The sequence below is a fragment of the Octopus sinensis genome, unplaced genomic scaffold, assembly GCF_006345805.1.
Source record: "Octopus sinensis unplaced genomic scaffold, ASM634580v1 Contig12447, whole genome shotgun sequence".
Classification (NCBI taxonomy): Eukaryota; Metazoa; Mollusca; class Cephalopoda; order Octopoda; family Octopodidae; genus Octopus; species Octopus sinensis.
In genome coordinates, this window is record NW_021832602.1 from 199,291 (window position 1) to 271,379 (window position 72,089).

The window sequence follows — 72,089 nt, forward strand, 5'->3', positions numbered from 1 at the left end:
TTAAATAACTGTGACGATTATTCAAGCATCCTGTTGTGTGTTTCATTGAGAAATCGAATTGTCTTTTACAAATAGTATCACATAAAAACCCTTAATCTGCGTAATGTTATGTGGAAGTGCTAAATATATGCCATTCAAAATGAGGATGAACTTCCTAGTTGAATGCATCCGTATCACGTGACTATTTGTCCGGTTTCTACCATGGTCTTGGCGTTTGAATAAATAAAATAAATGACAATTAATTGTTGATTCGTGGATATGCGTGTTCTATGTGGCTTAACTATTCCACTTTTATGACTTTTCACAGTCTACTTAATATTTGAAAGAACATATTTTCTTATCCAAGCCGTACGACAATATTCTTCTTACATTTTCACCAATGAAACTGAATTATAATTCTGATAAAGATTGTCTACTATTTATTAAGCAATTTTAAATGAGGACATCAAATATAATATGGCACATTCTACTCACGACGGCCCCCAGATGAACTTTGCTGGAATTGTTTTAGAATGTTAGAAAGTCCATGAGATCCTCCCATCTGCTGCACCACCCGTGGATCCATATGCTGTCCCAAATTCTTCATAATCTGATTCATCTGACTGGAATTAACATTCTTTTTGATTTCTCCATCTGCCCTATTCGTCAGATAGGAGACTGCCCTTAGTGAACATATTCTTCATGCCACCCATTTTTTTGAACAAATGAGTGAACTGTGCGTAGAATTTGAAGACTATATCCACCTCTGCAACCGACTTTCCTGAACCTCTGGCTATTCTGGTCACCCTTCCCTTCTCTTTGCTAAACAATTTGGGTGCATCGGGATGGTCAAGTTCTCAAGATGAGGAACGAGGTGTACCCTGGTCAGTCATGCTGTCCATTATCGTTATGCACGCTTTTATCCGAAATGAAGCATCCACGTCCCCCTCCCCCGCAATCATGTTAAACCCCGGTATAGAAGACTCGAGTCACCCAAGAAATGTACCATAATGTCCCCCAACGAGCCCATTTGGAGTATATTCTGAAATTGGTCGTACAAATCACGCAGTCTAAACTGTCCTTCCCACAACTTTTTGGTCACATCCTCCTGTTTTTCACCGCGGAATTTACTCAATTTGTCCACAAGTCCTCCAATATCCCCCATCCCTAAAAAATACAAAAAACTCATTACCGAGGAGTTTGTTGATAAATACCTCAGCCTTAAATGGCTGAAGGTCGGTAAACCTCTCGCCGTTTCCGATAAAAAGAATGTTGCACTTTGTGTTAGCAACTCTACAAATCAGACCATTCTCTTACGCGGAGAGAGCGCCACCACCCTTCCCATGGCCGTCCAACTTGGTTACAATCACCGACGAAAACCCGATTTTATCCATGAAAGCTCGGGCTTGTGATTCACAGGCTTGTCCAATAGAAGAGTCCATCACAAAAATAACATTGTTTGGTTTCTAAATGTCGCAAATGAAGAATCCAACCACTGCACGGTGAACCTCCGCCATTTCGTCAAAAAGTGCATCTTCCTGTTTGTGTCGACCACTCGTATCGACAACAATCAGATCGAACCCCTTGGTCTTGAACATGCTCACACCCTCTTCTGCAACCACGGCCGGGTCAGTTGTCCCAGCACTACTGTGAGTTCCCTCTACAACCTGCCGTAATAGGCAATCCCCGCTTTGGTGGCGTTCTGTTTGAGTTGGTCGAAGGCCCCAGCACGGAATGTGTCTGCACATATCAAGGCTGATTTCCATCCCTTCTTTTGGTAGTAATGAGCAAACTAAGGAGTGAAGACTTGAGGTCTTTCCTTAGTGCACGTCGTCGTCTTTCCACTTCCTTGCAGACCAATAAACATCACCACGTTCGTCCGTCCCTTTTCCGGAGTCCAGGCCTTCTCTCCTGAGTCCAACAACTTTGATGAATGGCAAAATTCCCAACTTTTTGTAGTTCTTTGACAATCGTGGCGTGGAGTAGTTTTCGTTTGTTCATTCCTGAAGGTATTTTGTCCAGGTCTATGGAATTGCGGATGCTGTCGCGCATTTTGAAGGCAAGTCGAGCATTAACATCACTCTGCAGTAGTGCTCGCATTACTTGTTCAATTAAAGTGTCGAAAACCTATTTCCTCACACTTAAATAATCACCTTTTGGTCGATTACTGTCGCATTTGCCATTGATGAGAGTGCACTGGCTATACGATTCCCTAGCTCTGCAAGTACCATTCTAAAGATAAGAATTTTGCAAATGCTACACGTCAATCGATTGCTTTTTATATACGAAATTTAAATTAATATTTAATGTAGATTTCTCTTATTCAATAAAATAATAAAATAAATTCAAAAAAAATATATTTAATGTTAATTTCTATATTAAGAATCATATCGAATAACAATATTTTTTTGTCTAGAAAGAAGCTCAATATATTGAGATTGAATATTAACGGAGTTACTTTTGAACATTAGGGAAGGCTGAGAGAACTGAGAAAGGCTGGAGTTTTGTTATTTTTCGATATGACCGTGGTTTTCTGATTCAATAAAATAAAATAAGTCAGAAGTCGGCACTTTGCGGCTTTCAGCCACTTGATTGTGACTCCCGATGGACATAATAAATAACATTGAATGCTTTTTTATTATATGTTCAATTGGTTGCATAATTTCTCTGTGTTTTAGTTGATATTGTTAAAATATTTTTCAAAAATTTTTTACTTTTTTTAGCAACCTTTACGTTTTTTCCGCAAATCTAACTGCCTTGAACAAGGTTGATGACGGCCGATTGCAGCGAAACTTTTTTAAAGATTGTCCTGATTAAGTAAAATGCTGATGGTACGACAACTCGGGTTAGTGTCAAATATGCCTATGAAGCAACAGAGAATGGAGTTTGTCAAATAGTTAAGAAGACTTTAAGGATTCCTGTGTGAAACTGGATTTTCAGAATGCCCTTAATCTCATTCGACGTGATCATCGCCTGAATGTACTCATTTTCGCTGTCCGGTTTTATACTTACTTGTACGATTGGCCTACTACTCGTAAATTCACGTAATCTATTTCCAGAAAATCATCCTGTTTGAGTCCGGTATTCAGCAGGTTTATCCGGTAGGCCTTTTTTATTCTCGCATATGGTTAACCAAACGCCCGTAATCTATCCATAAAGTTCAAGTTATCGATAGCGTCGCTCTGAACAGTCCATTCCAAGTGATCATGGCTGATGTCTTCCACATTATTTCTCGTTTCTCTGATATCAGACTCAATGGGTCGATTGCGAGATTATCCGCTTATCTGCTGATCGGGAATACTGTCCTTGCTGAACAAAGATATTAAGAAACACCCCTCCTGATGATTTGGTTATTCGACCCCAGACAAAGATGTGGCCTCTGCTCTCGAGGCTAACCTACACGCCTACCCAAGCTGAAGTTCCGTTCTTTTTAAAAAATTTTATATTCATTCCAAACTTACTTGTTTTCTCTGGTCGTCTCCTCCTTTCTACCAAAGTGAGAGGTTCTTGAAAGCCATCAAGCCAAGGATGATCAACGTCAGTTTGCAAATCTAAATGCGGGCTGTCAACCTGAATCCCCGGTGACTGGCAAAAGGAGTTACCTTTGTGGTGGTTACCTGCGCTGAGACTTTAGCCCACTTTCCTGATTTTTTCAGTAGCGACTCCGGACCATGCTTTGTTCAGGGCAGAGTATTCGAAAATCAAAAAGTATGCTTTTAAATGATCCCCTGCCTTTGAAACCAGTAACGTCATTAATAAGCATGTACGTGCACTCCTTCAGAGCTCGTTTGACCGTCACGAGACGAGCTGACTATTCAAAAAGATCTTTTTTGCTATCATCCGAAGCAATTTTCTGTCAATCTAAATTGGTTCTAATTTTGTGTCTGAGTTTTTTATTTAATATCAAAAAATAAAAAAATTTCTTCATGTATATTAAATCAATATATCAATAGAAAACTATCAAACAAGAAAAAGTAACATCTTAAAAATTTGCTGAAAATTACCTAATCCAACATGATAGCGGCAAAATGTAATTTCTAAATTGAAACTATAAGCAAAAGGAAAAATATTATTTTTTTAAGAATGGATCAGATTTTCAGTCAATCACAGCTGCTAGTTTTATAGAATCAATAATATTAAAAATTCTATTTATCCCAAAAAACCATATGGCACTATCCTCTAACAATGTACTTAAAAATGACAAACAATTATTTTAAAGATTTATTTTATTCAAACTGGCCAGCAATGACCATAAACAGTACGCCAGCAAAAACAGCAATAATAAGACTCAGTGAATGCTTGAAAGAATCACTGGTCAATTGACCAAGCATTCCCACACTGCCCATGTAAACAAATCCTCCAGCAGTAAAAGGAATGAGCTTTTCCCCAATTGACGAACTCAGATGTCCCACCATTAGAGATAATACTGTTCCTAAAACTGACCCTATTGCAGTTACTAGCTGGAGAAGGATTGCCTAGCCAATCTTCAAACAACTACTATACCTGCTTACGAGAACAATTAGAACTCAAAAGTAAAGCAAAGTCACCTATTTCATGAGGAATCTCGTGACAAAGAATAGCCAGGGATGTACTCACTCCCATTGAAGTACTGTGGAGGAAGGAGGAGCCAATTGCCAGCCCGTCCGTTACGTTGTGAGCAAAATCGCCAACAAAGCTCAAATAGCCCTGGGGACTCATCTGCCCCTTTTTTGCTTTTTGGTGAACTTTGGACTTTCGAGACCGTTTATGATTGATATCTTCTGCAGAGGAAGACTCGTGTTCTTTTTGGTGGGGACAAGAAGGTAGAAAAATATTTAGCATTTTTTCGAGGGTAAAAAAAGAGTAGAAGCCCAAAATAACAACCATGCCATAATGGGAATTTCCCCTTAGATAGGAATGCGGTAGGAGATGCATGAATGCGTCGGCTATTAAACTGCCAGAAGCAAAAGACAGCATAATCTAAAACATGTAAGATGACTGTTTTATACTTGGAGAGACTTTTTATGTCTTGGAGTATTGTCCACAGTAATAAAAAACAGGACAAGCGCAGGCAGTACGCCTATCAAAACACTTGCGAGTATGGCCTGCCAAAATGGATCACAAAACATCAATAATAACAACGATTTTTTAACTTTAATCTTTTGATGAATGAGAATGAATTAAAATTCAATAATTAAGTAATAATTAATTAAAATTCAATATTTTATGATGTAAGTGTCTTAAGAATTAATCCATGATGGAGAGAAACTCGAATAAAACTTTGGCTAGGTGTTACTGGCTACTCATCTCTAAAGTAAGCCTAGTAAAAGTTGCCTACTTAAAAAGTCGTCAATTAAATAAAATATTTAAAAAAATGTAAATAGTTTTTAAATCAATTTTATACAATTAAATTATTATTTCAAATGCTGCAATGTGAGGACGATATTTCTCGACACAATCGAATTTTATTTCAATTAAAAAAACACGGCTTTGGAAGCATATCCAGATTTGTATCAAACGACATTGAGAAAATAGCTCAAATCAGTTCCATACCCTACAAAGTATATGAACCCACATCTACCAACAGGATGTGCTTTGGTACTCCCAATACACCCTCTCCTCCCATCCCTTAGTTATTTTAAACGGCGACCAATTGTATGACTGGGAAATGAACAACACGACATTCATTTCCTCAGGAGTTACCAAGTAATGTCTTACCTAAGTACACAGAATTGACGACCTATTGGAGGGTGGGTTTATCACTGGGGAATTGGTAGAGTTCTGTGGTGAAAGCTTAGCTGGGAAATCACTAGTAAGTCATAGCAATAAAAAATAGTTATGCCTCAGTGTTATTGCCACGTTTGTATCCACCACAACTGACACTCGTGTGCTTTACATTCAAAATAGAAATCATTTCAGTGTACTCACTCTACTTGGGTTATTGAATAAGACGGACAGTGAAATAGACGTATTTTAGGTGTCTTTACTGTAGACTAGGCAAGAGATTTTACGGAGGATTGAGGTGTTGACTCTTTTTACAGGAGAAGACCTTCTTCTGTGTATTCAACGACTTATTCGAGCCACAAAGAGATATTCCATGATCATTGTGGATTCAGTTGTTCCCTTTCATGCAAGTTTTTCACGGAGAATTGTGGAATTGGGGGATTCGCTCAAGTATTTGGCCTCAGTGACGGCGAGTCTGATAATCGTTGATGTGTTATGGACTGACCTCAGTGTACAAATGGACTGGTTCGATTCGATGGACGAGAATGGCCGGCCTTGGGAAATCGGTGGAGTTGTGTGCCCCATCATCGTCTGATTATTCGCCGTCGTGTGGATCAAGAGAGAGTATGTTGTATCAGTAAGAGTACTCGACTGGTATGTGTCGATGTCTCTACGTAGAAATGTGGGAGGGAGTGCACCTACTCTATTCAACTTTCCATATAATTCAACAGTTTTTATATCAAGAGATTTTATTATTCTAACTTAATTTATTTTCTGTTCTCCGGCTGGGTGTTGCCTCTTAAATGTGGCCCTAAGTTTGTGGCACGTTGTCTAGAATCTGTTGGAAACCCCCTTTGTTTAAAAAACAAAATTATTTTTTTTACCTTGCTGTGGTAAGACCCACTTTTTTTGGTAAGTATCATATTGAGAGTCAATGAGAAAAGTGACACATTTGGAATACAGGTCTTCCCTCTATTGCTCGCCATTTTTGGGACCAAGCCAAAATTGTCGACTAAGAGAATTTGTCGAGTAATCAATATCCTATATTTTATCAAAAATGATTTTCTATAATTTTTAACTACCTATTTGAGTGATTTTAAACATTTAAATAAATATCTGAAACATTTGTTAAAAAACCAAGATTTCAGGTAAAGTAATCATTAATAGGTTTTTTACTGATATTTTCTCTATATTTTTTGCATTTTTATTAAACTTTCAAACATATTCACGTTAAAATGATCACCATGTAAAAAATATTTTTTGAGGTCCGAAACACTTTTTATCGCGTCTCGATGTGTAGTACTGTATATCCCAATTCACAACGAAAAATTCTTAGTTTTATATTGTGCCTTTTTTGAACTGTTTAAGCCATCCTTTACTGAATTTAAATTCGGAGAGACCGTTTAACGCAGCAAATTCAGCTTCTTTAGATAAAATTATCTCATCGTTGAGGCAAACTCGAATAGATTCCATGTAATCTATCCAGGTAATGATTTCAGAATCAATTGATGAATATCTGAGTTTCGAAAAACGAAAACTTCTCCCATAAATTGGATTAATTCCAAGAATCTTCTATTTGTTCAATTTAAGATCGTTAATTGCACGTCTCGAAATTGATTTTTTGAAACGCGACGAAAAAATTTCTGAAACACGACTTAAACTAAAAAAGAGTTATCAATAAGATAATTTATAATTTCTTTTTTTTGATTATAAGATAATCTAAAACACTTCCTCATGTTACACAAAAAGATACGCGATATTTGAAAAATTATTTTTTTAATAATAAATTCTAATTTTTGTAATAAAAAAACGTGACGAGTAAGAGAATTTGGCGAGCAATGGAATTTCCTTAGTAAATTGGCAGTTTTTCAAAAAAGTGGCGAGTTATAGACATGGCGTGCAATAGAGGTTAAACTGTAATTAACTTTCTTGTTTTTTGAAAATTTTTTTTGTGCCTGCTCAAGTGAAAACCACAGGCCTCTGGTTTTGCGGTCCGCTAGTTTTGTTGCTGTTAGTTTATCAACAATAAGTTCCGAGATCACGTTGTCCAGTAAACGTTGAGGGGAATATAGAACTGGACACAGGTAGTCCAATCTCGATCTAAAAAAAGTGTGCCTTAAAACTTTATTTAAAACTGTTCGTCATGGTAATAGCACAGCAAACTATTTTAATAAATAAATAAATTTATTTATTATTAATATAAATTGCGATAATGACAGCGGCGAGTCCTGTTGATCGTCAATACATTCCTTTGTTGCTATTCTTTTCACTTTCCTCAGTAAAAATTCGATAATTAAAACAAAGATAATTTTATGTGGCTACTCCATGTATGTTGGTGTCCCCCAACGTCTGTTTAGTGGATTTGATAACTTTGGCAGTACATGCGGGCTTCACCAAGTCGAACAGAAATATTCCTTCTTCCTGGACTTGGCTAATCCATTTAGTTCCATAAGAAAATGTGTCTCTCAGTGTCCAGATCAGAGAATTGAGGATATTGACGAATTTCTCGATTATTCGTCAAAAAACAATTTTGAGTTGTGCTTGAAGACTCCACCTTCAAATATCTCTACTACTCCGGCCAACTACGGTCCGGGAGGGTACTGTCCGATCTTGCCTATTTTGCAAAGCGACAATTTCCTCGGTTTTTGTACACCCAGCATTCCCGAACTACTAATGCTTAATGTTTCCACTCGAAAAAAAATTGTCAGTTTTCTCAATTTTCGAATTCCTCTGCGATTTCAACTTATTTCTGATTTTTTTGTTGGGAAAAAACTTTTTATTACATTGAACATTCTGTCCTTTCTACTCGTCGTCTTTGTGGGAGTTTTCAATCACTTTCGTGTCCATAAATTAGTACGGATTGCCTCCTGGATGTTTCCAATTTGCCATATAGGTCTTTTGTTATGTTGCGACTGTCTTAGCATCCGTGGGGTTGTATCTCTGGATATTTATCACTCATTATCTTGAAATTAGTTGGAAAATGACATATTCTGTCCCACTTTTATTAATCCAAGTCCTCTCTGCGATTACCTCGGCTATCTTGTTTTGTCTATTTTTACTCAAACTGGTTTTGTGGTGTTCTGTTATTGTAGATTGGCATATTGAATGCTGCATATGTCACATTCCGGTGGCTCCCCTTATTCTTGGAGTTGCTTAATCACATCCAACATGTCTTAAATTCCCTCAGAGTGTCCTTCATGGTTGTATGCTTTTCTCTTTTGTCCGTATTCGTCATATTCTTTATTTTCTGGACACTTGTTTTTATATATCTGGGATCATCAGTTGACATTATCCCACTTGCAAATGGAATTTTTTTGAACGAGATTCAGGGGACGTTGTATGGGTTTATTCACTTCATCTCATTTTTATTACTGTCCTACACTTTTTTGAACATTGGACGACTTGTAATGACTGACCTTGTTCTCAATTGGTACTACTTAATGTTGGAATATTCACGTGTGTACTATATTTAGAGATGCGGCAGATTGGCGAGCTAATGTTAGTTCCTGTATCGGTAATATATTACGTAATCACGTTGGTTCGGCCGTAGCCGCCAGTCTCTACATAGGGCTTCAGCCTTTTTTCCGTTTTTTTGTATTTTTGATTGGAAAGTAGTAATTTTTATTTACTTGTATAGGAAGAGGGTGTGTCACGGGCTGCAAGTTCTGGCCTATGCTCGAGGGGACGTTTTTTTCTACATGAGTAATGTTTGTAGTGTATTCTTTAGTCTCACAAAATATTGGATTTATCGATGCAGTGCGACAAGTGAGCCACCCATTGATCATGATAGGCTAACTCGGTCACTTCTTCCAGCAGGATTCAATTTGCAGGCATTGCGAGTATCCTGTGCAGTTTGAATTACGTGATCGGGTCTTTCCCTTCTTCCGTGGTGCTCCTCATTACCACCCCGTTTTATAAAGTACGGTGTTCCCTCTATTAGTACTATTACTTTGACTCGAACTACATATACACTCCGGTCTTCTTTGTCGTCATATTCTCTTATTTTATGTTCATGTCTTTCGCTTTGGCAGTTCAAGTGAGGTTGTTTGATGATTGATAGGTCGTTGGTGATGTCCTTTTAGCCGCAGCAGTCCTCGATGCTCATTTTGGATCTGGTCCGTCTTACCATCGTCATGTTAAAGTCGATCTTATGGTTTCTTCTTATAAAACAACCTAAGGAATGTCTGGCTAAACTCAGCGGATCCATAAAGTTGAGACACACCGGTAATCCAGAATCTGTCCCTCGATTGCTCAGTAACACTCCTGCATCTCTCACTTTCTGATGTTATGTGTTTTTTTTTCATTTTTAAAAATATTTTCACTGTGTTGTAGTTGTGAACTAAAAGTTATTGAAACATTTTTGGATCACCTTTAAATATTTTTTATGTAGTATTTTCGTTAAAATAAGCATGTTTGCTTCTCAAACGGAGCTAAAAACAGTTATTTTGTTTTTATTCGAGAATTAAAACAGGAAATTCAGATAGTTCCGTTTTCTACTGATAATCCCAATTTAACGTCTTAAGATTAAAATATAAAAATAAAATCATGCTTGATGTTTCACATTATGTCATATGGGCGACGCTTTTATACCCATAGAGAGCGTTTTACATTTTTGACCTTTAAAATGTCTTTTAATTATCGGACATTTTTAATGCTTTATTTTGCTTTTCCTGTATTCTTAAAATTTCCAAAACGTTATATTGAACATGGATTTTTAATCGGGTATTTAAACTTAAATTAAAAAGGTTTTTCTCGGTTTTCAAAGTGGGATTGACCAGAAGCATTTTATTTGTGGCATTTTTTTATTTTCGAGCAATAACTTAGAAATCGAAAACAAAACAGAATTTTTCATAGAAAAGAATTCAATATTTGTTCATTGCTGCAAAAGATATTTTCTAGTTCTTTACTTGGAGCACCTTCTCTTTGATTTCAATTTGCAAGCATTAAAAATTATATCTGCATATTTTTTCCTTAGTTCAATGGTAGTCACTCAATCGCAGAAGTTAGCTGACCTGAGCAGCAGGTTGATTACTCAACACATTCTAGATGCGTGACAAATACCCAAAAAGTCTAAATTTGTATTTTTTTAATATTATTTGTGTTGGGAGGAGTTGGCTATTAGTTACGACATGTTCTTTGAGGACTTTAATACTCAACAAAAAGAGAATGATATATTAATAATAAACTAATTCTATTAATAAAGTGATGTAGTAGATGAGTTTATAAGAGAGAGTGACGAAAAAACGAAATTAGAGACGAGTGAAGTAAATTTTAACAAGATGAGAACAACTTCCACCTTTGCTAGTGGATATAGACGTGTGTGTGAGTGATGTTGAAGTCCGTAAGAAGACGGCAAAGTCAAACTTAAACTATTTTTGCCCTGATGACACCGTAGAGAGGTCCCCCCTGTGCGCATTGCAAACATTAAAGCAATTACCACTCATCACTCCCAGTTTTAAAATTTATTAATCATATATTATTTATTAATAATACATGTACACAAACTACTGGTTATATATTACACTTGATTCCGTAGGGGCTCCTGATTCGACTGATTGCCCACACAAGAACGCAGACCTGACCTACGAGTGATATTTCTCGGGCACGCCTACTAATCCTCAATTGATAGTTGTAATAGAATAAGCAATATAGCACAGTTAGCCACATATCCCAACATCAATGAAATATTCCTCCGCAATAATTAAATATCCGACCTTGCTCAAATTTGTCACCTAAGAGGACTCCCCAATCTCAAGAAGTTATATTCCCCTGCTTACTCAAGGCATCCCCTGTGACGAGGAAAGGCTATATCGGGTCAATGTGATACGTAATCTACTTTCCCTTGTTTGACTGGACGATATAAGTAATTCTCCACCACATTGAGAAATTGATCCATTGGTGATCAAGAATGAGGTCTTCGAGGAGCCGGTCATGGGGGAGACAAGAAGTAGCGAGGAGGTGATGGAGATAGTGCTACTTTTATTATTTTTACACACTCTCTGCAATATTTTCTGCGGAGACAGATTTCCCCTTATGAACTGAACATTTTGATAGATAAAATAAATAATCTGTGACTTTATTTATAATATACTAGCTCGGCAGCTCGCTTCGCTCACCGCGACCTAGCTCCTGCGGAGGGCCTGTTTCATCAAACAACTATAAGTTTATGTAGATGTATAAAACTACCTGGTTAATGTAACCCTATTCTATCGCCTGTTGATAAACGATGTTGTCGTCCGTCCTTCCTGGCATATATGAATAAATTTTCTCTTCTGCCTACCCTCGAGCATCCCACATACAGCTGTCCATGTGAAAAGCACTCATTCTCTAAAAATAACCCAACTACCTTTAATGAGTGTCACTGGGCCTTGTTTATTGTCATTGCAAAACTCATCCTCAAGGAAATTGCAGCCTTTTAAATCTAAATGGTAATTCATCAGAAATTATCGGAATTCGTGGAATAATAAACATCCTCACCTCTATACTTACCTGTTAATATCGTCGCCTCTATTACGTTAGCCATTAAATTTTTGATAACTAACCTCGTTCCGTTGCATAATTTAGGTGCGCAAGATTTCGTAATAAAACCACTGGCGGAAATGGGGCAGGCAGAGTAGCAGCAGCCAAAAAAGCGACACACAAAAAGATTTAATTAATTACCTTAAGGTGCCCGTTTTTCTTCAGCTTCGTTTTTCTTCCTTCGGTTATCTATTTAAAAAATTATTTTTGAATAATAAAAAATATTAGGAAAAAAGAGGCATACAGAAAATAAATTCTATCTTTACGAAAAACTTATTTTCTTAAGGTCGTCTTCCCTCCTTCGGTTATCTATTGAAAAATTATTTTTGAATAATAAAAAAGTTTAGGAAAAGAGACATACCGAAAATAAATTCTATCTTTACGAAAAACTTAACTAAATAGTGAATTTTTACGCAAATTCTTCAGATTGCGCTGTCAATTGGTGGTAAATTGTGTTAATGATTGTCTTTTTTGCTAATGTGTTCAACTATCAAAGTGTTTTTCAAAATCTGTTAATTGCACACTCTATTCAAGGTCGTGCGTCAATGGTGGTAAATTGTGTTAATGATTGTGCTAATGTGGTTTCAACTATCAAAGTGTTTTTCAAAATCTGTTAATTGCACACTCTATTCAAGGTCGTGCGTCAATTGGTGGTAAATTGTGTTAATGATTGTGCTAATGTGGTTTCAACTATCAAAGTGGTTTTTCAAAATCTGTTAATTGCACACTCTATTCAAAGTCGTGCAATCTGTGATTGCACATTCTGTCAAGTCAAATTGATAATAGCTTTAATTTTGATTCATGGTCGATAATGATATATGCATTTAATTTTAAAGATAAAAACATAGGATGAATTGAATTTCTTTATCGCGAATAATTGGGAGTTCATCATTGTTAATATTCTCGCTGTCTTTTTATCAAGGATATTCTTAATACGTGAGATTTTTGCCTGGAAGGTTTTAATGGACCTCATCATGAATGTCGAGGACATTCGCGTTGTTCATTTTAACCAAAATGCAGAAATTTTTTTTTAATTTTTTTTAGGGGGAAGGTTTTATAGACTCATCATGTAAGTCGAGGACATCGTAGTTGTTCATTTTAACCAAAATGCAGAAAATTTTTTTTTAATTTTTTTTGGAGGGAAGGTTTTAAGGACCTCATCATGTAAGTCGAGGACATCGTAGTTGTTCATTTTAACCAAAATGCAGAAAATTTTTTTTTAATTTTTTTGGGGGGAAGGTTTTAAGGACCTCATCATGTAAGTCGAGGACATCGTAGTTGTTCATTTTAACCAAAATGCAGAAAATTTTTTTTTAATTTTTTTGGGGGGAAGGTTTTAAGGACCTCATCATGTAAGTCGAGGATATCGTAGTTGTTCATTTTACAAAATGCAGAAAATTTTTTTTTAATTTTTTTTGGGGGGGGAAGGTTTTAAGGACCTCATCATGTAAGTCGAGGACATCGTAGTTGTTCATTTTGACCAAAATGCAGAAAAATTTTTTTTAATTTTTTTTGGGGGGAAGGTTTTAAGGACCTCATCATGTAAGTCGAGGACATCGTATTGCCAATTTGAAGTTGGTGTGCACACACAGACAGACAGAACGACAGACAGACAGACAGACACACACCATACCATTTTATTATTAAGATGCTCGATTAATTGGCAGAGAAGTATGCTTTCTCGGTCATTGTAATGCATTAAATATGCAAGCTTTATAGAAGACCTGTAGATTTACAACTTCATCATATGTTGAAGAACTTTTAAAACATTTCTGACCAAGAAAGATGCAAATTGTTTCTTTTTATCGCCGCAGGATAAAATGTAATATTGCTAATAATTTTTTATTTTTCAAAAGGTTAGAAAATTCTAAAGAATCAAAAATTGCCAATTTGCGAAGGTCGAGTGTATATAAATATTAAAAACAACGTTTTAAGTCTAATAATTACTCCAAAATACCCGGCAGAGGTTATATAAGTGAGCAGGGGCTTTCTTTATTTGTAAAAATGTGTAACAACGGGATATTTCGGAAATAATTGACCATTGAAAATGATCGCATAACAAATCAAATCTAAATTTTAAGTCAATATTTAAAAAAATAAATCCAAGTAAGCCAAAATCGAGACTTCTTACCAAAAAATGTAAATAGAAAAAAAATCCATTCGAGTTTTTGACCACGATTAAGATACAAAACACGGCTATTTCGATCAAAGAAGTCATCATACTCAACAATCTTTCAATAATTCAACTAAGAGTAACAGTTATCAATTTTTGTAATTTCATTTTCATTCAAAAAATAAGACATCTTTGATCAATTTTCGATATATCCTTTAATTGCGCGAATTTAAAATTACTATTTTTAGTTCAACTATTTCGTATCTGTCAGTAAGTACTTCTTTTCATCTTTCTAAAGGAGGCCAATTGTCATTTATTTTATGGGACGCTGAAATAGTTTTATGCAATGATAAATCAATTTGTGTTGAAAATTCAAATACAACCGCCAAACAGAACAGAATTACTTATTTTTAATTATTATTTATGAAAAATATTTTAATACTTAATTTTGATGTCTAAATTAATTTTTTGATTTTTAGATAAATATCTAAAAAACGACAGCAAAAATTTTGCACAGGCCGTAGATAGACGCTATTCCATCTTATAGATTTTTATGAATCGGAATTGTGTGCGCATTGGTGTCTGTCAATGACTCGGTCTGGATATATTATTTAGGTCGCTGCAGCCTCTTTCTTGTAGTCTCGTTAGAAAAATCAAGCCTGCCTTTAAGAAAAAAAAAGTAAACAAGAAACTCCATAATTATCCTACTGGAGCCAGAGTGGAGACAGTACAGACAAAAAATCGCTATCCATCAACGCTAGGATACTCCGGTTAACGACCTCTGAGACAATTAGCGCTTTGATTGAATAGATAATAAAATTTCTTAATAATGCTCGATAATTCGGGGTTTTTGGAAATAGTCACCATCGAAAAAAGGCTATGTTAAATCTCATAACAAGACCGTTTCCTTAACTACATAACCTGTTTTTGTTCTCTTGGTTTCGCGTTAAATAAAATATTCAATTCAATAAAAAATCAAATTTGTCTTTGAATCCGACGTTATTTTCCAGATCCCAAATTTGTTTTACTGTGGTTTACAAATAATGAGAATGGAATATATTTTAGAGAAAGACCAAATTAAAAAACAACAAAATTAAGCCTTGGTAGCCTCAAGAAGAGCATCTTCCTCAGATATCAAGGTCTCTCTTTCCTCCCTGCTAAAAAAACGAACGTGAATATTATTCTGATGGGCATATTCGGACATGTTAATTCTCGGCGTCCTCGAAATGGTGGCAACTTCAAACTTTTCCGGGACCAATTTGCCCGACTGTGTTGTCTTGCTCAACACACGGAATGCCATCCTAACAGCCTCCTCCAAAGACAGATCCTCACTATAAACAGTTTTGAGGTGTTCCACAGCAGCCAAAACATAAAATACATGCAAAACTAACAGCACTGTTGTTCCCTATCGACGTGGCCTTGTAACCGACATAATTCCCGCTTGGATCGGACGAAAAGAGCTGGAATCCCCTCTCCTTGTCCCACCCGGCGTAGATAAAAGCCACTCCGAAGGGTCGGAGACCTACGGGTCCCTTCATCAGAACAACCTCCGTACAAAGTGTAACTGTGGTTGATCTCACAAACAGAGAGGACCAACTCTTCACACAAAATGGGTTCCCGAAACCGAATAAAATGACTTGATAAATGTGATTGAATACTCTTTTGATATTCTTCGGAGTTCTTCGATCAGGACATTGGCATCCGCTGTTGTTCCCGCCACTGTGCAGATCATGTCACTGTGTTTTATGTTTTATGGGTGTAACTCGTGTAGTTTATATATTTTCTCGGGATGGGATGGGACGTCAAGAAGGGGATGGACTGCTCTCTTCTCTGACATGATTACAATTCCTTCAGAGCAGTAGATTCCTATGCAGGGGGATGAGTTCTCGATTGCCTTCATGGCGTATTCTATTTGATGTAGTCGTCCTTCTGGTGAAAATGTTGTTGTGTGCGAGTCATATTTCCGAGCCTAAAATTAGTTTTATTAAATGTATTAATATATATCTTATTTAACACCAGATCAACCAGAACCAACCATTCTAACACTTGTGATTTATATTATTTTATTTTTAAAAAGTTAACAAATTACAAGTAAATTGTTATTATACTAAATATCGTCAAGAGTCATGGTAATCTAAGGGGAATCTGTATGAATCACCGGAATGTCTGATAGACTAATAATTGATTTATATGTTTTCAATATTTAAACATATTTTTTTTCTCGTAGAATAATTTTTTTATAGAAACGAATACATAATAGGAACAGGTATTTAATTAGCAGCAGAGGATAAGATGGAATGGGAATTCCCACGCAAGATGGATATTGATATGCGTTGGAAAATCCATGTCCGTTCCCGATGATCATTTCTCTTTCTGCTTGCCAGGTCTCCCAGTTTAATAAGGAATTTTTTAGTTCTGGGACCGAGGACTCCCGATGTCTCCACTGCGATCGGGGCAAAGATATGGCGGTGAGATAATGCACTGTATTTCTTGATTTTTAGCGTTTCGGCCAGGTTAGCTGCGGAGCCCGGCTCTGCGGCTGACGTAAAGATGTTTCCGGCAGAGAAGGTGTCCGTGAAAGTTGCGTCCCAGATGAGCGACTTGCCATTTTCGAAGGGGAAAGTCGTTAGGCCGTCAGGACGTTTACCATCCTCCCAAACCAGACCGACCGGTTTCAACTGTGATGGGAATCCGGCAGTTTCGAGGGTCCGCTTGACTATGTTGTTCAGGGCAGTATGTCGGGGAAAGCGTCCGGAGCTTTTCTGGTACGATAATGGGTGCAATCCAAAGGTGTCAACAGTCGATCCACAGCGGCATCAGTGTTCTTGGCATACGTTTAGTTCCAGGCGCAATGAGACGCCGATCCTCAGGCAATCGTCATTCAATAAGGTTCCAATAGATCCCATAGAGATAGCGTTCAACCAAGCCCACCCAAGCGATGTTGGTTAAGCTTAGGCTTGAGGTTGTTCGACTTCTGATCACAGAGAATCCTGTCCCATTCGTCTTGTCCGTGTGTATTCTTCGGAAGCTCAAGAGACATCCCAAACCAGCGACTTTCTGCGGCGACTGATTCTGAGTCCATAGGAGAATCGGTAACGGGTTGGAGAATTTAAACATATTGTCTGTGATCACCTTTCATTCTTCAATTCCCCCTGTCTGTTGGGGACAAATGCGTTTACGAGGAAAACCGTGTTTGGTTTCGTGGCTGGATTAGCCGGCTTCAGAGGGAGATTCGAAGGGAAATCCGCGAACTCGAAAGTTCACGGTGGAAGCGAGCCTGCAGACGCGTAGACGCCCGCTTCCCGGACTTTTGGAAACAGATGAAGAGCCTGTCGAGGAGAGGGGAAGCAAATTCAGTGCGCCTTAAACGCTCTAAAGGAACCCTCGTCTCAGACCCGGTTGAGGTGGCTGAAATATTTTCAACCCATCTCAATACCAACTCTGGAACTAACGAAAGTAGGTTCGTCAAGGCATCGTCCTTTGTTTAATGTTACTGTCAACTTTCTATTTATTGCCAACAAGGGGACCGACCAAAATAGTGGTAAAAACGAGATTTAAAGCTTGAATGTCATTTTATCATGTTTTTTTAATTAGCTTGCTATTTTTTGTTTCCAACCGGTTTATTAGTCAAAATAAAGAAAATAAGTTTTTATTTGAGAACATTTTTAGGAAAGCCACTTAAATAATTTATTAATGTTTTTTTATTTTTCTCCGTTTCTTGTTTAGTATGTTTTCGATAGTTTTATGTAACTAACAATAAATCGAAAAATGTTCGATTCTAACAAAAAATGTTTTGAAATTTCACTTGAAGGACTTGATTATACCTGCGTATAAATTTTTAATAAATTAATTAAGCACTTAACTAAATTAATTAATAAACATTAATAAAAAATTTTAATAAGCCTGAAAAAGTGGTAAAAAATAGAAGAATGTTAAAAATAGAAAAACATAAGAAAAAAACAGAATTTCATTTTTTCGATAAAAGGGAGAGAGCAAATCATAGAGGTGGTAAATTAGAGAGGTTTGCGTGTATTTTATTTGCCGTTTTGCTCAAAGCTGGGACGCCTAGTATTTTGTGAAGATTAAAAAGAGTAAATGAGTTTATCACGCCATGAGAAACCCGAATTTCATATTTTTTGTAATATATTAACTTTCTAAGTTTAATTTATTTTATTGTTTTCAAAATTAATTTACTAGCATAATGGTAGAGGAGCAATTGTGTACTGATTGTAAAAGAATATATTTATTCATAATTTTTGTCAAAATAATTAGTCAGATAACATTGAAGATTTATTATAAATAGAACGATCCGAGATAATCGGAATATTCGAATGGTTAAAAACTTATTTTAATAATTACAGGGTAACATTTGCGGGAAAGGAAATTGCTCAAATAATTGTTTGAATTCATCTTATGATTCGGGAGACAGTTTTATATTCTTATACAGAAAAAAATCAACTTTTTTTGAAAGACGTTGGTCAAAAACGAATTTCAGTATCAGTAGAAATTATTTCAAAGGGTATAGCATAAAATATTCACTACTTTTAGAAATATGTATATTAATAACTTTAAATACATCAGATTGCTGGAGCGGGGGAACTTCGGAGATGTATGAAATACATACAATAATAATTTATTTAGGTATCTTTGCATAAATACAAAAAAGATGGGAAATTATATGCCATCAAGGAAGAAGAGCGGGAAAAACACCGAATTACAATGAATGAGGCTAGAAGAAACGAAATTTATGTTTTTTCTCTAGCAACAAAGTTACAAAACAAATTTTTGTCCCATCTTCATTCACATTTTTACTCAAAGGTTCTAATATATTAAAAAAACTTCAGTATTTTTCATTCATTGTCTTTGAATATCTTGAATTTGGAAACTTAGAATCTATGATATCTACAATGACATTCCAATTGTCAAAATTCTACGCTGTTTGTATTTTGCTTGGTCTCGAGTTTCTCCACGAGCATAATATTATGCATAGGCATGTCAGTTTTTATAATTTAGCAGAGACTTAACACTGGAAAACATTTCTGTGGGATCAGACGGGTACGCTAAAATTGCTAACTTTGAAAATGTCAAACCAAAAATGAAAATGAATTCAAAAATTAAAGAAATTGTGGGAATTGTTGACTATTTCGCTCCAGAAGTTGCTAGAAAAGAAGAATATACCAGAACAATTGATCATTGGATGTTTGGGGTCTGTCTGTTCCGAATGTTATTTAAAAGAGTTTTCAATTTTACCTTTTATTTTGTAGTTTCCATTTTTTGGTCAAAACTACAATGCTGTTATAAAAGCAATACTTAATAAAGAACCTGATTATTTTTTCCTCGAACTCCACTTTTCCGAAATAATGAATTGTGAAACAATAGATATTTTGAAAAAAGTGATATCAATTTTATATTCTAGTTGTTTGCCAAAAATCCGAAAAAACGTCTTGGTAGTTCGCAAAACGGAATTGGTGACATCATCATCCATCCCTTTTTTAAGGTACCCACATTAGCCAAGACAAGTTTCATTATAGATGATGGACATAAAAGCTATCCGTACAAAAACCATCTTAATGATTCCGGGAATACAACAACCACACGGGAGTAAACGTTCACTATCCGGGACTCTTTAAAATTAGTTTAACATTTATTTTTTGGCATTTTTAATTTTATTTATCTTTTTTTGGCATTTTTGATTTTATTTATGTCCCTGGGTCAGAGTTCTAGAAGTCCTTTTCGGTAGGTATTGAGTGCCTTCTGAGCGTTTCTATATCTGATTGGAAGTTCCAACTGACATGGTGGACCCCATAACGCCACGCTAAGACCGGAAAGAAGGTAAGAGATCCCCATTTTTCAACTGTGTCGTGCCAGAAGTACTCATTTCCTCGCGGGCAGAGGAACGATAACGAGAATTGGTTCCAAGATGAAACTAGCCTGCTTCGGAATCGAACCGACGACTGTCCAGATCCCTCGATATCTTTCGAAAGGACTCTGATTTGAAAATAAGTGTACAGCCTTGTTATAACAGTACACTGCTTTTTCGGAAATTTCCAGCCACTTTTTTCATCTGTGTCTATCATTTTGAAGAGTTTTCGGGTGATGGTTTGATTAAAACGTTCTAGAATCCCCTGTGTACGGGGATTGTTTAGTCTTCAATGTATCTGAACTACATTGAACTCTTCGCATTGATTTCTCAGAGACACATTCTTGAATTCTGAACCATTATCTGATTGCAAAATTTTGGAAGGTCCTTGTGGCTCCAGTGCTGTACACGTGAGAATCACTGGTCTAGACCACGAGAGCATGTCGTTTTTGAAGAATATCAAGTATCCTCTTTCAGCGAGAAAAAGAGAGGCGCTGACCGTTTCTCTATTCTTCTGTTTAAGGATATTGTATTAGATTTCCTGTTCTCGATTTTGGTTTACATCTGTAAGACCCTGATTCCATTTTAAAACTTAGATCTATGCTTTTTGGTTTTTAATTTAGTATTCAATGTTCTGATACAGAACTTTAAATCCAAAGTTACTCGGTTAGATTTCTTGAGATAATTTTTTTCTTTGACCAAGGCAGATCTCCTTTGATCACTAATTCTTTGACCAGCTACTTTAGAATTATTCTCGTAAAGTAGCTCATGGTCTTGTCCAAAGACCTGAAGCTATCCAGACAACAATTTTTTAGTTTAGATTTCTTGGAACAATGGCCAGTTTGCAGAATTTAATTTTATCCAGCAAGAACTCTCTTGGTGTTGATTTCCCTTTTGATCCCCACAACGATCGGATTGTGGTAGCTTCTTGTTTTGTAAAGGACTGACCAATCAGTAATAGATGAAAGAAATTAAGAGCAAAATGTTACATCGGTGACGTAAGCAAATTAGTCACGCTGATGAGAGTCCTTGAGTTTCTCGATGAATTATTCATTATTGGTAAAGAGTCCATTTGAGATAGTAAAAGATTCTTTCTTGTATCTGTTGACTGAGTTTACAGCCATAAGGGTGCTTTGCATTCAAGTCCCCGCATATGATGACTTCTATTTAAAGAAATTTGGCAACCTATCGCTCCTCTGACAGGAGCCGGAGGGTGAAATGTTGATTGTAGGAAAGAAAGTCAAGCGGAAAAAACGTCAAGTGGAAAAAAAGTCAAGTCCGTAAGCGGAAAAAAAGTCAAGTGGAAAAAAAGTCAAGTCGTCTTTGTTTACTTTATATTGTATCTTTTTCGCAATAATAGCAACTTTTAATTTTTAACAATTTTTTTCAATACTTGACTTTTTTTCCGCTTTACTTTTTTTCCATTTTTGAAATTTTCCCTTATAAATTTTCGAAATTTAGCGCAAAACGGAAAAAAAGTCAAGTCCGTAATTTCGTTAACGAACTTGACTTATTTTCCGTCTTAAAATAATCGCTTTTCCTAAATCAATTTAAGAACTTCAAAGTAATAATAAAAGTGGCCTGACTTATTTGCTTAATCTTACGCCTTGATCTTAAATATTATGCATATTGTATCTTAAATATATGGATGCCGCAAAAATAAGTGACAAAATGGAGATAATATCATCTAACAAAGGAGGAAAAAAAAATTGTTTCAAAGGTTATATGTATACAAGGCACTCGACAACAAAAAATTATATAATTTTAATTGTGTTAAAAAGTCTTCGCAAGGATGCAGAGGAAGCTTAAGAACAGATCATAACTTTGAGTTTCCTAAAGAAGGAACCTCTCACAATCACGAATTAGACGAAACTCAAATAAAACTGACGAAGTTGTGCAACAAGGCAAAACTTCTTGCAAAAAAGAGCCAAGAGAATCCCTTACAAATCTATTCAAATGTTGTTTCTCAATGTGATACATCATCCAGATTATTCTCCCTTCTGCAGATTCTTTCAAGCGAACAATAAGAAATCAACGCTTGTCTCTACATATTCCAAAAAATATTCTAGATCTAGAAGATATTCCATCATTTTTAACTTCAACTCTTGGTCCGGATTCAGAAAACTTTTTAATTTATGATAATCAAAGAAGAAACGATAGACTTTTAATATTCAGCACCAATACTAATTTAACGTTATTGGCAAATTCCAAAGTATGGTATATGGATGGAAATTTCTCTATGGCACCATGCATATTCAAGCAAATATATTTTATCAGAATTGAGTTCAATTCCAGTCCAATTACAGTTATTTATGGAATATTACCTTCTAAATCAAGAAAGATTTACGAAGAATTTTTTGAGACTATTCAAAATGCAATTCATAATTTGAATTTGGAATTTTGTCTTGAAACTATTATGGCAGACTTTGAAGATTCGGTATTTCGAGCTGTCCTTGCAGTATTTGGGAGACGAATACATATTAGAGGATGTTATTATCATCTAAGGCAGTCAACCTGGAGAAAAATTCAAGAATTGCATTTAGTAAAAGAATATAAAGAAAATATTAACTTCAACATTTTTTGCGCTATGATAGACGCTCTTGCGTTTTTGCCCATTCAAGATCTGGAAGAAGGAATAGAATTCCTAATAGATAATATACCAAAAGATGTTCCAGATTCAAAATATATAGTAGATTATTTTGATCGAACATATGTTCGTGGTTATTATCGTTGCTTAAATAAACAAGAAAACCCTTTATCTGTTAGAATACAGCACATTTCTCCATTGTTCCCTCCAATTTTATGGAATGTGTATGAAGCCATTGTGAAGGATGGAACAATAAATTATACAATTTGACGGGATATCGTCATCCATCGATATGGAATATTATATCTTCTTTTCAAAAAGAAGAAAATGACGAAAACAATTATTGACCAGGATTCCATCGGAAGAAAAATTACGACAAGAAAAAACAAGAGTACACTCGATCGACAACAAAGGCTGCTAAATATATGTCTGGATCGCCAAAACAGAAAAAAGACAATAGGAGAAACCCTACAAGCAATTGCATGGAATATTAAATATTCTTTTGATTCGAATTAAATAATCCTTTCATCACGTTTAATAAAATCTTTTTTAAATATTTAAAAATTTTTAAAAATAAAGAAAATCTGGACTACTCTAAGAATTTTTGTAAAATTTATGTGATTTATTTTCCGGAAGAAATGAAACAGAATAGATAAAACAAAGGAAGCGAACTATTTCGGCAGGCGAGAAGCTAACGCGAACGAAAAAAAGTTTGCGCATACAATTGCAAGTGATATCAGTTTTAAAAAACCGATATTCTGAACCAAGCTTTTAAAATTTATTTTCACAACGTGTTGCTTAGCTGTGGCAGAACATTTAAATGAAATTACAGTCCGTAATTTCGTTAACGAACTTGACTTTTTTTCCGTTTTGCGCTAAATTTCGAAAATTATAAGGGAATAAATTTCAAAAATGGAAAAAAAGTAAAGCGGAAAAAAAGTCAAGTATTGAAAAAATTTGTTAAAAATTAAAAGTTGCTATTATTGCGAAAAAGATACAATATAAAGTAAACAAAGACGACTTGACTTTTTTTCCACTTGACTTTTTTTCCGCTTACGGACTTGACTTTTTTTCCACTTGACGTTTTTTCCGCTTGACTTTCTTTCCGCATACCGAAATGTTATATTGAGCAGCCATTGTCTTTCCTTCATCTTACCAAACGAGATCCCAATTATTTCGGGAACCTCATCAGCTCAGATAAGATTCCTAACTTTCAAGGTGATGTCTGTCTCTGATTAAAGTGAGCAACCACCGTCTCCTTTCGCTTTGCGGTTCATCCTGATAGCATTGTAACCGGAGAATGAGGGCGTAGGATTATTAGGAGATAGTTTGGTCTCTTGTATCTACTTTGCTTTTTAGGTTTGTCAGATGTGAGCGCGAGTCTTTGGTTTTCCCTTTAATCCCATTAATGTTTAACTGGAGAGCAGTAAAGTGTTTGGTTGTTGTAAATGGTTCTTCCGAGTTCATCATAAACCGTTAAACTTTTAGATTTCTTCTTTTGTGGTAGCATCTTTACAGCATCTTTGCGCTTTGTACTTGTATTTTCTTTGTTTCTTGGAATTTTGAACTCAATTTCTTTCGCGTGTTTGTGGTTTTTCATGCATTTGATACGTAAATTTTGTAAATAGGGAGGTGATCTATTTAAGGGTCGTGGATTCCTTTGATAGTTTTAGAAATTATCCAGATTGTGTGATTAGCTACTGATTTTATTTTGTTTATGAGTTTATTTCATAAACTTCCAGTATTTAGATTGAGATTAACCGGTTCTATGGCTTGTGATATTTTAGCGGAACAGTCAGTTATGTAGATAGAATTGTTTCTTAAAGTTCGACCACGTATTTAACTTCTATGTAACTGTTTTTGACTGTTAATTCAAAATCTCCTTTTTAGAAAACGTTTAATTAATAATAGTGTATAGTAACTTAATGTTAATGTTCCTCTATATGTTCGAGGATCCAAAGTAGGGCTTTCCGTGGTTGCCGACACAGATAGTAGTCAAGGTGTGTGTTTTTATCAAAAATCCAGATCTTAATGATTTCCAACCATATAAAGGATCTCCTATATAGATTCTATATTTACATCGACGATGAACGCTTCCGAATTTTTTCTGCATATTTTAATAAAAAAAAATGATTTCATATAAAAAGCAGATTTATTGACTAAGAAAGAGTCGTTTCTTGGCAGTGTTCATATACGGTCTGAGTACCCACTCGACCTGAGAAGACTGGGTGGTCTCCAATGTACCCAATATCAGTTTATACACTACTAATCAAGCCAAAAACAACTCACATTTCATTTCAAACCTCGGACCAATTTCAGTCAAATCAATGGACTTGGTTTCACGATTCTTTTTGAATAAATGATGTCTACAAAAAAATATCAAACCTACCGGAAAGACAGGACATCACCAGTGTTAGAAAAAGTCACCAGTCGCTTGGAACTGTCTTTTGGGACGGGAAACAAATATTTGAGGATGGACATAACTCGTCTGCCAAGAGCGCTTGTCATGTTGTGGAATATCAAATGAGGAAATGCTTGACTCATCGGGGCAAGTGGAGACTCCTTCGAAATGTCGTGACGGAGAACGGCGTGGGAGAGAGTGAAATAAGCAGTCGGGCCAAACGGGAGGTGACAGACGACCAATCCATCAGGGTTCCCACGTGTTTCATTAAGGACTATCACATCCGTTATATCATTGGCACGTGCGGCGTTCATCAGTTCGGTCTCTTGGCAATTTCCGCGATTAATTCGCTGAGAATTGGGGATCAGCAAGTGCATTTCCTGAGCAAACTGACGTAGACGAGAACTTGGATCACGCGATGTCGTTATTATTATCTTTGGGTCATTTACCCCTGCCCAACGATACTCATCGTCGCAGTGATTCACGACACCGTCTGCCCCCTTGTCGTCCCAACCCAATTTCTTGTGGATGTTTAATGCTTCTTGGCGGAGTTCGGGTGGCACAAAATCTCCTGTTTCCAGTACATTTCGAATCTTTCTTTTCTTTTCCTCGATTTGTTGATCTCGTTGTTCAATGGATTTTCTATATATATACTCGCGTCGTAATCGTGCTTGTCTTCTCAGCTAACAATAGATTATTAGTACAACACACCATTCACACCACGATCTGCTTTTATAATTTATTTTATAAATTAATTAACAAAAAACAATTTTTCACTATAATTATTCACCTTCTTTTTCAAATATATATGGCGTCTTAAAGTCATGCGTCTCTAAAACCTTTCGCTGCTTTTATGGCCGACATAGACCAGCATTTTAACCCTTTTTTAAAATTGCAAAAAATTGATCAAGTGCCACTCTTTGTCTGTATTGATCTATGATTGATTGCTTTTCTCAATTGGCCTCTCTTTTCTAATTATTATTATTCAACCAAGACCACCATCTAAAAACCCAAAATCCAGGCGCGGTTAAAAGTGGCAACATTTAGTTGTTCGTTTGGTTCTTCTAAGGTTTTGCAGATTCTTGATTTAATTTTTGAAATTTTTTCCCGATTGGCGTAGCTGATCCTATTTCCTCACGCTTTGCAAGCGTAGCTAATTGTATGTTTCATGTACTCCTATAGGCGGTTTGGCAAAAGGAAAAACTCTGAGTATGTAGAGTTCCTTCATAAATCTCGTGATCACATCATTCACATGCTGCAAGAAAAACATATGAGTGTCGTATGTTACTTCCAAAATATTTTTTCAATTTTTGGAATGGTGTCTCCACATCGTTTAAACACAGCTTTACTTGCGCTTTCCCGAATCTCTTTGCTGAGGTAAGGAGGGTCTCTTTGCTAGATTTGTTGGTAGTCGTTTATACTAGTAACCACGCTTCAAGACCGTAGAAATAGTTTTGCAGTCATTGCGATTTCTCAGTCGCGAGATGCAACCACAATATCATCCGCATATGATAGAACAATTACATCTTTAGCTTTTGGCATCGGGAGATCCGATAAGTATAATTTGAAATAGGCTGATGATAAAGGCAAACCTTTAGGTACTCCATATGGAAAAATACTTCAAGCTTGAATTTGTACTTTCCGTATAAATTTATTCCCTTTGCCCAGTAAGGAAGCAACCTATCCACTTTTTTAGGAATGAGGAGATATTGCAGAGAAATATTTTCCTAGTCAGTATTTTCCTAGACACGAAGTCAAAAACCTTGTGAATATCCACCGAGCACATAATCATCTTGTCGCTGTAGGGTTTAATTGTTAGTCCTTTCGAGATAAAGTTAGTCAGCGTGGCAAGATGCAAGGCCGTCGACTTCCCACTTTTAAATCCATGTTGAAAATTTAGGTCAGGAAGGAAATGTTTGATTCGGTTAAGTACATGCTTTTCCAGAGCTTTAGATAACACGCAGAGGAGGGAGATTGATGTGTATGATGCTGGGTTGTATTTAGGCTTTCCCGGTTTCAGGATAGGGGAAATGTGGGCCATTTTGCATATGGTAGGTATTTAATTGTTAATCAAGAAGTTATAGATTTTAACCATGGCTGCTATTGCTAGTTACTCAAAGTTTTTTAACAGAATTGTAGAAATTCCGTCAGGTCCACAAGATCCCGTTTTTCTTAGATTTTTGATAGTCTGAAACACTTTTTCGTGATTAAAGATTATTATATCGCGAGTTTCCGAAGTTTAAGGGACTTCAAAAATAGTCCATTGTATTTCCTGTGAGGAATATGACTGATTCCGGCATAAAATTTTATTAATTTGTTGGCAATCGAAATCTAGAAGGGAATTTTTCTAGAAGGGAATTCTAGAAGGGAATTTTCTTACGGTTTTTGACCCGATTTTCCTCTTTTTATGAACAGCTTTTAACCAATCAGGATTATCTAATTGAAGTGTTTAGCAGCATTATCAATTGAGTCGTAATCATGTACATCAAAAGTTATCAGTACTTTATCAATGTAGCGGGTAAAGTTAACCCAATCGGCATGGTTGTAATCGTATTTAAAAATGGGAGGTGTTTTTCTGAAAAGGGATTTGACTTATATAACTATCGGGTTATGATCGCTCTGTAAGTCGTAGATTACGTTCAAATTAGTCAATGACACCAGGTTAGCGGAGCAAAGAGTCAGGTCGGGCGAAGTAAGTTTGTCCTTTCTGTTGTGTGGGGTTCTTGTGTTGAAAGAAGGATTGTTGAGAATGACTAGGTTGTCAAGTTGCTCAAGCAGCGACTTTCTACGCAAGTCAGCTTTTTTAGACTTAAGCCACTGTGTGTGCTTTGCGTTCAGGTCACCGCAAACAAGAAAGTTTTAAAGTTTATCAACCAGGAGAAGATCTGGGGTAAAACTTTTCGGGCATAATCCCATTGGCGGAATGTACATATTGCAAATAAGTAAATTTCCAACAGGAGTAGATATAGTAATTGCAGAAGCCTCCAAGCATCTATTTTGATTTAGTTTAGAGTTAATGAATGCGAAACTCTCCTGGTAGTAAATACCCTTTTTAATAAGTGTCATGAGACCGCCTCCGCGGACAAATTATCTGTGGGGACCTCGAGGACATGGTGAGTTTTTTTCAGGATTACACAAACATAAATTTCGTGTTTGGTCGAAAAGGAGTTTAATTCAGTTACCTTCCTGGTAATCCTATTAATGTTCAGTTGAATTAAAAAAAAACTTAATTGTGAGCAAAATAAAAATAAATTAAACAAATCGGCCGACATTGACCAGCATTTTAACGCTTTTATTCAAAATTGCAAAAAATTAGTAAGTGCCACTCTTTGTCTGTATTGATGGCTTTTCTCTATTGGCCTGTTTTTTCTAATTCGATGTTTTTTGTAATTAAAAAATTAGATTTAACTGGTCAGGGGTTTCAATACTGGGTTGAATATCCCACCATCAGCCAATTTGTATATGTTAATTAAAAAAATAATTTAGCAAAATAATAATAAATTAAACAAATCGGTGAGCAATAGACATAATTTTGGCATATTGGGGTCCCATTGAACGCAAGGCAGATGGAATTGGGACTGTAATTCTTGTGCCCAGAGGGTTTCCATTGGCATCAACCAACACAACGTTATTCGAGTCAAATCGGGGAATGAAAGATTTTTGGGACTTTCTCATCCCAACTACGTACGCATGTCTAACCAATCCGGCTACTGCCACAGTTATTCGGTCACCAATGTCAGCCTGGGGCTTTCTCCCGCGGTTTCCTATCATCCGTGGGTGTCTGTTCTTCACTTTGGCCTGCTTTCCAAGGTCACTGTTGTCCACCACTCGTACTTTGGTCATATTTCGGAATAGCACAGGCAGAGAGGTTCTATTTTGATTAGTCACTGAATATTAACCCTAGAAATCTTCGAGGTTGTACAAAATGACCCCACATAAGTGATGTGAATAAATGAATTAATTAATAATTATTTTAATGATTTGATTCATATATAATTATATTTAAATAATTAGTGTATATTTTGTGGTCTGATGAGCTTAGCAGGGTTAAGAGGGAAGCTGATCGCAGTGATCGGAGATGAGGTATCCCACATATTCATTATAAAGGAAACATGCACGGGATTCCTTCTTGGCGGAATTGGGGAGTTTAAAAAGCAGTTCGGCGTTAACTTTTTCGTGGCGAACAAATGTATTGTCTTCCCTTTACTTTCCCCAGCCACGAACGTCGAGTCTATTTCGAATGCCTTCATGTCGTTTGTCAACAGAGAGGACATTGCAATGATCATAATTAACCAATGCGTATTCACTCGTCATTTGTTGTAGATTGCCGATCTGATTAGGGATGTGCTTTCGGCTGTTACGACTCCCCTCCCGGCCATACTCGAAATCCCCAGCAAGGACTGTCCCTACGACCCATCCAAGGATTATATCATTAGACGAGCCAAAGCACTCTCATCTGATGATTGGAAATGAACGCTTCACCATTTATTTAATTATTCTAACATTAATTATTCATATTATTCACGCAGTGCGTCATTTGTGTCACAGCTAATCTGTACTGCGTCATTCCCGCAACTAAATTGTAGAAAACAGGCAATAATGAAACTGCTTAATTACCAGAGTTAATTGATATGAACAAAGTCGTCAAACGGGGCCCTAATGTCGCAGGCTTCCCTTTCGTTTCTGGAGCCCACTGATCTTGATCGCGGAGACGGCAAGCGTCTGGACGGAATGACGGTCTTTCCATTCAGAGAGGGGAAGTGTCTCGTTTGGGATTTAAGGCGACTGGCGAATCGTGATTTTCTAAATTAGCAGATAAATTTAATTACTCGTTTTTCTACGAATACTTAAAAATTGATATGATCTAACCACAAAATTAGTTAGCATCGAATGGCTAATTAAGAACAGTGGACATATTAGTAATAGTTAAACATGCTAAGAAGCCTCATTGAGAAAAGACGCGAAGGAGAACGGTTCAAAGCGGACGCCATCTCCTTTAAAGAACTTTGATTGGAACTCCACCCTAACAGTCCCCACGACATAACAAACCAGTGAAGTCGAACTGCGTGTAGAAAAGCAGAGAGTCCCTCCATAAGTAGAAGAATGCCAATAGTAAGACAAGCAAAGGGGACAAAGACAATAAAAAGGGCAATGGCGCCAGTGTGTGAGGACTGCTGTAGTCCAATCCTGAGAATCATAGACCACAACACCTCGGAGAGTTCTAAAATGAGAAATAAAGCAAACCAGCGTGTGCAAGACTGAGGGCCCACAATCGAAGATATGAGGCAGTGTGTGATATTGTGTTGAGAGTGAACTCGATGGTATGGATGGCTTGGTTGATCATCAAGTCAGAGAACTCAACCTACCGTAGAATACAAATACAACCTTCGTCTCTGGTTGGTCAATTTGAATGAGAGACTCTGAGAGAGACCCTGCCTTCTTGTTTTGCCTCCTGATTGTGAGTGGTTTGCCGAGGAGGAGACATGGGATGGATATGAACATGACCAACAGGAGGAACGTTTGGAATGATTGCTGGACTGGGGATGTAGGCAAACCTGTCCTGAATAGAAGACCAGTGATGAACAAGGCACAGAAGCACTGTCGGTGTCATATCTCATCATTGCCATGTTGATCAGGTCTGCAGAATTAAGACACAAACCAACGAGTGAGCAGACTGGGGGCACAGTGGGCAGTCGTGGCGTCGTAGGCCAACCATTTATACACCACGAGTGCCACCAAATACACCAACAGACTCCCAAAGAACATAATCATGGGCAAAAATTCGACCACAATCATAATCTTCTCCTGGAATCGTCTACCAGTCACACTCACTCAATACATGTGGTTGACAATTTGTAGCAATATTCCAAACAACATGTGGAACACTGCAATCACGATCGACAACTTCATTTTGTAGGAATTGGAAAATGTCATCGAGTTGGACGAGAGTGACCAAATAGGGTCAATTCCGTAAAAGTAGGGATGCCCTGAAAAGTCGGAAGTGTAGTTGGATTGAGGCAGTTGCCGCCGAGGCTCCAACCACGTGAGTTTGGAGTAATTGGCATAGTTTTGAGGAAGGATGTTATGACCCGAGGCAGACCACGAACTTTGGAAAATATTGAAGGACTTGGAGAAGGCATCATTATACACCAGTCCAGCGTGGATAGAAAAGAGTCCCATCAGCAGAATGACATATCTCCCCCCAAATAGCATTGTCCATATCCAAATAAGACCATCAGCAAACCTCATCCTTTATTTTACTCTTGGCAAGTTTCTTCTCATTAAGCACAAGTATTGCAGCAAATATAAACATGATTAGTCCGTGGCCAAAATCCCCGAACATGACCCCGAAAAGGAAAGGGAATGTGACCACCGTGAAGAGTGCTGGACTCATCAACACGGAATACCCGGGTTTACTTCCAGGTAGGTCGAGATCCCATAGGCGTCGACTATGCTTTGGAATGCCGATGTGTATTTATTGGTGGGATTCCACGTAGGCGCTTTCAGGTTGGTTTCCACACGGGTCAGAATTGAGGGGGCAGAACTCCCCGAACGCAACTACAACTCAGCTAGGAGGACAACTGAGGCTTCCACAAGAATACTCTCCACTTTGGGAATGTCCTCCACTGCACACCAACACTCCCCCACGAGGAATCCTTTGCTCACATTGTCACTCAGGTGGTTGAGAATGTAGTACACGGCCTTCACTCTCCGCACGTGTGTCAACCACTCGTCCAATCGTCCACAGGCCAATTGCAGTAATTGAATTCGGTGGTTTTCTCCCTCTTTAATTATCTTTTTTAAATAATTAGTTAATTCGGTAATAAAATTAATTAATAATATACTATATTTAATTCGAGTAGTCTTGTGGTGATACTTTTGAGTTGGGAAACATGTTCTTGTGGGTCAGATGGCATAGAATACACCGTAGCCCTCATTCTAGGCCATCAAACAAATGTAATACGCCTCACAAATAGCCTTTATTCGCTCCTGCAGATGCTCTCCTCTGTAAATTACTATAAAAACTAATTTCGGAATCGAATCCCCCTACAAATAAAGAGAAAGCACCCACAGTGACTGGATCAATCAATTTCTCAGTAATTTCCCGCGTCTTGAGGATGACATTACCACGGAAAGCCCTCCACAGCAGTCGATGAAGCACGGACACCCGATCTCTACCCACAACCCCGGAAAGTGTGGATATCATGTCTCCATACCCCTCTCCCTCGTCCACATTCCACATTAAATAATCAATAAACTTCCAAATAAAATTCCCGCGTTTTTATAAGGACTTGATTGATTTCCGTCAATTCGACCATGTTTTTTTTGAGGGTTTCCGTGCTGGTGTTGACTCGTTTTAATTCTGTGTAGAGTCTTTGTGCCTCGGCCTGGAATGACACGTGACTGTCACCTCCATCTCCACCAAACAGTCAGCGTCGAGGACCGAACTCAAATCGTCCTGAGTCTCGAGGATTTCAATCCCTGCAGCCTGTGCGTTCTTCTCAATATATTCTGATGGTGTAGTGAATAATATTACTTAGTTTTTGTTCTATTTCGTCTGCTCTTTTTAGTTCTCCTACGTATTTCTTGTCGAGGACATTCCTGTCTACTTGCATCTGGAAATAGATCACATGAGAGTACATCTCTTATCTCCACGATACCCTCCTGTCCTAGTTTGGACACGATTCGGTAGGCTGCCTCTGTTTGTAGGAATAACTGGCATAATGCCATTTCCTTGCTTCTCAGCATTTCCACCATCTGGTAACCACAAAATACTTTTTTTTATTTATTTTTAATTAATTTAAATTAAGTTTTAATCAGTATTAAGTTAAAATTTTTTTCAATTATAATTTATATAAATTATAATCACTTTTCCTCATTTTCCACAGCGCTTAACCGAGGAAAATGGAGGAGACTCGTTACTAACATTGTTTTGGGTGTTGCACAGGTGAGACTATTTCGGAAGAATTAGAAACGACCCCTGTGAGCTCAATCGGCTCTTTGAACTTGTCTCAATAGCCGTTCTTAAACGAATAACCAAAAAGTCCGCCCTCTTCTTTATATCAATCAATAATGCCACGTTTGGGTGCATTTAACCTTGTTTGACTGTTTGCTTAAAAATATAAACTGTTTATTGGTCAGGTCGGTCATGAACAGTGGAACTGACTTGATCGACTCAGTTTTTACATTTATCTTGAACAGTTGGAAAAGATAATTTTCACGTATCTCTAGAATCGCTAAATAAATTTTATTTAATTTTCGACTTAATTTTATAAAAAATGTAAGAAGTAAAAGAAAACCGGCGAGAAAATATCCAATTATTGTTTTTAATTACACTCTGGTGTTTAAAAATAATACTGAAATCATAATCACTAAAATCGTGAAATATGTGTCAGCAACATATATTTCAAAAAAAACAAACTATTGATAACTACGCTTTGAAAAAAGATAAATAAAATCAAAAATGCCAAAAAATAAATGTTAAACTAATTTTAAAGAGTCCCGGATAGTGAACGTTTACTCCCGTGTGGTTGTTGTATTCCCGGAATCATTAAGATGGTTTTTGTACGGATAGCTTTTATGTCCATCATCTATAATGAAACTTGTCCTGGCTAATGTGGGTACCTTAAAAAAGGGATGGATAATGATGTCACCGATTCCGTTTTGCGAACTACCAAGACGCTTTTTCGGATTTTTGACAAACAACTAGAATATAAAATTGACATCACTTTTTTCAGAATATCTATTGTTTCACAATTCATTATTTCGGAAAAGTGAAGTTCGAGTAAAAAATAATCAGGTTCTTTATTAAGTATTGCTTTTATAACAGCATTGTAGTTTTGACCAAAAAATGGAAACTACAAAATAAAAGGTAAAATTAAAAACTCTTTTAAATAACATTCGGAACAGACAGACCCCAAACATCCAATGATCAATTGTTCTGGTATATTCTTCTTGTCTAGCAACTTCTGGAGCGAAATAGTCCACAATTCCCACAATTTCTTTAATTTTTGAATTCATTTTCATGTTTGTTTTGACATTTTCAAAGTTAGCAATTTTAGCGTACCCGTCTGATCCCACAGAAATGTTTTCCAGTGTTAAGTCTCTGCTAAATTATAAAAACTGACATGCCTGTGCATAATATTATGCTCGTGGAGAAACTCGAGACCCAGCAAAATACAAACAGCGTAGAATTTTGACAATTGGAATGTCACTGTGGATATCATAGATTCTAAGTTTCCAAATTCAAGATATTCAACGATAATGACCGAAAAATTCTGAAGTTTTTTAATATATTGGAACCTTTGAGTAAAAATGTGAATGAAGATGGGACAAAAACTTGTTTTGTGACTTTTTTGCTAGAGAAAAAACATAAATTTCGTTTCTTCTAGCCTCATTCATTGTAATTTTGTGTTTTTCCCGCTCTTCTTCCTTGATGGCATATAATTTCCCATCTTTTTTGTGTTTATGCAAAGATACCTAAATAAATTATTATTGTATGTATTTCATACATCTCCGAAGTTTCCCCGTTCCAGCAATCTGATGTATTTAAAGTTATTAATATACATATTTCTAAAAGTAGTGAATATTTTATGCTATACTCTTTGAAATAATTTCTACTGATACTGAAATTCGTTTTTGACCAACGTCTTTCAAAAAAAGTTGATTTTTTTCTGTTTAAGAATATAAAACTGTCTCCCGAATCATAAGATGAATTCAAACAATTATTTGAGCAATTTCCTTTCCCGCAAATGTTACCCTGTAATTATTAAAATAAGTTTTTAACCATTCGAATATTCCAATTATCTCGGATCGTCCTATTTATAACAAATCTTCAATGTTATCTGACTAATTATTTTGACAAAAATTATTAATAAATATATTCTATTACAATCAGTACACAATTGCTCCTCTACCATTATGCTAGTAAATTAATTTTGAAAACAATAAAATAAATTAAACTTAGAAAGTTAATATATTACAAAAAATGTGAAATTCGGGTTTCTCATGGCGTGATACACTCATTTACTCTTTTTAATCTTCACAAAATACTAGGCGTCCCAGCTTTGAGCAAAACGGCAAATAAAATACACGCAAACCTCTCTAATTTACCATTTCTATGATTTGCTCTCTCCCTTTTATCGAAAAAATGAAATTCTGTTTTTTTCTTATGTTTTTCTATTTTTAACATTTTTCTATTTCTTACTACTTTTTTTCAGGCTTATTTTAATTTTTTATTAATGTTTATTAATTAATTTAATTAATTGCTTAATTAATTTATTAAAAATTGGACGCAGGTATAATCAAGTGCTTCAAATAGTATTTAAATACATTTTTTGTTATAATCGAACTTTTTTCAAATGATTGCTTAGTTATTTTTTTAATAAGATTTTCTTTAGAAAAATCAAACACTGGGATTTTTTCAGAATGTCTAAAACATATGACCGGTACTGTACTATCGAAAACATCAAACAAGGAATTGAGAAAAAAACATTATTAATTTATTTAACTGTCTTTCCTAAGAATGTTCTCAAATAAAACTTGCTCATCTCAAGAAACTTTGGCGCCTGTGCACCTACCGCTCTAGAGATCCGAGGGAATTTATATTCCTTATTCAGAGGATCTCGCTGGCTGTTTTACGCGGGAATTGTCTTTCAATCCTGCGAGCCAGTTCATAATAGCTAGATTTTTTTTGACGATTTCACATTAACAATTAAATGGTTGTTTTATTTAAATAATTAACAATTACAATAAAAACTTATTTTCTTTATTTTGACTAATAAACCCGTTGGAAACAAAAAATAGCAAACTAATTAAAAAAACATGACAGTCAAGCTTTAAATCTCGTTTTTTTACCACCTCCTCTTTTTGCCACTATTTTGGTCGGTCCCCTTGTTGGCAATAAATAGAAAGTTGACTGTAACATTAAACAGCATAAGAGCACACTTGAGACAATCTAAGATCTTATTAGTGTTTAAACCAGTGGTTCTCAAGTGCGGCCCCGACTTCCAAACTTTCAACTTAATTTAAATATTTTGATGAATTTTATTTTATTTTTTGAGAATGATAAATTTACAATGTTGAATTTAAAGCAAGTATATGTCAGACAAATAATCATTATTGTTGCGAAGGCATGAGAATTTTTTAACTAATTAATTTCAAACTAAATCCAGAGCCTTCGAAATGAACAGAGAATGGAATTCCACTCACTACGTTACTTTCTTTCTTTTCTTCTCTGGCTTTGTAGACCTCCGAGAAGGTGCAGTCCACCGCCTTTCAAAACAATAACAGCAATGAAAAAATTTTTAATTTGTTTCCTGAACCTTTGAAAGATTATTATAATTTCAGAAAAATATTAGGAATGCAAAAGAAAAAATCCGAAACCGGAGGGAAATTAAGTGATTATTTTCGTATCCTTAAAAGAGTGATCATCCGGGTAGAAGATTCGTCAAGGAATTTTGTCCATCAATTTCTGACGATTGATCAAGTCAAAAGCTCTTGAAATATCGATTTCAAGAATGTTTGTCACATTTTTGAACCTTTGAATAGTGGAACATCACCATCTATAGCTTCAAACAATATCAGAAGTCCATTTTCATGCACGAAAACCGCTATGGAAAGCAGATATAAATTGTTCCATACAATGATTTATTCTTTGTAGAGTAATACAATTGCCAGCACTTTCCGTATGCTATTTATAAGAATTACTGGCCTGAGTTTCTCTAATTTTCCTTTAGCTTTTTTCGGTTTTTAGACAGTGACCAGTATTTTTTGTCTCAGAGACAAATGGTCGTTTTTTTAAACATTCCATTGAAGAGGTCGGCAATGAGTACATGTAGATTTTCATAATTAATAGTTCTGGTCCTAACCTATCTGACACTAGACTATTATTGTTTGTGAGCTTAGTGAATGATATTTAAACTTATTTAGGAGTTATTTCCAACTCCGATTTTCTGGGATAGCCAATAAATGCTGCAATTACGTTGATCTTTAATTTAAACAATTTCTTAGTTTCTTTAATGAATTAAAATAAAGTATCCAACTACTAATGTTTAATGATTAGTTTCTTTAATAAATTCTGATAAATATTCCAAATAAGGAAGAAAAGTTAAGACAGTTATTGTAAAGGCGCTTTAAAAATAAGGTCTCCAGTCAGTAGGTTATAATGAGTAACAAATCTTAATTTTTACATGTAAACAAAAGAATAGATTTCAAATAATTTGATTAAATTAAATTTAATCTAAATTGAAATTATAAATGCATTATAAATTATTTAAAATAGAACGTGGTGCTTTGTTGACTTGATGGGCAAGCTAAATCAAACACTAAACAAATATGAACGAAACAAAATTGCAGGTAAAGCCCAAGCTAATAATAAGCTCCTGGTAAGAAACGTCCCATGAGAGACCCCTCCACTGCCAAACGTCTATTAATGTACACAAAATCGAAACCAATAAGGTAAACCACTAAAAAACAATCTTCAGGGACGCCAAAGGAAAAATAATCAAGGCAGCCCCCTACCAACAGAAAACGCCAACAGGCACAGTCGCTCGAACCCAGCCCTCTAGAAGCTGGTTCGGTAAGCTTAGAGAATATATATTGGCAGGCAATACTCGTTATGTCACTCAGGAGGCCCTCCAGACCTTCCAATCTGAGATGGGGACTGCAATGTCTGACCCCTACAAGGTGGTGTTGAAACAGACTCGACTTCCCATATCTCTCCTCAGGGAGATGGGATCACAAAAGAGAAGTCACATTCTGGACAGAGAAAGCTATTCGGCCACATTTGGACCAAATTCTCAGAGGAAAAGACCAACCTTGGCAGTGGGGTCCGTGGAGGAATTGTGTGAGTCAGCCAAGAGGAGGGCTGAGACCATCGAGGACACTGTTGATAGAGAAGAGGACAAGGACGAGTCAGTTCAGGCTGTGACTAAGAAAGGACAGTCTAGGAGGATTTGGAATGAGTTATTCAAGGTCGGCAATACTTATAATTTCAGGTGGTTGATTCCTCTGATGTAATTTTGCAAATATTGGATGCCAGGGACCCCCTTGGCACTCGTTCGAGTTATATTGAAAAGTATTTAAAGAAGGAAAAGCCGTTCAAACATCTCGTTTTTGTCTTAAACAAGTGTGATTTGGTACCCACGTGGGTCACAGTTAGAGTTGTGTGTAGTACTGTTAGAAACGATGGGTTACTCATTTGTCTTCCCAGTACCCCACACTGGCCTTTCGAGCCAACATAACCAAGTGTTTTGGCAAGTCGGCTCTCATGCAGTTGTTGCGACAGTTCGCTAAGGTGGGTGGGATATTAACATGGTAGTTACACAAAAACCGCAAGCAGATTTCTGTCGGGTTGGTGGGATACCCGAATTGCGGAAAGTCTTCGATAATCAATGCCTTGTTGGGAAAGAAGGTGTGCAAAGCTGCTCCCATCGCAGGGGAGACTAAGGTCTGGCAGTACGTATCGCTCATGAAGAGAATTTATTTGATTGATTCCCCGGGGGTGGTCTATCCATCGGGGGAGTCGGAGACGGATATTATCCTGAAAGGAGTGGTCGTGTGTGTCTGACTCAGGTGTAGGTGAGGGTGGAGACTCTTGACAATCCCGATTTTTATGCCGAGGAGGTCATTCGGCGAGTGGAGAGAAAGCACCTGGAAAATGCCTATGGGGTACTCGACTGGGATTCCGAAAGCGACTTTATTGAGAAATTGGCCAATAAGACTGGAAAGTTGATTAAGGTTTGTAATCGGGAATATTCAGAAAGGGGAGCCCGACATTAATTGTGTGGCCAAGATGATATTAAATGATTGGATTAGGGGTAAATTACCTTACTTTGCACATCCTCCAAATCGTGAAGTTGTTTCCCCCACTCCGGTCGTACAAGAAGTGATTGAAAATTAATGTTTTTTTATTTTTATTAAACATTCTATGAAACCTGATTTCTTGATACCTATATACTAACACAATATATGGTTGGGTTTTAAAATCTGCCTTTTATATAACGTCTTGATAGGGAAACCTCGACCGAGAGCTATAGACACGTTGTAGATATAAACAAACTTTCATAATTTCGTATTGAGAGTTTCTGTCCACTTTTAGGACAAATTTGTGTTAGTTAGATGGGTTCTTTTAATCCTTTTATTCTTTATTGTCCTTGAAGTCTATTTCTGTTGTTTTAATTTTTTTTGTTTATTAAAATCCTATAAACAATGGATTCGTCGTCCATATTGCGAACGACAACAAGGAGTTGAATTCTTTTTGTAATATCTGAGCTTTCATCCACATGAAGCGCAAAAAATTCAATTTTTTTATTTGCCGAACCAAACTGCTTTCGACCTCATCAGACATATACATGATCCGTCTGCTGACCGAAGTATTTGAAATAGGTAATAAATTGAAGAGTGTCTATCTATTCCAGGTATTTACGAAAAGGTATCATGTTCTCGGACAGCTGATAGTGAGTATATGAACATTAATGGAAATGTTCATAAAGAAACAACCACTTATTAGCCCTAGTTATCATCATTAAAATGATCACCTAAATGCAGTATCAAACATTGATCGCATTCATCCTAAGTAGAAGAAGAAACTCGATTCTGCAAACAGAGAAATAAAAAAAATTACAAGCACACGCATAAGTAGGTAACATCTATAAAGTCATACAGTCGGAATTCGTTATGAGTAGGGCAACATAAGTCAATAAAGTCAACTTCAATCCAGAGTTAGACTTAAGTCTAAAAATAATGATTAAATTAAAATAAAGTCAAAAAAATGTTTATATAAAAAGTTCTTTAGGTCAATTTGGTCAGCTTTTTAGATTTTCAGGTCAATTTTTTTAATTAGGTCAATTTTTAAATAAAAATTTGAATACTATTATTTAAATCATCAAAATAAATTTAAAATAGTCGCAGTGACATTTGTCTCTTATTGTAACAAATTTTAAACTAAATTATAGTGTACTTATGCCTAAAAATAAACCTTCGGATTTTAAAAAAGCTAAAAATATTTGTGAAAAATATCCTAAAGAGTTTACAATTACACCAAATGGAATGCTTTTTTGTAAATTATGTGAGTTACATGTGACATGCAAGAAACAATTTTTTGTGAACAAACACAGGGAAATACAGAAACACTCTTCCCGAACAAATAATATATCCACAAATAAAAAACAATTGAATATTGTTCCTCCAAATTATGTCTTCAGAAATTTTGCAACAGACGTAACAGAAGCATTTGTATCCGCAAACATTCCGCTCTATAAATTGAGAAATTAAAGCTGTTTCTTACTATGCTACAAACCTGCCAAATGTTATTCAAGTATGCACTTCCTTAGAAGGAAATTTTTTGCTCATTAAAAGAGCGAAAGAATGTTTATTTAATGAACAACTTCATGAAGATCTAACAACGATAATATCACAATATTCACCTTTATTACATTTGCTTGATGATTTAGAATCGACCATTTTACTATAAAAAAAGCATTCAATTATTTGAAAACATTGGATTTTAAGAGACGTGTGTGGAATAAAAAATTATATTATCAAAAGGATGAATTCCAATGATATCACAAAAATTATGAATTTCGATGATCATTCCATTTCACCTTTAGATTATTCTTTGTTGATGAATGTCAGGCAACATATTGCGCAGTAGAACGATCATCTTCGATTCTTAACAAAATCTTAACCAAGGATAGGAATTTTAAAGTGGATAATGTAAAATATTACTTAATTGTAAATAACTCGATAAACGATGAATAAAATTACTTTAAATTTTCATAAACGTAGTTTATATATGAAAATAAAGTAGTATTTTTACGGTCAATTATTTGGTCAATTTTTAAAATTTTAAGGTCAATTAAATTGACTTTTTAAGGGCAATTTTTATTTTTTTAAGTCAATAAAAATGTTGCTCTAGTTATGAGCCATACTTCGAAGATGTTATGAGCCACCTAAAAATTGCTAAAAACTAAATAGTTTTCAATATATTTGATTTATGCATTCTCCCCCCTCCCCCCAACTCGAGGTCGGTGTCCGAAATGGCTGCTCATTCGATTCGTTAATGAATGGAATCGTCCGAGGAGTTTATCATAATTAAACTCGACGTTTCGAACACAGCCGGAGTGCTGTCGCGAACTGGTTTCCTTCCTACATCTTTTCGTGGATCTCTCATATGCTTCCCAAGCATCCTTATGTTCAACGATTTTCCTATCTCTTCGTCCATCTGGGTCCACCAGGGTGATCCCCTGAGCCCCCTACTTTTTGCTTTGGGCGTTAATCGTATCGCCCACTCTGTCGGATCCCCTATTAACATTTGGTACCCGGATGTCGCAACCATTTGTGGTTCTCCCAATGTTGTTTTCACGACCTCCGCTCTATTTTCCCTTCCCTCTCGGACATCGGCCTATCTATAAATGCAGACAAATCCAAAATTGTGAACATTCATCCCAATCCAAGTATGTCATCGCCGCAATTTCCATATACCAATTGTTCTTTCAGACGTCCAAATTACATTGTCTGGAAAAATCTTAAACTTATCCAAAATGATCGAGAAGCTTAGAGACATCGAACCCCATGTGGCTCTTTTTCTCTTTCGAAACCACTTTTCCGTTCCCAAGATCCTTTACACGTTAAGATGTGCACCATGTTTTCACAGAGATCACCTTCTTTCCTACTCTGACAATATCATCAGGCTCGGCACGCGCTCATTTTGAAATCTGGCCTTTTACGATCCCGGCTGGACTCAGGCATTTTTACCTGTGGGCTGGGGCGACCTTGGCATGAGATCCTATTCCTATCTGGCCCTTTCAGCGTTCCTATCCGTTCACCCTGCTTCTTGTTCTCTCTCAGACATCGTTCTCAGGAACCTTCCCGAACGGAAATTGTCTAAAGATTACTCGGCTGCTTGTGGTCGGTTGGAACCTTGGTTTGGTTCGAGGCTGCTCAATTCTCCATTCATCCAACGGCAGTGGGACGAGATCGTTTGTCAGCCGACTTTCGAAGACCTGGCTTCTGTTTCTAATCAACACTGACTCGTTTGCTTCCATGCAGGTTGCTGTCAAAGCAGCGGTATTTGGCTAAAGACTCTCCCTCTCCTCTCCATCGGATTAGTCCTTTCAACATTTCGTGTAGTAGTCATCGATTGAATTCGAATGGGATTGTTTCTTACCGACTTTGACATTTTCAACTTTAACTGCTTGTTTTTTTATCGCTTTGTTTGATAAATAGCTTCCGCGCAATGCAGGACTGTCCCTTGAAATTTTCAATCAAAAATTTTACCAAACATTTTGATCCATCTAAAAGTTGGAAGTCAATAGACATCATCATTCAAGCTTTAATCCCCTTTTTTTCTATTATCCTTCTCGGGTATTTGGCTGGCAGCTTCAAAATTTTGGCAATGGTCAAAGTGATTGTTTAACCTGCCATTGCTTTCCTTTTATTATTATTAGCACTGTCATAGGAACATAATGTAATTTAAACTAATTAAGTTCCCACATGTGCCACATATGAGACTATCTTTTCGGTCATAATTTTCCATGATGTGCGGTTGTATGCTATACTCCTGAGAGTATCTAGGTCGTCTCCATTTTTCAGTTGTCTTTTAACGCGTTGTAGTTCTTTTGAGATTACAATAGGTAATGTATTTCGTGGGCGTCCTCGGGACGCAGATCTTTCGTCCTTTGCGTAATATGATTCCATTGCCCAGTTAGCATAAACATCCTGGTCGAGTCTTAGAATGTGGCCCAATAGGCGCCAACGTGCTTCGGTAATGTCCACACTGACGGGTCTGCTGTTGCAGATATTGTATAGGGTGGAGTTCTTGATTTTCTTTGGCCAGTTGATGCCAATAAGAATTCTTAACTGTCTTCTATGGAATGCATCAAGAGATTTTGATTCAGACTCAGATATTCCCCATGTTCCTCCGTTGTACAAAAGTATGGGTTTAATAAAAGCATTGTATAATTTGGCACGTAAGGCCGTTCCAACCTCGCGGTTTCGTAGCCAAGTGGTCCGCAGTTTGTTAAGTGCAACAGTCGATAGCATCTTTCTCCTCATAATGTCTTCACTATCTCCTAAAAGAGTTCCAACTTTTTTCGAGTTTCGCCATTTCGTCTGTTCTATTTGCCTCCCGGTTGATTGTTACATATTCGGTTTTTTCTATGTTCACTTTTAAGAACCATTTTTCCAGTGCCTGAGGAGCAATGTTCAGCAGTTCTTCGAGAGTCGACTTATCATGAGACAAAAAGTCTACATCGTCGGCATATATCACTTCAGTTATTGAAGTAGACTTCACTAGTTTTCTCAGATCTCTTAGTGCCGCTTCAAGATAGACAATGAATAGTACAGGTGATATTGAATCACCTTGGGGCGTTCCAATGCTTGTTTTGAAAGATCTTGATTGTACGGGTCCGATCTTCACCGTTAACTCGGTGTCTATAAGTAGTGCTCGAACCATTCTGATCGAGTCATTGTCAAGATAGTTTTGAGGATCTCCATTAGCTTGTCTCTGCGGATTGTATCAAATGCCCTGCTCATATCAATGCCCAATATTGTGGTCGCCATTTTAAATTTCTGAGATATGGCACAGATCCATCTATGTCCCCATACTACATCTGCAGTTGATCGCCCAGGCCTGAATCCACTTTGGCTAGCCGACAGATATTCATTAACAGGGTCCTTAATACGTTCCAGTGTTACGAGCGAGAAGATTTTCCTTATTGTGTTCAAGAGTATGATTGGGCGAATGTTGTTAAGAGGACCTTGCGGCTTGTTGGGTTTTTGGAGAGGAATTAGCGTTCCTTTCCCAATAGGCGGTATGGTATTTCCATGGAACATCTCGTTCAGGAGATTTGTGATTATAGTTGAGATCTCCATTGGGGAGTACTTTATCAATTCACCGTTGATGTTGTCTGGACCCGCCGCACGGTTGTTTTTTAATTTTTTATAGCCTTCAAAACTTCAAGGTGTGTTATTTTGTTGTTTAGATAACGTTCTTCACCCTCATCGAGAGCATCGGCCCTGCCATTGAATAGTATTTCGAAGTGGTCGGCGATTGTATTTACCATTTCGATTGGGTTTCCAATTGTTTTCCCATGTTCATCGTGCACAACCAGTTTTGTTTTCTGTTGTCGTCGGCGTAGTAGTCTGATGGCTGCGTACATTTGCGCACCATCCTTTAAGTCTTCAACTTCTGATATTCGAGAGTTTAATAAAGCTTTCACGTATTTAAGATTTTCCTTCTTGATTGTTCTCGATATTTTCCTACGTTCTCTTTTGAGTTTTTCCTTTGCCTCCTTGTCGTTGGTGTTTTCAATTTTCAGTTGGATGGCTTTTTGTTTTGTTGCCATTTCGGCAACATTTGGATTCAATGGGTTTGAGTGGTTTCTGAATGCAGTCGTTCCAATGGTTTCCGTTGCAGCTTTGTGAATAAGTTTTTCTAATATATCCCAGCTTTTGTTTGGGTCTTTTACCGTTTCTGTTACTTTTAGGTTTTCGATGATTGCCTGGGAGTATTTTTCCTTGGTAACATCTGATGTAATCAGTTTTTCCACTGAGTATCTAATTCGGTTTGATTCATTTTCTTTTGAAAGAGGCGATCCAAAAATTCTTTTCAGTCTCAATCGTGCCACAATGACTTTGTGATCGCTCAGTGTAAGTGCCCCGCATATGACCTGGCATCCAGCAATCGATGTTTTTCTTCTTGTCTACAGATGATATAATCGATTTGATTATAGATGTTGACGTACTCCCCATTTTTGTTTCTTCTAGTCCCGGTCCACGTGGTTTTATGACGTGCCGCATGAGGAAAGACCGTATTGCATAGCAGTAGCTTGAATATGCTGCAGAAGTTCACAAGCATTTCACCTGGTGCATTTCTTATCCCCCGTCCGTGTCTGCCCATGAACACTTCTTCACCACGGCCTTTGCCTGCCTTAGCATTCCAATCACCGGCAATTAGTATAAGGAAGGATGTTTTTATACTCGTGTAGGTCTTTGATAGCATGTGATAGAAAGAGTCTAGTTCATCCACGTTCTTCTTCAGTCTTCCACTTTGTGGGGCGTAGACATTTATAATGCTGATTATTCGATCCGTGTTGGTCAAAGTTTTTTGTCTCAGTTGTAGTACACATATGCGGTCGTTCACACGGTAGTATTTGTGAATTGAATTCCAAAAGGTCTTATGAATGCCAAACCCCTGCCCATAATGACGTGATTCTGATGGAAGGAGAATGATTCGATACTCGTTGTGTATCTCATCTAGCCCGCCTTTGACCTTCGTTTCTTGAAAGCATCCGATAGTTGCACCATATGCATTCAGATCCCGGCATAGGATTTTTCGCTTGGATAGGTCAGATAGTCCTCTGACATTGAATGATAGCAAAGTAAAATCTCTTTGTAGCCTCATATGTGATTAAGACTTTGTGCAATAGAGTTGCGTCACTAACTCAACCAGAGTGCTTTCCTTTTCTTATGTAATTTCAATGTTGACCAAACATGTGAATCGGAGAATTTTTGCTGAGTGCATTGCAAACGACTGTGATCTTGCTGTGCTTATTGACTACTACCAAACCTATTTGCAAAAAGCTTTTTTCAATTCTAATCATTACAGTTACAACATTGCTCATTGTAATTAAACTGGGTTTGAGGCTTTGAGGATCAATTCATTCTTGACAAGAAACATCAATTCATTCTTCAATTTTTGCTGCTAAAATAAAATCGCTTTCACTCAGATCGTTAATTTTATAATTCCAAACACGCAATTTGATCATTTCCCATGCTAAGAAAATATTCGGATGATGCTTTTCTTTTTTCCAACTTTTCTTATCACATTGATAAAAACTAACCCATCCTTAAAGTTTTTAAACTTATACTATCTTTCCAAATAATGTTCTTCAATAATTTTCAATCCAGAGTCCAATTGCATATAAAGAGGTTTAAGTACCTCTGCCTGTAATGTTATATCCTCCGAAACACAGGGTACACATTTTTTCTCTGTTAAATTATTAATTGGACCGTTTGTGAAAAAACTTCTGTTTCGTCCCAAGGAAAAACGACAGGAAATCGCTTGATCAGCTTGAAACCTTCGCCTTTATCATATAAATTGAAGGATAACTGATACTTAAAATTATTATTTCAATTGGAAATGGTTTGTTTGAGTGACCTTAAAATCTCTTCATCTTCTAAAAAGGTTCCATAAATAAAAATAACTCTTGAATCTGGCCATTTAGTTTTGAAAATATCTGTGCATTTAAAAGAAACGTTCTTGATATGATGCCCCTTAGCTACATGCTCTGGTAATTTTACAAACTGACAAATCCGTTTAATTCCAGTAAATGGCAGCTGAAAAAATGTCCTAAGATACTCCACGCCCTCTATCTAAACCCAGTTCAAGAGTTTTGATACTTGTCTCTATTGCCATCTCTTCAAAAGTCAAAAGAGGGGGTTTTCTATAGGTATACAGTTCTTGAGCTTTTTGTTGCCTTAAAAAAGTTTGCTGATCCGGTAAGGACTACGCATGATATATTTTTTAATAGGGAATAGTCAATCCCACCGTATCCGTATCCCCAACAAAGTAAAGCCTCTTATTTTCACGTCTATATCACTTAAATTGACGACATAACCAGCCCAAAGCGTTTTATTCTTGTCAAAAAGACTTATTCCAGAAAAGTGTTGATTAGGATCAGCTGTCATCTCCAGAGTTAAAGAGGGCTCGTCTTCAACATCAAGAGAGACAATTTCCCACCAAGCAAGCTCGGAATAATCCAGAACAAGCTGTGAATAAGATTTTATAGAAACAAAGAATAAAGTTCGAAGACAATGTAATTAAAGTTGATTTAGGTGTTCAGTCAATCGATTTTGATACTTACTTTTCATTCGCGTGAGTTTGCCGAAAAAAGCTTTACATGCATAAGATAGTTAAAATATGTAAAAAAAATTTCACCATGAAAAGTTTACTGTACGAAACAAACAGAAAAAAAGTACAGAGGCTCTTAATTCTGTTATTTTTATTTATTTTTCAAAAGAAAATTTATTCGCCTTTCATAAAAACATGAAACCTTGAAAAAGAAAATTATTCAGTCAATTTAAAAGTGATACAGTGGAACTTCATATTGGGGCGACCTCGGATTTTGGCATCCTCAGGTTTTAAGGCACTTTGAATTTCTACTGGAAGTTTCTTTCTATCAAGAATAAATTCTTTATAAGATAAATCCCGTTATGAGGCATTTAACCTTATATATAGTTTTTAGTACAATTTTTTAAATTTTATTGTATAATAAATAATTATTATATGTTTTTGTTGATATGCCAAAGAGAATTTCTGTCAAAGACAAATTAGAGATTGCGAAGGGTTTAGAACAGCGGTTCTCAACCGCGGCCCGCCACAATTTTGGTGCAACCCGATTAAAATTATAAAAATATATTAAATATTTTGCACATTAATGTTTAAATAATATTGTTTGTGATGTCTGATAAACGTGTTAAACGAAGTAGAAAAATTATTCATGAAAATCGTGCATTTAACCCCGAATGAGAGGAAAAATTTTTTGTTTTTGAAGAAAATGGTAACGCACATTGCCTAATTTGTCATTCTGTCATACGATGTCTTAAGACATATAATGTCGAGAGACATTATTCGAAACATTCTTCTGAATATGATTCACTTCAAGGTGAATCAAGAAAAATAAAATTTCAAATCGCAAACTACAAACGAATTTGTTAAAACAGCCCCACTTATCAAGATCCGTAACATTAGCTTCATACAAAATAAGTATCTACTTGCAAAAAATATGAAGCCATATTCAGATGGAGAATTCATTAAGCAAGCTATTCATATATTTACAGAAGAATGTTGCTCTTCAGAAATTAAAAAAATTGGTCGAAACTTACAGCTTGGCAATGATACAGTTTCTCGGAGAATTGAGAGCATATCTGACGATCTTCATTACCAGCTACTCACTTAATCCAAGTTTTTCGTACACTATTCTATTTCTCTTGACATCACTAAAGATATCAGTAATACAGAACAAATGGCCGTGTTTATTCGGGGTGTCATGCCTGACTTCAAAATTTACGAATAATTTCTCTCGTTACCTAGTTTTCATGGTTCTACTAAAGGAGTTTATATATTTCGCGAATTTCGCGATTGTCTTGAAATGGCACATTTGAATCCTTCAAAAATGTTTTCAATTGGTACAGATGGATGTCCTTATGGTTGAATGGAAAACTGGATTTCAAGGTCTCGTAGCTGGATGGCGAGTAGATGATGAGTTGAGTCCTGTGATTTGGCATCACTGCATCCTGCATCAAGAAAATTTAGCCGCGAAATCTATGAAAATGGACCATGTTACAAAAACGGTCATTTCGATCGTAAATTTTATTCGATCCCGTGCTTTAAATCACCGGAATTTCAAGATATTTCTCGAGGATGTTGACGCCGAGTATGGAAATTTGCTTATGCATACAACTGTACGATGGTTGAGTCGGGCAGCATGTCTAAAAAGGTTATATAAATTTAAACTAAATCGCATTTAGATTTTATGACCTTCTCCCGGAGATTATGCATTTTATTGACAATAAGATATTTTATCCTCAGCTTACTGATAAGGAGTGGATTACAGATTTAGCATTTATGGTAGATATTTCTACGCACCTTTCAATTTTGAATACTTCTCTGCAGGGTAGGGGCAAACTATGTCATGAATTGTACGGAATGGTTTCTTCATTTATCGAAAAACTACACACCTTTGGAATAACAAATTGAAAGTAGAGTTTTACCATTCATTTCCCAATACTTTCAAATCACAGGGAAGATGGATTCTATGAAAAATATATCTGCGTTATTAGTGACTTAATCGATGAATTCGAAACACGTTTTAATGATTTTAAAGAAGCTCTACCTATTATGAAAATATTTTCGTCACCTATGGAAACAGATGCTGCACCGCTCCATACATACACTGGAACTAATTGAAATGCAGGCAGATTTACAACTTACCGCGCATTTAAGTCAAGTGAACTATTGGATTTTTGGGGTCGAATTCCACAGTGGAAATATCCGAACTTGGTCGATATGCTCAAAAAAATGCATCAGTCTTCGGACCAACGTATACATGTGAAGCTCTTTTCAGCAAACTTACGCAAATAAAAACAAAGTATCGAAATCGATTGACTGATGGACACCTAATCAACTTTTACGCACATCGTGTTCGACGTTTATTCCCTGTTTCGACAAAATAATAGACGCCAAACAGAATCAAGTCTCTGCATTGATTTTTATTACTTAATAAAGCCTTCTTTTCATTAATAACATAAAATATTTTTTGTGCGGCCCGCAAAGATATTCTTAATTATCGATTTGGACCATGAGCTAAAAAGGTTGAGAACCCCTGGTGCAAATCGACGAGTGTAAATTTTTTCACAGAAAGTACCATCAAGGTCATTGGCGATCAGGCCATTGGGTGGAATAGACAGGGAAACTAGAAAGTGCTTTTTTGAAGAAGTTGCTGGTTCTTTTTTCCATTTATCCTTTAGACAGAACAGCGGAAACACTTAATGAAGTTATCGTTCGACGCGTACTTCCCGGCACCCATATCATTACTGATGGTTGGGCAGCCTATAGTGGGATTTTTACTCCCTGTTTCGACAAAATAATAGACGCCAAACAGAATCAAGTCTCGCATTGATTTTTATTACTTAATAAAGCCTTCTTTTCATTAATAACATAAAATATTTTTTGTGCGGCCCGCAAAGATATTCTTAATTATCGATTTGGCCCATGAGCTAAAAAGGTTGAGAACCCCTGCTTTAGAAACTAAAAACCCTGTATACTCGTCATCTTTGGAACTACGGAAGATTTAATAGGCAAGAAATTAATGCCGGCCATTCATAACTTAAAAAGAGAAGGCCAGCTCCCAACAATTTTTGTTTGTTGTGGCTTTGCAAGAAAAGAAAAGACGCACAATGTTTTTCGAGGAGAAATGAAAGACGATGTCAATAAACACTTTCATGTAAAGCCAATTGATGAAATAGTTTGGAGGAACTTCCAAAACCAGGTTTTTTATGACCAATCTGTATTCGATAACGAAGAAGGTTCCATGACCACTTGTGCGAGAAACTTGCAACGATAATATATGGAAAATATGTACCGGATAAGTGGTTCTACACCGAAATCACACATCTTATTCCCAAAAAAGCAGAGAGATAAAAATGGCTCCATAGAGCGTTGCATAAACTTACAAATCATACGGGAGGGCCAGGATAGAAAGAGCTGCTGGTACTAGAGAACGTGGGACAAAAAAAGAGCAAAATATTACTGTTTTCCATTGGAATTGACTTCCTAAAAAGCTAACAAATACCCCAATAAAGCAACTCACAAGCAGAGAAATTGCCGAATATAAAATAATCTCTACAGTCAGTGAATGTGCTATAAATCCCAAAATCTGACAACAAAAAAGAATGATAAATAAGAAAAAAGGTAACCAGATTTGCCTTCTTTCAAAATCAAATAGCCCATTGCATTAAAAGCGATCCATTTCTCGAAGCGTTAAAGCAAGAGATATGACACCCATATAACCATTCAATAAATCGTTTCACAGAAGTACAAAATGGCAAAAGGTACAACAATAAGACTGCTGACTAGAAAAGAACGATACGCAAGATCAATTTTAAGAGTGATGTGTACGAGGTAAAGAACAGATAGAATATATGATAGGTCTACCAAACACGTAAAGAGGCAGCTATTGCTCATAAAAGCTGCGCCAAAAACTAAATGGGTGAGATATTCCGAGACAGACCCAAGAATTAAATCAATGAGAAAGCATACGATAGAGCCACTTTGAAGAACTTGAAAATAAAAATAGATCGAATTAGCGTTGCTGATGTTTCAAGGTTTGGAATTTGTAAAATACGTGGTGGGATTCTCTTAGTTTCAATTGGGATAGGACTCGAATTTTTAACAACTTGATCGTTAAAATTTTTAATTTCTAGGATCCCATCAATTAAAAGAAAGAGAATGAGTGGGACTTTGTTAAAAGATTGGATGGCATTGAGAGGAGTGATTTGATGTAAATAACCAAGCGCAATCCCAAAAATAAGAATTTTTTTATTATCCATGCAAATTACGAGATTGTGATTTCCATTAGAATCTGTTAGGTAGATCTTGTCGTTAATCTGTATGCAGGCATCTTTTTTGATAAATTGCTATTATACGTCACACCATAAAATAGACAAATGCTTTAATAACAACGCGTGTATTTGAATCCATACTTGTATTGAGATAGATTGTAGAACATTAAAAGTGTTTTAATCATTCAATTAAATGCTCTTTGAATCTCGAATTTTTAACAACTTTATCGCTAAAATTTTTAATTTTTAGTACTTTTTAAAGAAAGGATGTCAAACATGCGGCCCGCAACAAAAGTACCGTGAAGTCCGATTTTATGTTTATAGAATACAAAAATCATTTGTATTTTTTAAAATATAAAATATTTTTAATAATTAGTATATTGTAATTTTTGTTTGAGAATTTCACATGTTTCTTCTGGAACTAAAAAACGGTGTTTGAACTCGGAAAATGTTCCAACAATAGTGACAGCATCTCCGTAAGGATGCTAAAACCTTTGCAGACGTAGTGAGGAATTAGTTCCATAGTCCTTCTGAATACGAACCTTTTAAGTAATTATTAGGGCAACCAAAAAATTGCACTTTTTAATAAAAAAAATTGCAAAAATGAATTTTAAAAATTGTAAAAAATTGCAAAAATAATTTTTTTTAATTGTAAACATTACATTATGCAAAAAATTAACGATCCCCACTATTGAATAACTTAAAAAAAACAACAGTAAATGAGTCTGAATGGTATTAATTTTATATTTTGATATTTCTTTAACATTTAACCTGCAAGATGATTCAGATGGCAAAGGATATGTTTCCTGCTCAAAAAGCCGTATGAGGGAAGGATGTCTGATTTTATAAATTGGTATGTTTGCCTCCAAAAACGCTTGTGTTACTTTGATCCCCCAATCCTTTCGAGTATCCGTTATCGCCGAAAGAAATGTTTGTGAACTCTGAGATTAATTTGTCCATTCTATAAATTTAAATTCAAAGAAATACTGTGTGCTTTTAAATGTTTTTTTGAAGAACGGTGCGCATCAACAAAAAATTTTGTGTCACACCGTACAACAGTTGAGCAATTGGAGCAAAATAATTCCCTTCACTGTCAATAACAAACTCGGGGAATTTCTTTGCATAAAATGAAATTTTCTGTGACACTGTCCTTTTACCCATTACAACAAACAACTAAAACACGTTTTAATAATCTTTTACTTATAATTATATTATTTTTTAATAAAAAATTTTTTTTTAATTTAAAAAAATTGCAAAAAATTGTAAAATGATTACAAAAAATTGCAAAAAATTGCAAATTTAAATCGAATAAAAATATAATTAAAATTAATGTCTATTCATTACTTTATTATTTATCGAATTTTAATTAAATTATATTTAATTGCAAAAAATTGCAATTGGTTGCCCTAGTAATTATAAATTAGACACATCATCTCCAGTGTTAAATTCATATTTCTATCTAGGCACTCCCATTTTTATTCATCCTTTTTTAATAAGTAGAAATCAGGTCAGCGACAATATGCCTCGAATCGTCATACTGTTTCAGTGGCACGGCAAACTTGCATATTTTCTTACGACTTGATGAATGATGTTTCGCTTGATTACAAAAAATGTCCTTCTGCAAAGCACATCCAGAGCATTATACCCACAATGGTTTGTTTCGTGGATTTCTGGAGAAATGATTTTCATTTCTTCTGTGCTTGTTAAGGCTATAACAAGCTTGTAAAGTATAGCTTTCCGTCAATAAGAATGAAATTTTTGTATTGGAAAAAAATGCCATTTATCCAAAAGTAGTTCTAACAAAATATCCTTTTTAAGCTGATAAATAACTTTTTATATTTTGTTGCAGATTGTTAAAATGAATAAATATTATTTTAATCCTTTAAAAAGTTAAGAATAAACAATTTGTCTTTTCAGTCTTCATCCTGCAAAGTTGTTTCACTAGTCTGTCCGTACTATGTACATGTTCGTTATTTTGAGATCAATCGCTTTCCAGACAAGTAAAAATGCTTTCATAATTACAACTTTGTTTAAATGTTTGTAAAATAATTTTACATTAACAATTTTTCAGATAATTCCAAGAAAGGGTTTTTATGCGGTTGTGACTTTTCTTATCACTTCGATTACAAATCCTAAGAGTTTTCTTACAGAAAATATTATTATTACACATTCTGTAGGAACATAGACAAATTCCGCTCTCAAAGGTCCCGGAATCCGTGGTATGTAAACGATTAAGGTGGCCCGGGGCATGAGAAAGGGTCCTCTAGATGCACGGAATGAAGTGGTCTATGAGGAGAGAATGGTGGCATGCGCAGATTCTTGATAACTGTACACAAATTGTCCAGCTTAGCAATGATTCGGATTTATCGATAAAGGAAGATGCGAAGTCTAGTCTAGTATTTTATTGTGTTTGAGTGATCTAATGGCCTGAGTGGAAATGTGGTTGTTTATTTGTTTTAAAATAGTTGATCCGTTTGTTGGGAGAGGTATTTTTAAGAATAGTCTCAATTGGTCCGAAAAAGTAACGATGGTATGTCTTTTGTTCCTTGACAGAGGAACACGATGTTGTTGAGGAGTTGGGCTATCCAAGATCTCATTGAGAAATCCACGCATTTCTAAGTGATGCCTGACGCGAAAGATCTTGGAGTCTTAGTGGAGATAGTCAATGGGCGTTAATGGGAGACACCAATGACTGTACTGAGACTAGCGTTCTGGAGGCGTTAGAGTTTTTGTAGATTCGTGAGGAATAAATTTTGAGATTAGCATGGGCTAACATAATTCAGAGATTTTCGAACAACTTTTTATATACAATTAGTAGGCTTTCTTTTGTTTGACCGAACAATTGGCCCGATATGGCTTTTAGCTTGTGTTAATATTTATTAGGTGGTGCCATGACTTTTTAACCCTACCGTATATAGATCAGGAGCTGACATTAAACTGTCGTCTGTCAGGGGGGTGAATAAGGTCACTTGAATGTGTGTTTGATAAATCTCTTGAGAATTTTTGAGATTATCGAGAGAAAAGAAATCGGTCGGAACCATATAGAATCACATCGATCCTTGTTTAGTTTAAGAATTGGGATGACGATTAATTTTTCCATGTCATTGGTATTATACTCAAATTTAATAAAGTCAAAATGTTTAATAGGTTTGTCGATGTGGGTCCCCTCCTCCTGGCGACATTCGGATGCTATCCTACGCTTAAGCCTCCATAAAAGTGCTTTCTTCTATTTTTTGACCAAATTAATTTCTTATGCAGAGAAACATATATTAGTCCTACTTACATTGCTGGTATTGTTCTGAAACTGTAAAAATAATTAAAATATTGTATTTAACACAAATCAAATTAATAGTATAAATAATTTCAATCAAATTTGACCCAAATGATTTTCTGAGGATGGAACACGCATTTCACATTCAGCTAAAAACAAAAGAAGGTCGTCATGTTCATTCTTCAAATGTTCATAACACAACCTCAACTGAACAGCCTCCTCCTGCTTTCTATCACTTTCACACTGAACAGCATAATAAGCAGAATTCCATTTCTATCACTTTCACACAAACATACTACCGACAACTCGCATTGTAGTGAACGCAGCTGATCCTCAAGATAGCTAATGTGACTGGCCATCCTCTCCATTTCGGGAATCTTCCCCAACTCGGTTTCCTGTCTCTGAGACTTTTTTAAAGCATCGATCTCCGTGTCCTGCAATGATCAACAGAATTACCTTTTCTGCAATGATTAAAGAATAATATTCTGTCAGCGTCTGTTCCTGAACGGAAATAACAGTTCTGGGAATAGACGTGTCAATCGATTCAAAATCCCCTAAAGTAATAAACAACGATAAAACCTCTTGATCGAGCCACAAATCTTAAAAATTGAGGATCGAGTGAAAATGACTCGGGGACGAGACTTATGTTCGATGCCGAACAAGACAAAAACAAATCCGAACAACAAAACAAGTCCACTCGATCCAAAAAACATTGAAATGAACCGCATCCACGCACAAGAAAATGTATTATACTCTCTTTGGTAAATTCGGGTACCGTATCTTGGTTATACACCAACAAATAAGCCAGGAGAATCGAAAATAATCCTGTCATTGGAGAATCAGCCTCCCCACTGCAAACATGGCCAATCAACTAAAATAATAATTTAAAGTTTACAAAATTCATAAAATTTTGCATTTGAAGTACACAGTGAGTAGTCTTGGCAGACTGAGCAGTCCACGTGGATAACAACATGATCATTCCGCCGGATACGAGAAGGGACAAATCCTACAATAAAGATACCTTTCAACCTTCATTAAAATCTCAGCACAATGGTACAAAAGTAGTGTTGGAGGAAAATGGGCACTCGGGGAGACCTGAACTCTCAGCAGATCGTCCTTCTGGGATTCCTCCCCCAAACAGCTCATAATCACAACAGAAGATAGAAACACGGACAAATAATCATTACTGAGTAGTCCCCCACATAAAACACGCCCAATCGAGCCACCACCACTTTTTATAGTCGACGTGGGCAGGAAAGTTTTTATTACGGACTCTCTCCTTTTCTGGTTGCTATCAAAATATGCTCGCAGACAATTAAGAATCCCAACTCTGACTTGGCTACTCCGACTGGTTTCCATCATCCACGTGGTTAAAGTGATGACCAATGGTCTACTTAAAAAGAAGAATAATACTTGCCAGAAAGAGGCATAAACGAACTTTCCAATACTTCTTGACAAAATGCATTTCCTCGAACTACATCTGTCACTACTCCTAAACACTACGACTAAATATGAAGCCAAATACATCCAGAAACAGATCCCCAGGTAAATCAGGTCGGAATGTCAATTCTACGAGACTCTTCAACAACCCAGACTTTCCGATATATTCCTGAAAGCGAATAATCGAATGAGAAGTGTTCCTTCTATTCACAAGAGTTCCTACAACCTGGAAATAAGACTTTAAACAACTTTGAGCAAAAGAAGCAGACAGACCGCATTGGTTTCGTTGATATCACTCAACGAAGAGAGGAAGGACGTAAAATCCTTAAGCGAAGGCCCCTCACAGAATGCCAGTTTGTTAGAAGAGTGGTTGATTAACAAATTTAGAACAAGCAAAAGAGCTTCCTCAATGACAGTTCCTTAGGAATAACACATTTATATCACCTCCAGTGACAAATCCCTCTAATTTGATGATATTTACTGCACGCAGGAATCCGTTGTTGAAAACAACAAGTCTTTTGACGTCTCTGTCTTCGATTGTGAGCTTAGTTAGGAGTGAGAGGGCAGCACATCTGAGAAAGTCCCACTTATCATCCAATAGATCGGTCAAAACAGAAAAAATTGTGGTTGAATCGGCCAACATGAGTTCAGTCAATTGAGGACAGAAATCCACAGCTAGAGAATGAAGAATCTGAAGGCTATATCGAAGAACGTTTTTCTCCGGACTCTAAGCAGTCAGTGATTAGTTTTACTGTGAAGAAATCCATCAAAAAACTGAGTGTTTGAGGAGAATAGAGGACTCTTTTTTTGCTGACCATTTCCTCATTATGCTCAGACATGGTTTCGTAAAGTAGTTTTAAAGAAAGAGACAATACTTCGTTGTCCTCTCTAAATGTAGAGTTAGTGAAGTACCTGTGTTGTTTGAATAAGTCTATGATTATGTCAATGTGCTCAGGTGTAATTAAAGATGAGTATTTATTGGTGAGAGTAGCTAAAGACTTGAGGGAGTCTCGTATATCTTGGAGAAGGGTTGAGGTTTTAACTCTGTTGAAAAGGTTGTTGATCTTAAAATGGTGAGAAGGGGTTATACCACTTCCTTGGGTTCATCTTGCTGCTCGTGGGGAGTTTTACTCCATAGATTTGCCATCCACGACATCTGAATATTTTCCACCACGTCAAAAAGATTACGTGTTATAAATATTTAAAAATTTTATATTAGAAAAAAAAGTCCGTAAAGAATTAAATAAAGAATAAAGTCAATTTAAAGGATATCGTCTTCAAAAGGAACCTCATCAGGAACCTCATCAGGAACCTGTTCAGGACCAACCCTGCGAATCTTATAGTTCTTGTAAAGACCACTGACTAAGTCAGTCACACATAGATCGGTGGAATTATTAGAAATCATTTTCAAAGCAAAAACCCCATCTTTCATTAAAACATTTTCCACAAATTCTCTGAGAATAGAATATAAATCTCCTTCATCAAAAAGATCATCTCGAATGTGTTTTCTTATGTATTGAACACTGCTATTTGTAGACACCAAGTACCAACACCACTTGACAAGACTGTAAGCGTTGAAGCAGACTATCATGACCAGCCAGAACCAGTAGAAGCAAAAAATAGCCTCAGAGAATAAATTTATAGGAAGCACACATTGCACTGTGTAACGATGTCCTTTGATTTCATATCCAACTTCCCGTACACGCAAATCACAATAAGTGACTCTTGGAAAATAGTAAGAATCAGCATTTGGTTTCCCAGAATTAAATTTGTGGAGTAATTGAATTCCATAGAAACTAATTTCCCCACTCGATAGCAGCATGTCTGTAAGAACGCACTGAACAACTGTGTTGACAAAGTACATAATTTTTGTAAAAATATACAACCGACAGAGGTAACGGTCATATTTTTTACCGCCACAAAATATAATTGCCATAATTTCTTTTATAATATCTAGCTTGTTTGATTTATCCCACCGCCTTCTCATGTCAAAATATCGGTTAAAATACTCCGTCATTAATTTAATGATCTCCTCTTTGTCCTCAGTGTTACCTGCGTCGATATACTTGTTTGCCGCTCTGATCATGCTGTTAAGGTTAAGTCCGCTTTTCTCATTATTTGCTCTCCAAAATAGGCATGGGATTTGATAGAAAAGAGCCAATCCAAGCAGAATGAAAGGCATCCATTGATAATAGCGAAGTTGAGGTTTAAAATTTAAATCGTCGGTTTCAGGAATATGTTGGTCCATGGGAATATTATATGTGTTTTTTACCCAGCAAAACTTTTCAGTATAAATAACATAATCATCTTAATTAAAGAATTTATTTGGTACTAACATATAAATTGTGCTGGAGACCAGCATTGGATTGTAGTTCCGACATATTCATAGGTCGTAACTACAACTGCAAATAAAATCAGAAGCCAGGATGAATAAGTATGATTAAGACGATCAGTTCTGTCGTCGTCTGTTCGAGCATTTACAACGTTTTTGACTATTTCATACAAGTCCATCTGATAGCCAATCTACATTTGCCGCAAAATCTCATATATATTTGATAATAAAATTTTAATCTTAAAATACATACGACAAATACTAATATATGTGTTGCAAAAATAAATTTAGATTAAAAAACATTTTTATGAAAATGAATTAAAAGTTATCTCGAAATTTTTATTTATCTGGATTTAGATCATTTTACCTTAAACAATTAGATAATCAAATTTTTCCAAAATCATATTTTTTTCAAGATTGTAATAATTAGAATACACTTATCGGGGAATCACTCTCGTTGTTGTTCCTACATGCAATTTAAAAGTAATATTAAGTCGAAAATGCTTTTTGAGAGATTATTTACAATACTTTCTTTTAAAAATTTATTTGTGGTTTTATATCTTATCTAAAAATAAAAATATATATTTTTATGTCAACAAAAATATGATGTTGATAGTTTCTAGATGACAAAATTAATTAAAGAAAAAAAACTGTTTATACTAAGAGCATCACTTGAGAACAGCAAGTACTTGCTCTATGTTTATGAAGTTTTGCAAGACTGATCATCGGGAACACAAGATGAGCAGCCCTCATAAAAACAATCTGCATCCAACTTAACTATTATTTGCAGTATTTTGTAATCACTCCAGCTTTTTTTGTCACGCAAATAATTTGATTATTATTAAAAGCACTTTCACAGGACCAAAGAATGTAAATTAACTAAAATCCCTTTTCGAAATTCTATTCACCTGATTTCTTTATCGGTATTTGTTCCTTGCTTCTGCTCTTAGTTCTTCTAGGTTTTTCGCACATTTAAGTTTTCTTCCAAATCATTAAGATCATTGTTTAAAGCAGCGGTTCTCAAATGCGGCCCTCAGGATTTTTTTGCGGCCCCTCTAGAGTAACTAACTTTTTTAATCTTTTATAATGTTAAAATTTAATTATTTATTCTTAAGGTTAAAATAAACTTTAAATAAACTATTTTAGCGTGGCATTTTTTATTCTTCCTATGTCTCGTTGTATTAAGAAAAATTTTTATGGTCCATTGTAAGGAAAGGCACAGTGCCTTATTTGTTATGCGGTGCTGTTCAAAAATGCGTCCATTGTTAATCTTTACGAATTAATTCCTCAAGACAAATTCAAAAATATAACACACAATGCATATATGAATATATCAATGTTTGGATCTACTTATTTATGCGAATCAATATTTAGTAAAATGATTCGAATAAAAAATAAATATCTTAACAAACTCAAGGATAATCACTTGAGTCAGCTTTTACGAACTTCTTCGACTTTACTTATCCCGGATTTCAAAAACTTAATAAACAAATAATACTTTCTTTTTAGTTACAACGCCTTTTGTAGATTTTTTAGCTTGTATTTCTTTATAAAGGAAATGGAAATTAAAAAAAGAAAAAGAGTCCAAAAACTCATTACGCATCAGCAGTGGCTTCACTTCGGATTGGGGATTGGTACCGTTTTGTTCCTGTGGCAGTCGAGACTTCGGGTGTCACAGGAACTGTAACTGAGTCATTCCTTAAAGAAATCGGACGAAAAATTGCTCATGTAAAAAACGACTGAAGGGAACCAACATGGCTTCGACAAAGAATAGGTTTGGCCGTTGTTCGCGGCAATGCCTATTCGATTATGTCGTCAACCGCGGAAAACTAGCCTGTCTTATAATTAACTCGTTTCTGAAATAAATTTATCCTAATTAAAAAAAAATATATAAATATATAAAATATTTTTTGTGCGGCCCGCGAAGCTAATCTGATTAATCGATTTGGCCCTCGAGCTAAAAAGGTTGAGAATATTTGTGAAAAATATCCTAAAGAGTTTACAATTACACCAAATGGAATGCTTTTTTATAAATTATGTGAGTTACATGTGACATGCAAGAAACAATTTTTTGTGAACAAACACAGGGAAACACAGAAACACTTTGCTCATTAAAAGAGCGAAAGAATGTTTATTTAATGAACAACTTCATGAAGATCTAACGACGATAATATCACAATATTAACCTTTATTACATTTGCTTGATGATTTAGAATCGACCAATTTTACTATAAAAAAAAGCATTCAATTATTTGAAAACATTGGATTTTAAAGAAGACGTGTGTGGAATAAAAAATTATATTATCAAAAGGATGAATTCCAATGATATCACAAAAATTATGAATTTCGATGATCATTCCATTTCACCTTTAGATTATTCTTTGTTGATTGAATGTCAGGCAACATCGTGCGCAGTAGAACGATCATTTTCGATTCTTAACAAAATCTTAACTAAGGATAGGAATTTTAAAGTGGATAATGTAAAATATTACTTAATTGTAAATAACTCGATAAACGATGAATAAAATTACTTTAAATTTTCATAAACGTAGTCTATATATAAAAATAAAGTAGTATTTTTACGGTCAATTATTTGGTCAATTTTTAAAATTTTAAGGTCAATTACATTGACTTTTTAAGGGCAATTTTTATTTTTTTAAGTCAATAAAAATGTTGCTCTAATAATGACTAGTGCAATTTAAGTGCTAAAATGCTATTTTTTACTTTTTATATTTTTTTAATATAAAATTGAATTTGGAATAATTATTTTTTAATTTTGTTAAAACAACATACATTATAAATGCTATAAATGCTATTTTTAATTTTAAATGCTAATTTAAATTGCATTTAAAATTTTTTTAATGCCACCCATAAAATGATAATAAATTAATTTAAATAAAATAATTTAGAACGCTATATAGTATTTTGAGTGATGCCAAAACCCAATTGTTCGTTGCTTAAGAAATCCAAGCGTATAGTCTCAGAATTCAAAGATGAGTTCTGTATTGCTTACGATGGCCTTCTATTTTGTTCTCTTTGTTTATCCAAAGTCAACTGTGCAAAAAAATTTTCAGTCGAATCTCATCGTTCTTCTTTAAAACATCAGAACAATATGCGTATAAATGTAATACAATTGTAGGTCATTCATGTGATTCAGTTCAAACAACATTAACTGAATCAATCAAAGTAGATTCGGTTAAAGAAACGATCACGGAAGCTTTTGTACAAGCAAACATCCCGCTATACAAATTAAAAAATGATTCGATCAAAAAAATGTTTAAAACATTTAACATTAACACTCCGGCCGAATTTTCATGCAGAACTACGGTTAAATTTCTTGCACAAAAAAAGATAAATGAGTTGACATAATTATTAACGTATTAAAGTTTATTTTTTAACTTTTAGAAACGAAAAGATTTTTATAATAATTGATGAAACAGATATCCGAAGGAAAAGTTTTGTAGTGATTCTAATTGGAAGCATTCGCTTTCCAACAAAATCCTATTTGGTTGAATGCAAACCACTGGAAAATCATGCCAATGCTGCTATCATCTGCCAAATAATAGATGACGTCATTAGAGAAATGAAGATTATTCGTGACAATTTTTATCTGTTAATCTCAGATGCCGCTCCTTGTATGATTTCTGGTGATATAAAAATATCTAAATAAATAGGCGGTAAAACTTTAATGGTCATGTATAACAACATGCATCATGTGACTTGTGTTTCTCATTTGTTACACAATACGGTTCTACGTATAAAGTCTGCATATCCGAAAATAGATGGCTTAATTGCTAGCATTAAAGCTGCCACAGTAAAAAACCGAAGACGTCGTAATTTGTTTAAGGATGTTGGATACCCACCTGATGTCGTAATTACTAGGTATTCTTTTTCTTAATTTATGCAGATGGGGAAGTTGGTTTAAAGCAGCGAAATATTATTTCACGAATTTTGAAAAAATTTGTGAAATTGTTAACGCATTTTAGTCAGATGGAGTTTTAGTATCAAATGCTAAACATCATGTAAATAATCCCGATATTAAGTTGAAATTAACGGAGATCATATGCAATTATTCACAAATAATAGATATTCTCAAAGTTTCGGAATGTTGCGACTATTCAATCAATCGGGCATATTATGACATAGAAGGACTACATTTTTATGATGATAAGGCAAATATTAAAAATTATATGCATAAAAGAATGGAGGAAAACGGATTTAAACCTATTATTGAGATGAATGAACCGAAAATTAGCCAACAGGATTATTTTTTACTTTCACGCTGTCAGGCATCCTCTGCATCCGTTGAAAGAGCTATTAAAATGCTGAAAAATATTTTAAAAAAGATAGAAACTTCTATCCAGACAATATCAAGCATTACTTCTTATTATATTACAATAAATAAAATTTAAATGTTATTTTTATTATTTTGGCGCCTGGAGATCATATCGAACACAGAGAGAGGATGCGTAGTCTGATTGGGAATGTCGGGATCACCTAATTAATCTTGTTTTCTGGCCTGACGGTGCTCTTGGTTTTTAAATAAAATAATTTTTTATTATTTTAAGTTATAGATTTTACAATTTTAAATGCTAGATTTGATCATTTTAAGTGCTAATTTTTTTAATTATAAATGGTAGATTTTGTGATTTTTTAGCGCTAAAAATTTTTTTTTAAGTGCTAGAAACAATTTGCCCTAATAATGACAATACGAATGTCATGTTCATGATTATGGCGATTTTTTTATTTAGTTTTAATTACCAAAAGAGAGCTGAATCCTGACTCACATAGGTATGTCGTTGCAAATGGAATAATATACTTTGAACAGGATGGACAACCTGCATCGGAGAGGCAGAAGTCCGATGGACAGAACATCATTCTTGTCATTGCAGAAGATACTGAGTGCATGATCCGGGAAGACTAGGTTAAATCTGTTTTTTCCCAAAAGCAGAAATGGGAGGCCTACCTTGCTTCATTGTTTCAGTCAACGCTTTAGCTCAGGGGTGCGCAAGTGCGGCCGTGAATCGATGAATGTGCGGCCGTGGGCACAATTAGGTCATCGAGCAACTAATCTTAAATATAATGCTCATAGTGTTAATTTATCAAGAAAAACCCTAAATAATAATTAAAAGTATTCATATTAAATAAAATTCTATTTTTATATAATGGTTAACTTTATTATCATAAACGGCTTAATTTATTTATGTTAAAAGACGACGTTCTTTGAATGAAGAAAAAAGAAAATTTAATATCAACTGGGAAAGTGAATACTTCGTAGTCGAAACAGACAACAATAGCATGCAATGCTTATTGTGCCATGAGATTGTGAAAACTATAAAACGGGACAATGCTAAACAACATTTTCAAAGACATTTAGACCACCTAGTTGTCAAGTCCAAGTGTTAAAGAGAGGATCCCGTCGAAAATTTGAAAACAAATTAAAACAAAAAAAAATGTTTAAAAACTTTTTTAAATGTGGCAAATGCAAGAGTTGAAGCATCCTTTCGAGTTGCTCATATCCTTGGATCTGCTGGAAAACCTTTTTCAGACGGCGAACTTGTGAAAAGAAACTTTTACTCATCAAAGCAAAAAGAGTGTCCTTTGGATAAAAAAATTTCTTAATTGACTTAGCATTTCTAATTGATGTACTCACATATATCAATAATTTGAATATATCTTTGTAAGGTAAAGACCAAACAATTTGTCGAATGTATAAAAAAATTAACGATTTTATGGATACATGCCGCCTACTGAAGATTCACATAGAAAAAAATGAATTATTTCATTTTCAAAAAGTCAAAAATCTCATTGATGACAAAATAATTAATTATGACAATCTTACACCAAATACATTTAATACTATATTCGATTATATTTTGAAACAATTTGAAGAGTATTGGTTGGTTTTAATTAACTTGTAGTTATTGGTTGGTTTTCATTAAGAAAAAAAAAAAAAAAATTTGAAGAGCGATCTAACGAATTTAAAAAAATTGAATTCAAACTTCAATTAACTGCAGCACCACATACTGTTTCGATTGAGAATGCGCCATTGGAATTTCAAATTGAATTATTGAAATTAAAAAATGATCTAATTTTGATAAATAAATTTAATGAAAGCGAAGATTTGTTGAATGTATGGAAATCATCGACAGATTATCAAAATTTACGTGAAATGGAGGAAATATTCTCGTTTTATTCGGAAGCACATATTTATGTGAGTCTGCATTTTCCAAAATGAAATATTTAAAAAGTCAATATAGATCTCGGATAACGAATGCAAACTTAGAGTCATGTTTGCGCATGATGATATCTACCCTACCAGTGGATTTCAATAAGCTCGCAGAAAATACCAAAGATCGTGTTTTAATTAATTTTCCTTCTTTCTTATCTTTTATTCATGAAATAATTATTTATTTTAATAATATGATGTCCCTGATGAACGAGAGCATTTCCTGTCCAAGAACTCATTCGGTCTCGATGACAATGGGCAACTTATGCGGTAACTTTTAATAATTAAAAAAATTACTATATTAATATCGAAAAAATAATGCAGAAAATGTGCGGCCGTGAGAGAGAAGGAAAAAAATGCAATGCGGCCGCAAACCCAAAAAGCTTGCGCACCCCTGCTTTAGCTCGTCTTATCGTTGAATGCACTGAAGAAGCTGGTCAAGACCATTTCCTCATTATGCTCAGACATGGTTTCGTAAAATAGTTTTAAAGAAAGGGACAATACTTCGTTGTCCTCTCTAAATGTAGAGTTAGTGAAGTACCTGTGTTGTTTGAATAAGTCTATGATTATGTCAATGTGCTCAGGTGTAATTAAAGATGAGTATTTTTTGGTGAGACTAGCTAAAGACTTGAGGGAGTCTCGTATATCTTGGAGAAGGGTTGAAGTTTTGACTCTGTTGAAAAGGTTGTTGATCTTAAAATGGTGAGAAGGGGTCATACCACTTCCTTGGGTTCATCTTGCTGCTCGTGGGGAGTTTTACTCCATAGATTTGTCATCCACGACATCTGAATATTTTCCACCACGTCAAAAAGATTACGTGTTATAAATATTTAAAAATTTTATATTAGAAACAAAAAGTCCGTAAAGAATTAAATAAAGAATAAAGTCAATTTAAAGGGATATCGTCTTCAAAAAGAACCTCATCAGGAACCTCATCAGGAACCTGTTCAGGACCAACCCTGCGAATCTTATAGTTCTTGTAAAGACCACTGACTAAGTCAGTCACACATAGACCCGTGGAATTATTAGAAATCATTTTCAAAGCAAAAACCCTATCTTTCATTAAAACATTTTCCACAAATTCTCTGAGTGTAGAATATAAATCTCCTTCATCAACAAGTTCATCTCGAATGTGTTTTCTTATGTATTGAACACTGCTATTTGTAGACACCAAGTACCAACACCACTTGACAAGACTGTAAGCGTTGAAGCAGACTATCATGACCAGCCAGAACCAGTAGAAGCAAAAAATAGCCTCAGAGAATAAATTTATAGGAAGCACACATTGCACTGTGTAACGATGTCCTTTGATTTCATATCCAACTTCCCGTACACGCAAATCACAATAAGTGACTCTTGGAAAATAGTAAGAATCAGCATTTGGTTTCCCAGAATTAAATTTGTGGAGTAATTGAATTCCATAGAAACTAATTTCCCCACTCGATAGCAGCATGTCTGTAAGAACGCACTGAACAACTGTGTTGACAAAGTACATAATTTTTGTAAAAATATACAACCGACAGAGGTAACGGTCATATTTTTTACCGCCACAAAATATAATTGCCATAATTTCTTTTATAATATCTAGCTTGTTTGATTTATCCCACCGCCTTCTCATGTCAAAATATCGGTTAAAATACTCAGTCATTAATTTAATGATCTCCTCTTTGTCCTCAGTGTTACCTGCGTCAATATACTTGTTTGCCGCTCTGATCATGCTGTTAAGGTTAAGTCCGCTTTTCTCATTATTTGCTCTCCAAAATAGGCATGGGATTTGATAGAAAAGAGCCAATCCAAGCAGAATGAAAGGCATCCATTGATAATAGCGAAGTTGAGGTTTAAAATTTAAATTGTCGGTTTCAGGAATTTTTTGGTCCATGGGAATATGATATGTGTTTTTTACCCAGCAAAACTTTTCAGTATAAGTAACATAATCATCTTAATTAAAGAAATTATTTGGTACTAACATATAAATTGTGCTGGACACCAGCATTTGATTGGAGTTCTGACATATTCATAAGACGTAACTACGACTGCAAATACAATCAGAAGCCAGGATGAATAAGTATGATTAAAACGATCAGTTCTGTCGTCGTCTGTTCGAGCATTTGCAATGTTTCTGACTATGCCATACAACTCCATCTGATAGCCAATCTACATTTGCCGCAAAATCTCATATATATTTGATAATAAATTTTTAATCTTAAAATAGATACGACAAATACTAGTATATGTGTTGCAAAAATAAATTTAGAACAAAATTGATTTTTTTTAAATTGAATATTAACATTAAAAAACATTTTTATGAATATGAATTAAAAGTTATCTCGAAATTTTTATTTATCTGGATTTAGATCATTTTACCTTAAACAATTAGATAATCAAATTTTTCAAAAATCATATTTTTCAAAATGGTAATAATTAGAATACACTTATCGGGGAATCACTCTCGTAGTTGTTCCTACATGCAATTTAAAAGTAATATTAAGTCGAAAATGCTTTTTGAGAGATTATTTACAATAGTTTATTTTAAAAATTTATTTGTGGTTTCATATCTAATCTAAAAATAAAAAAATTATATATTTTCATGTAAACAAAAATATGATATTGATAGTTTCTAGATGACAAAATTAATTAACGAAAAAAACTGTTTCATACTAAGAGCATCACTTGAGAACAGCAAGTACTTGCTCAATGTTTATGAAGTTTTGCAAGACTGATAATCGGGAACTCAAGATGAGCAGCCCTCATAAAACAATCTGCATCCAACTTGACTATTATTTGCAATATTTTGTAATCACTCCAGCTTTTTTTGTCACGCAAATAATTTGATTATTATTAAAAGCACTTTCACAGGACCAAAGAATGTAAATTAACTAAAATCCCTTTTCGAAATTCTATTCATCTGATTTCTTTATCGGTATTTGTTCCTTGTTTTTGCTCTTAGTCCTAGGTTTTTCGCACATTTAAGTTTTCTTCCAAATCATTAAGATCCTTGTTTAGAGCAACGGGAATGGCGACTCTAGGTCTTTCTCTGAACAATGTTTTGTTTTCTATTTAAATATTTTGATGTTCACTATTAAAGAAGAGTGAATCAGTAGTTTGTTAATCAAAAAATGAAAATTTAACAATAAACACAATAAAGTTTAAATTAACAAAGTATACAGTAACACAAAAACGAGAACAAAAGTAAAGAACTAATGTCTTCTTTGATCTTATTTATTTTTAATGATTTTGTCAAATTTTAGCATTTTGTTGATAACGACAATACGAATGTCATGTTCATGATTATGGCGATTTTTTTATTTAGTTTTAATTACCAAAAGAGAGCTGAATCCTGACTCACATAGGTATGTCGTTGCAAATGGAATAATATACTTTGAACAGGATGGACAACCTGCATCGGAGAGGCAGACGTCCGATGGACAGAACATCATTCTTGTCATTGCAAAAGATACTGAGTGCATGATCCGGAAAGACTAGGTTAAATCTGTTTTTTCCCAAGAGCAGAAATGGGGGGCCTACCTTGCTTCAGTGCTTCAGTCAACGATTTAGTTCGAACTTATCGTTGAATGCACTGAAGAAGCTGGTCAAGATCTCCCTTCCTGGCTCGTGGGGGAGAACTGGCGCTGCGGTTACGCCGACAGGATTCCACTCGTGTTCTGAACAAGAGCATCAAAGTAGCGATAACTCACTACTCTTGCAGGTTAATGAGATATTTGGTAGGCATATCTCTACGAATCGTGTTGTCCTCCTTGTGGACCGCAAAGTGACCCAAAAGATATCTCGGTGGCAACTCAGGATTTTTGGACCGCAGAAACATTTTTCGTAATTTATGTTAGTCTAATTATATATAATTTTTAAAATTAGTGTCCTGAGGTCTTGGGTCTACTTTACTTAAGCCGAGCAATTTATCCAAAAATATTTCATCGTGCTTGAAAACCTTTTATCAAATCAGTACGAAAAATTCTTTTGCAAAGAAATCCATAGGATGGAGAGTAATACCTTGTCGTACAGATATCATTTCTAACATGCTCGGAAGTTCTCAACTTCACATTCTGAAACATATCTCACATAAAATGATACTGTTAGTAGACAAATAAATCATTTCGCTGAGAATATTTTGTCAATTTTAATTGACAAGATTAAGTCGAGGAAAAATCCCCAAATGTTATTGGCATACATTTCTTGTTTTCCCGTCGTGCATTGATGAAGAAAACAATGCCTAATGATTCGAAAAATGTTATGAATTTCATGATAAAAACGATAAGTTATATTAAACGAAACACCCAATTCGCCTATTTGCTGAATTATGCAAAGAAAATGCAAAGACTGAATTATGCAAAGACTCTTTTATTGCTTTCAAAAGTTATTAAAGAGAGCATTTATATTACGAAAAGAAATACAAGAATTTCTTAAAGACGTCAAACTAACTGTTTAACAAGAAAGGAATTCGAGAGAAACAGTTGGTAATAAAGCGGAGAAAATGTTTCTCCAATTTTATGGTGATTTGAAACATGAAACAAACTACTGACTGCAAGAGCAGGAATTCTGCAGGTTATTAATTTAAAGAAAACACATATGGCTACTATTGCAGAATTCTTATCTCTAAAAATTCAATACTGGAAATGTAAATGAATTGACAATAAAGAATCGGATAAATATCCAACGTGAATATTTACGGAAAAAAGAAGCCCTTTCACTCTATTTTGTGCAATGTCTGAAGAATACTGAAGTTGATGTAATGAATCTTGTGAATGGCTAATCCATGCAAACATTTACCTTTAGACTGAAGAAAGCCTGTGCCTGCTGCAAGACGGAAACTTGTTTTTTAATATCAAAGAAAATAAATGTAGCCACTACAACTCATCCAAAAAGATCGTTAATCACCTTGCTACCAGGTGTGTGGGAATGCTTTACGACCTCCTAAATAGAGAGACCTTTCAATATAATTTCCGATGGCTGCAGTTTATTTTGAGTGATTTTGTGTCCATTTATCCCAAATGAAAACTTTGAGTTTAGGTCCTTTTAAAAAGAAAGGGCATATCCCTTTTTTAGAGAATTTAAACTGCATGTATTCTTTAACAGATTTTTCCATTTAATAAAACACAAATTTTCATCAAAGAATCTACACTAAAAATAGCCCGGGATAAATATTTGATTTAAAAGTCCACAAAGAATAAAGTCAATTTAAAGAAATAAAAGTTTTATCATGAACTTATTCAGAGGGAAGCCTGCGAATCTTATAGTTCTCGAAGATAGAACTGACTAGGTCAGTCACCAAAGGATCCGTGGAGTTATTAGAAATTATTCTAATGGCAAAAACCCCATCTTGCATTAAAAAATCCTTCACAAAGTCCCTCAAATTTCCTTGATCAACAAGATCATCTCGAATGTGTTTTCTTATGTATTGAACACTGCTATTCGTAGACACAAAGTACCAACACCACTTGACTAGACTGTACGCATTGGAACAGACCATCATGACTAGCCAGAACCAGTAGAAGCCAAAAATGGCCTCAGAGAACAAATTTATAGGAAGCACACACTGCACTGTGTAACGATGTCCTTTGATTTGGTATCCCAGTTCCCGTATATGAACGTCACAATAAGTGCTTTTGGGAAAATAGTTAGAAACTTCATAAGATTTCCCGTATTTAAAGTTGTGGAGTAAACGAATTCCGTAAAAACTAATTGCCCCATTCGATAGCAAAATGTCTGTGAGTATGCACTGAGCGACCGTGTTGACAAAGTACATACATTTTGTTAAGATGTACAACCAACTGAGGTAGCGGCCATATTTTTTACCTCCACAACAAAATGTAATGGCCATAAGTTCTTTTATAATATCTACTGTTTTTTCTTCATTCCTCCGCTTTCTCATTTCAAAATATTGTTGAAAATGCATCGTAGATAATTTAACAAACCTATCTCTGTCCCCAGTGTTACCTGCTTCAATATACTTGTTTGCCACTCTGATCATGCTGTCAAGGCTCATTCCACTTTTCTCATTATTAGCCCTCCAAAATAGGCATGGAATTTGATAGAGAAAGGCCAATCCAAGCAGGATAAAAGGCATCCATTGATAGTAGTTAAGTTGAGGCTTGGAATCAAGGTCTTCGGTTTCAGGAATATATTGGTCCATAGGGATATAATATGTGTTTTTCACCCAGCATATATCATTAGTATATGCAACATAATTAACTTAATTAAAGAATTAATTGGTACAAACATGTAAATTGTGCTGGACACCAACACTTGATTGGGGTTCCGATATATTGATAAGTCGATACTACGACTGTGAATAAAATCAGAAGCATTGACGAATAAGTATGATTGAGACGATCAGTCCTGTCGTCGTCTGCTCGAACATTTACACTGTAGTAGACTATGTCATACAAATCCATCTGATAGGCAATCTACATTGCGGCAAAATCTTATATATATTTGATAATAAACTTTTAATCTTAAAATAGATACGACAAATACTAGTATATGTGTTGCAAAAATAAATTTTAAGCAGATTTGAATTATTTGAAATCCAATAAAAACATTAAAAAACATTTTTATAAAAATGAATAAAAAAGATATCTCAAAAATTATCTGAATTTAGATCATTTTTACCCTCAAAGGATTAAATGATAGACTTTTCCCAGATTCATATTTAATTTAAAGATTCTAATAATTAGAATACACTTATTGGGGAATCATTTCCCTAAGTTGTTTCTACCTACAATTAAAAAGTAATATAAGGTCAACAAATGCTTTTTAAAAAATTATTTACACTATTTATTTGCCTTTAAAAATTTATTTGTGGTTTTATATCTAATCTAAAATTAAAAAAATGTATTTTCATATAAACAAAAATGTAAAACTGCTAGTTTTTACATTACCAATTTAATCAACGACAAAATGACTGTTTCATATTAAGAGCATCACCTGGGTACAGCGAGTACTTGCTCTATATTTATGGAGTTCTTCAAAACTGATCATCGCGAACTCAAGGTGAGCAGCCTTCTTAAAAATTTGACTGCATCGAATTTATCTATCAGTTGCTGTATTTGGTGAGCACTTCGATTTGTTTATTGCAAAAAGAATTGCATAGACTTTATGAAATTTCCTCCACCTGTTTGTCTGAAAACCTTAATTATAAATGGATTTCGATAATAGACCGGATAAAACCAGTTTATGAACCAATTTAAAGACTCTTTTTTCTTTAAATAAAATTTTCCTATTATATGGCTTTGTGATTTCTCAGTTTTCACTCATTTATATTTCCCATTGTGACCTGGAGTTTCAAATATCAAAAAAGATGGTCACAGTAGATATGGATGGTAACTCTGACCCACGGAGATCTATCTCTAGCAAATATTTCAACTCACGTGAGACTGTCCGTTGACGTGCAGTTAACGTCGCGATCTTTAATCACTAAATTTGCCAGGAATGTTTAGGGATACTTACACTAGAAGACTTGCTTAAACAATGACAAATAATAGATTTTAAGTGAGAGACAAGCATACTTTTCCTG

General features: G+C 35.3%; 5 protein-coding genes and 1 pseudogene across 5 annotated transcripts; 1 reads left to right on the plus strand and 5 right to left on the minus strand.

Annotated features, from left to right (window-relative positions):
* Positions 1–25,064: 25,064 nt before the first annotated feature.
* On the minus strand, positions 25,065–29,005 carry LOC115229335 (U3 small nucleolar ribonucleoprotein protein IMP4-like). The gene is made up of 2 exons (XM_036499174.1): positions 28,862–29,005; positions 25,065–25,845 (listed from the first exon to the last, which is right to left on the minus strand). Exons 1-2 carry the CDS (start codon positions 29,003–29,005, stop codon positions 25,147–25,149), a joined length of 843 nt encoding a protein of 280 aa, XP_036355067.1. The 3' UTR covers positions 25,065–25,146.
* Positions 29,006–35,590: 6,585 nt separating this feature from the next.
* On the plus strand, positions 35,591–39,065 carry LOC115229336 (annotated as a pseudogene).
* Positions 39,066–42,646: 3,581 nt separating this feature from the next.
* LOC115229337 lies at positions 42,647–43,207 on the minus strand. The gene has a single exon (XM_029799703.1). The coding sequence runs from the start codon at positions 43,205–43,207 to the stop codon at positions 42,647–42,649; it is 561 nt and encodes a 186-aa protein (XP_029655563.1).
* Positions 43,208–57,261: 14,054 nt separating this feature from the next.
* LOC115229338 (innexin-19-like) lies at positions 57,262–58,301 on the minus strand. Its single transcript, XM_029799705.1, has one exon. The coding sequence runs from the start codon at positions 58,246–58,248 to the stop codon at positions 57,262–57,264; it is 987 nt and encodes a 328-aa protein (XP_029655565.1). The 5' UTR covers positions 58,249–58,301.
* A 7,146-nt stretch (positions 58,302–65,447) lies between these two features.
* On the minus strand, positions 65,448–66,440 carry LOC115229339 (innexin-19-like). Its single transcript, XM_029799706.1, has one exon. The coding sequence runs from the start codon at positions 66,438–66,440 to the stop codon at positions 65,448–65,450; it is 993 nt and encodes a 330-aa protein (XP_029655566.1).
* Positions 66,441–69,779: 3,339 nt separating this feature from the next.
* On the minus strand, positions 69,780–70,743 carry LOC115229340 (innexin unc-9-like). Its single transcript, XM_029799707.1, has one exon. The coding sequence runs from the start codon at positions 70,704–70,706 to the stop codon at positions 69,780–69,782; it is 927 nt and encodes a 308-aa protein (XP_029655567.1). The 5' UTR covers positions 70,707–70,743.
* Between the last annotated feature and the right edge of the window lie 1,346 nt (positions 70,744–72,089).

Excerpts from the sequence above, each read along its gene's own strand:
- LOC115229335 (XM_036499174.1), bottom strand. The coding sequence starts at position 29,005 with ATGACCAAAGTACGAGTGGTGGACAACAGTGACCTTGGAAAGCAGGCC. Across the intron at positions 25,846-28,861 it reads CTGTGGCAGTAGCCGGATTG|CTGAGAAGACAAGCACGATT; the intron begins GTTAGACATGCG and ends ATCTATTGTTAG.
- LOC115229337 (XM_029799703.1), bottom strand. The coding sequence starts at position 43,207 with ATGCTATCGACTGTTGCACTTAACAAACTGCGGACCACTTGGCTACGA.
- LOC115229338 (XM_029799705.1), bottom strand. The coding sequence starts at position 58,248 with ATGGACCAACATATTCCTGAAACCGACGATTTAAATTTTAAACCTCAA.
- LOC115229339 (XM_029799706.1), bottom strand. The coding sequence starts at position 66,440 with ATGGACCAAAAAATTCCTGAAACCGACAATTTAAATTTTAAACCTCAA.
- LOC115229340 (XM_029799707.1), bottom strand. The coding sequence starts at position 70,706 with ATGGACCAATATATTCCTGAAACCGAAGACCTTGATTCCAAGCCTCAA.